This window comes from Ranitomeya imitator, chromosome 2 (genome assembly GCF_032444005.1).
Source record: "Ranitomeya imitator isolate aRanImi1 chromosome 2, aRanImi1.pri, whole genome shotgun sequence".
NCBI classification, from domain to species: domain Eukaryota; kingdom Metazoa; phylum Chordata; class Amphibia; order Anura; family Dendrobatidae; genus Ranitomeya; species Ranitomeya imitator.
Window position 1 is genome coordinate 642543573 of NC_091283.1, and position 60948 is coordinate 642604520.

Below are 60948 nucleotides of genomic sequence, written 5' to 3' on the forward strand. Positions count from 1 at the left end.
TAGGGCACATTATATATCTCCATATACACACCTTATACTGCTCCCTTACATGTATATACTGTGTTATGTGTGTATACAGTGTAGGGCACATTATATATCTCCATACACACATTATACTGCTCCCTTACATGTATATACTGTGTTATGTGTGTATACAGTGTAGGGCACATTATATATCTCCATATACACACCTTATACTGCTCCCTTACATGTATATACTGTGTTATTATGTGTGTATACAGTGAAGGGCACATTATATATCTCCATACAAACATTATACTGCTCCCTTACATGTATATACTGTGTTATTATGTGTGTATACAGTGTAGGGCACATTATATATCTCCATATACACACCTTATACTGCTCCCTTACATGTATATACTGTGTTATTATGTGTGTATACAGTGTAGGGCACATTATATATCTCCATATACACACCTTATACTGCTCCCTTACATGTATATACTGTGTTATGTGTGTATACAGTGTAGGGCACATTATATATCTCCATACACACATTATACTGCTCCCTTACATGTATATACTGTGTTATTATGTGTGTATACAGTGTAGGGCACATTATATATCTCCATATACACACCTTATACTGCTCCCTTACATGTATATACTGTGTTATTATGTGTGTATACAGTGTAGGGCACATTATATATCTCCATATACACACCTTATACTGCTCCCTTACATGTATATACTGTGTTATGTGTGTATACAGTGTAGGGCACATTATATATCTCCATACACACATTATACTGCTCCCTTACATGTATATACTGTGTTATTATGTGTGTATACAGTGAAGGGCACATATATCTCCATACACACATTATACTGCTCCCTTACATGTATATACTGTGTTATTATGTGTGTATACAGTGTAGGGCACATTATATATCTCCATATACACACCTTATACTGCTCCCTTACATGTATATACTGTGTTATTATGTGTGTATACAGTGTAGGGCACATTATATATCTCCATATACACACCTTATACTGCTCCCTTACATGTATATACTGTGTTATGTGTGTATACAGTGTAGGGCACATTATATATCTCCATATACACACCTTATACTGCTCCCTTACATGTATATACTGTGTTATTATGTGTGTATACAGTGTAGGGCACATTATATATCTCCATATACACACCTTATACTGCTCCCTTACATGTATATACTGTGTTATTATGTGTGTATACAGTGTAGGGCACATTATATATCTCCATACACACCTTATACTGCTCCCTTACATGTATATACTGTGTTATGTGTGTATACAGTGTAGGGCACATTATATATCTCCATACACACATTATACTGCTCCCTTACATGTATATACTGTGTTATTATGTGTGTATACAGTGTAGGGCACATTATATATCTCCATACACACATTATACTGCTCCCTTACATGTATATACTGTGTTATGTGTGTATACAGTGTAGGGCACATTATATATCTCCATATACACACCTTATACTGCTCCCTTACATGTATATACTGTGTTATTATGTGTGTATACAGTGAAGGGCACATTATATATCTCCATACACACATTATACTGCTCCCTTACATGTATATACTGTGTTATTATGTGTGTATACAGTGTAGGGCACATTATATATCTCCATATACACACCTTATACTGCTCCCTTACATGTATATACTGTGTTATTATGTGTGTATACAGTGTAGGGCACATTATATATCTCCATATACACACCTTATACTGCTCCCTTACATGTATATACTGTGTTATTATGTGTGTATACAGTGAAGGGCACATTATATATCTCCATACACACATTATACTGCTCCCTTACATGTATATACTGTGTTATTATGTGTGTATACAGTGTAGGGCACATTATATATCTCCATATACACACCTTATACTGCTCCCTTACATGTATATACTGTGTTATTATGTGTGTATACAGTGAAGGGCACATTATATATCTCCATACACACATTATACTGCTCCCTTACATGTATATACTGTGTTATTATGTGTGTATACAGTGAAGGGCACATTATATATCTCCATACACACATTATACTGCTCCCTTACATGTATATACTGTGTTATTATGTGTGTATACAGTGTAGGGCACATTATATATCTCCATATACACACCTTATACTGCTCCCTTACATGTATATACTGTGTTATTATGTGTGTATACAGTGAAGGGCACATTATATATCTCCATATACACACCTTATACTGCTCCCTTACATGTATATACTGGTTTATGTGTATACATTGTAGGGCACATTATATAAAGCTGAATGTGTGTGTGTATGTGTGTGTGTATGTCCGGGATTGGCATCTGCACCGTTGCAGCTACAGCCACAAAATTTCGCACAGTCACACGTCTGGACCCCAAGAGCGTCATAGGCTACGTTGTGAGGTGAAATTTTAACCCCGTGCTTTCCAATTCACCAATTTTGCCCCTATCTACATAATGGGAAAAAATGAAAGGAAAAGTGTTGGAGGCAAATTGACAGCTGCCAGATGTGAACAAGGGGGACTTAAAGAATGAGAGCGATGGCGCCAAAGAGTATATACCATACAGTTTCTAAGGTGGGGCCCCGACATGGGATACTCACCACACACGGGGATATGAACACACACACAAAATGCGCCACACACTACCACGTGCTTGAACACATATTACCCTCAGCACACATTTCACCACAACTACACCAACCTCGCCACATAAAAGTCGAAACACAAAAGTCGCCACTCAAAACTCGCTACGCGCAGAACTCGCCACATGCAAAAACTAGGCTCTTGCAAAACTCGCCACAAGTGCAAAACTCACCTCATGGAAAACTCGCCACACGCAAAACTTGCACACGCGGAAAAATTGCCCAATGCACAAAAGTTGCAACACATGCAAAAGTTGCCTCACACAAAACTTGCACATACTCAAAAGGCACCACACAAAACTCGCCACGCGCAAAACTTGCTGCACACAACTTGCTACACTAACCTGTCACATGTAACTCGACACACAAAAAGTTGCTACACGCATGTTGCCACACAAAACTCATCTCACTAAAGTCGCTACATGCATGTCGCCACACGCAACTCAACACACAACTTGACAAACGAAACTCGCCCTAAAACACACACAAGTCTGGTATTATCCTTCAAAAATAAAAATCTGATTAATAAGCAGACAAACTACAACAAATGTACCATATAGGAAATACGGCAGCTGTCAGTCACATGACCTGTCTATTATGTGTATGTGTGAGCTAATATATACTGCCAGGGGGAGGGCTTCCTGTTGGCTGGGGTTTATCAGGCTGCCAATTTAGCTTACAAATACTGAGGTAAAAATACTGACCAAATAACGTGTGAACGAGGTCTAATACAGGAGGAGATGACACACAGGTATATACTATATACAGGGGAGATGACACACAGGTATATACTATATACAGGAGCAGATGACCTACAGGTATATACTATATACAGGAGGAGATGACATACAGGTATATGCTATATATAGAAGATGACATGCAGGTGTATACTATATACAGAAGGAGATGACACACATATATATACTATATACAGGGGAGATGACACACAGGTATATACTATATACAGGGGAGATAACACACAGATATATACTATATACAGGAGAGATGACACACAGGTATATACTATATACAGGAGCAGATGACCTACAGGTATATACTATATACAGGAGGAGATGACATACAGGTATATACTATATATAGGGGAGATGACACAGCAGGTATATACTATATACAGCGGAGATGACATACAGGTATATACTATATACAGGAGATGACATACAGATGTATACTATATATAAGGGAGATGACAAACATGTATATACTGAGGTGATGAGGTGAAAATGAGAGGTGTGAGGTGAAAATGAAAAGGTGTGAGTGCAAAATGAGGAGTGAGGAAACATAGTGGAGTGATCAGAAAATGACAGATGTGAGGTTGAAATGACAAGTGTTAGGGGGGAATGAGAGGTGTGAGGGAGAAAATGAGAGGTGTGAGAGAGAAAATGAAAGATGTGATTGGGAAAATGAGAGGCGTGATGGGAAAATAAGAGAAGTGAGGTGCTATAACTAACCACAGATATTTACTATGCCCAGGCAACGCCGGGCTCTTCAGCTAGTGTGTGTGTGTATATATATATATACAGTTAGGGCCAGAAATATTTGGACAGTGACACAATTTTCGCGAGTTGGGCTCTGCATGCCACCACATTGGATTTGAAATGAAACCTCTACAACAGAATTCAAGTGCAGATTGTAACGTTTAATTTGAAGGGTTGAACAAAAATATCTGATAGAAAATGTAGGAATTGTACACATTTCTTTACAAACACTCCACATTTTAGGAGGTCAAAAGTAATTGGACAAATAAACATAACCCAAACAAAATATTTTTATTTTCAATATTTTGTTGCAAATCCTTTGGAGGCAATCACTGCCTTAAGTCTGGAACCCATGGACATCACCAAACGCTGGGTTTCCTCCTTCTTAATGCTTTGCCAGGCCTTTACAGCCGCAGCCTTCAGGTCTTGCTTGTTTGTGGGTCTTTCCGTCTTAAGTCTGGATTTGAGCAAGTGAAATGCATGCTCAATTGGGTTTAGATCTGGAGATTGACTTGGCCATTGCAGAATGTTCCACTTTTTGGCACTCATGAACTCCTGGGTAGCTTTGGATGTATGCTTGGGGTCATTGTCCATCTGTACTATGAAGCGCCGTCCAATCAACTTTGCAGCATTTGGCTGAATCTGGGCTGACAGTATATCCCGATACACTTCAGAATTCATCCGGCTACTCTTGTCTGCTCTTATGTCATCAATAAACACAAGTGACCCAGTGCCATTGAAAGCCATGCATGCCCATGCCATCACGTTGCCTCCACCATGTTTTACAGAGGATGTGGTGTGCCTTGGATCATGTGCCGTTCCCTTTCTTCTCCAAACTTTTTTTCTTCCCATCATTCTGGTACAGGTTGATCTTTGTCTCATCTGTCCATAGAATACTTTTCCAGAACTGAGCTGGCTTCTTGAGGTGTTTTTCTGCAAATTTAACTCTGGCCTGTCTTTTTTTGGTATTGATGAATGGTTTGCATCTAGATGTGAACCCTTTGTATTTACTGTCATGGAGTCTTCTCTTTACTGTTGACTTAGAGACAGATACACCTACTTCACTGAGAGTGTTCTGGACTTCAGTTGATGTTGTGAACGGGTTCTTCTTCACCAAATTAAGTATGCGGCGATCATCCACCACTGTTGTCATCCGTGGACGCCCAGGCCTTTTTGAGTTCCCAAGCTCACCAGTCAATTCCTTTTTTCTCAGAATGTACCCAACTGTTGATTTTGCTACTCCAAGCATGTCTGCTATCTCTCTGATGGATTTTTTCTTTTTTTTTCCGCCTCAGGATGTTCTGCTTCACCTCAATTGAGAGTTCCTTTGACCGCATGTTGTCTGCTCACAGCAACATCTTCCAAATGCAAAACCACACACCTGGAATCCACCCCTGACCTTTTAACTACTTCATTGATTACAGGTTAACGAGGGAGACGCCTTCAGAGTTAATTGCAGCCCTTAGAGTCCATTGTCCAATTACTTTTGGTCCCTTGAAAAAGAGGACGCTATGCATTACAGAGCTATGATTCCTAAACCCTTTCTCCGATTTGGATGTGGAAACTATCATATTGCAGCTGGGAGTGTGCACTTTCAGCCCATATTATATATATAATTGTATTTCTGAACATGTTTTTGTAAACAGCTAAAATAACAAAACTTGTGTCACTGTCCAAATATTTCTGGCCCTAACTGTATATATGTCTAAAGGTCACTTCCGTCTGTCTGTCCTTCTGTCACAGTTATTCATTTGCTGATTGGTCTCGGCAGCTGCCTGTCATGGCTGCCGCGACCAATCAGCGACGGGCACAGTTCGATTAGTCCCTCCCCTGCACTCACTGCCCGGCGCCCGCTCCATAATCCCCTCCACTCACCGCTCACACAGGGTTAATGGCAGCGGTAACGGCCTGCGGTGTAGCGCACTCCATTACCGCTGCTATTAACGCTGTGTGTCCCCAACTATTTACTATTGATGCTGCCTATGCAGCATCAATAGTAAAAATGTCATGTTAAAAATAATTTAAAAAAAAAACCTGCTATACTCACCCTCCGCCGCCTTTCCCGCTCCTCGCCACGCTCCCAGGACCGCTCCATTGCAAGCAGCAGCTTCCGGTCCCAGGGCTGGTGTGCGACACGGACCTGCCGTGACGTCACGGTCATGTGACCGCGACGTCATCATAGGTCCTGCTCACACCAGCCCTGGGACCGGAAGCTGCCGCTTGCAATGGAGCGGTCCTGGGAGCGTGGCGAGGAGCGGGATAGGCGGCGGATGGTGAGTATAGCAGGCCTTCGGAAGGTGAGTACATGTTTATTTATTTTTTTAAGTCTCTATACTACGTGGCTGGGCAACATACATATTCTAGAATACCCGATGCGTTAGAATTGGGCCACCATCTAGTGTATATGTATATATATTTTCCATACACACCTTATACTGCTCCCTTACATGTATATACTGTGTTATATGTGTGTATACAGTGTAGGAAACATTATATATGTCTCATACACACATTATACTTCTCCATTACATGTATATACTGTTACTAGATGGTGGCCCAATTCTAACGCATCGGGTATTCTAGAATATGTATGTAGTTTTATTTATGAAAATTTCAGAATAATGCAATGTATACAAAGGATTCGGCTGGCGGCCACGACCAATTAGTGAAGCGTGGTTCAAATTCCGCGCAAATTTGCAGGGGTACTGCGGCTGTCGCTGATTGGTTACTCCCGGCCGCGAACAATCAGTGAAGCCAGGGCTGGCTACAGGTTTTTGAGGTCCCTGGGCGAAAGAGTCTCAGTGGGCCCCCCTCTTTAACACATACCACGATGCACAGATACAGCAGAGAAATATAGCACAGCCAAGTAGCGTATAACACAGCCCATGTAGTATATAGCACAGAGATGTAGTATGTAACACAGCCCATGCAGTATCTAACACAGCTCACGTAGTATATAGCAATGTGGGCACCATATATATCCTTGTTAAAAAAAAAAAAAAATTCAAATAAATAGTTATATACTCGCCCTCTGTCGCCCTCCCGGATCCAGCCCAGGCGTTTACCGATGCTCCTCGCGACGCTCCGTGAGATGATGTCCTCTCGCGAGACCGCAATGCATGGACCGGTCACCGGAGCGTCGTGAGGAGCGGGAACGGCCTGGGCTGGATCCGGGGGGGGGGCGATGGAGGGTGAGTATATAATGATTTTTTTTAAATTATTTTTAACATTACACACAGGGTTAATAGCAGCGTTAACGGAGTGCGATACAACGTGGCATAACGCAGTGTAACGCAGCCATTAACCCTGTGAGAGCGCTGACTGGAGGGGAGTATGGAGCGGGTACTGACGGCAGGGGAGTAGGGAGCGGCCACTTCGCCGCTGGACTGTGCCCGTTGCTGATTGGTCCCGGCAAAACGGCCACAACCAATCAGCAACTTGGGATTTCCGTGACAGACAGACAGAAAGACGGAAGTGACCCTTAGACAATTATATAGTAGATGTGTGTATACATTGTAGGAAACATTATATATGTCTCCATACACACATTATACTGCTCCCTTACATGTATATATTGTGTTATTATATGACGATGCTGAATTTGGTTTCTTATTCATCAGTTTATTTGGCAATTTTTTTCTTTTCTGTTTTTTATAGGTTTAACAACAAAAAATAAGCATCACAATAATAACATACAATGCAGCGAGGTGCCCTGATGTGAATACACTTAAACTGCTGCGCAAAGCTATTTAAGAAGAACGTTCCACATTATTAATCAATCCACAGGTTTCAAGCAATATGGGAAAGAATAAGGATCTATCTGTTGCTGAAAAGTGTCAAATATTGCAATGCCTTGGACAAGGCATGAAAACATTAGATATTTCACGAAAACTTAAGCGTGATCATCGTACTGTGAAGACATTTGTGGCTGATGCAGAACACAGACGTGTTCGTGCAGATAAAGGAATAATGAGGAAGTTTTCTTCCGGACAAATTCATCAGATTCAGAGAGCAGCTGCTAAACTACCATTACAAAGCAGCAAACAGGTATTCGAAGCTGCTGGTGCCCCTGGAGTCCCGCGCACCTCAAGGTGTAGGATCCTCCAGAAGCTTGCAGTTGTGCATAAACCTACTATGCAGCCACCACTAAACACCGTTCACACGCAGAGACGGTTGCAGTGGGCCCAGACATACATGAAGACTAATTTTCAAACAGTCTTGTTTACTGACGTGTGCCGTGCAACCCTGGATGGTCCAGATGGATGGAGTAGTGGATGGTTGCTGGATGGCCACCATCAGCAAGAAGATGGTGGAGTCATGTTTTGGGCAGGAATCATGGGGAGAGAGTTGGTAGGCCCGTTCAGGGTCCCTGAAGGAATGGAAATTACCTCAACAAAATATATAGAGTTTTTGACTGACCATTTTCTTCCATGGTACAAAAAGAAGAACAGTGCCATTCGTAGTAAAATCATCTTCATGCATGACAATGCACCATTTCAGGCTGCAAATAATACCTCTGAGTCATTGGCTGCTATGGGCATAAAAGGAGATAAACTCATGGTGTGGCCACCATCTTCCCCTGACCTCAACCCTATAGAGAACCTTTGGAGAATCATCAAGCAAAATATCTATGAGGGTGGGAGGCAGTTCACATCAAAACAGCAGCTCTGGGAAGCTATTCTGACTTCATGCAAAGAAATACAAGCAGAAACTCTCCAAAAACTCACAAGTTCAATGGATGCAAGAATTGTGGAGTTGATATCAAAGAAGGGGTCCTATGTTAACATGTAACCTGGACTGCTAAGATGTATTTGATTGTGAAAGCTTTTGATTTCAGTAAATGTGACCTCTTAATGCTGCAAATTCAACAAATAATTATTTTCAGTTCTCTACAACCTATAAAATGTTTGGAAACTCTGTGGTGCATAATAATTTGGAACCATGTATTTTGAGGTTTTTTTTAGTTTTGAAGTTGATGAATTGAACATTATGCTGACTCATTTGCATAGACCATTTAGGAAAGTCAGAGAAAAATATAATTTGCATAATAATTTGGAATGTGGTTTATAGTTCACATTGTAACCTGTGCACATTACTACATGTACAGTATTTTTTAAACTATAAATTTGGTAGGAATCCTGGATTCGGCTGTTGTATTCGCAGCCGGTGGCTAGAGTTAAGGCACCATCACACTCAGCGACGCTGCAGCGATATAGACCTAAACTAGATCGCTGGAGCGTCGCTGTTTAGGTCGCTGTAGAGACATCAAACACAGCAACTCCAGAACGATGCAGGAGCGATCCAGTGACGTAACGGCGACTCATTTCTTGTTCTCGCTGGTTGTTGGCTCCATGTCAAACAGCCGGAGTGTACCGATCCGACACACATCTAGGGGCCCTATGCTCGTTGCTGGCGTCAAACATGACGATACACGCCGACCTGACGACGAAATAAAGTTCTGGACTAGCTCCGACCAACGATGGCACAGTGGGATCCAGATTGCTGCTGCGTGTCAAACACAACGAGATCGCTATCCAGGACGCTGCAACGTCACGGATTGTCATTCTCTTTGCAAAGTTGCTGAGTGTGACGGTACCTTTAGAGTGAATGGGGAGCTATCTCAGACTATACATCAAGCTAGGGGGACGAGGCAGGGGTGTCCGCTCGCTCCTCTTTTGTTCGCCCTGGCTGTGGAACCGTTGGCTGCCAAGATTCGACAATCTGATGAGGTGTCTGGGTTTAAATTTGGGGTAATTGAAGAGAAGGTAGCGCTATACACGGACAATATTCTACTGTTTCTGGCTGACCCAGCTACTTCCTTGGTGGGTGCCATTGGGCTTATTGAAAGCTTTGGCTCTTTGTTGGGACTGACGATAAACTGGAGTAAGTCGATTCTGTTTAGAGTAGATGACGTGGGGGAGGATGAGAGTGAGCTTCCTGAGGATGGGCGACTTAAGGTGGTAAGTCAATTTAAATACTTGGGGATATGGGTCTCTATGCCTGTTACAGACTACGTACATAGAAATCTGACTCCGGTTTTAGGCGATCTTAAGGCAAAAGTAGACGCTTGGATTAAGTTGCATTTGTCGGTGGTGGGCAGGGTTAATCTTATTAAATTGACTTTGATGCCAAAAATACTATATGTTCTCCATAACGCGCCAGTGTGGATACCACGTGAAAAATGTAGACAGATTAATTCCATGTTCAGGAAAATGGTATGGGGGAGACATTATCCACGTATCAGACTGGAGACGCTTCAGCGACCCAAGGAAGATGGGGGGTTTGGCTTTGCCCAATCCTGAAGTATATTTTCTTGTAGCCCAGTGTCAGAATTTAAAGGGCTGGGCGCATGAGGGGTCGTCCAGTGCGGTACAGCAATTGTTGGAAAAGGTGACGAAAAGAAGGCCAGTAGTACAGTGTCTAGAGGATGGATGCCTGGGGGCATTGGAGAAATTGTATACAACTATATTTTTGATAGGTGAGCTGTGGGGTAGATTGAAACAAAATCGTGGCATCACGGGTCTAACCAGGTTCTCCCCGCTATTGCATAATAATAACCTACCTGAGTTTGTGGCACTAGGGGTATTGCCAGAGTGGCAGGCCAAGGGAATTCAATATATGTATTAAATACTTGAGCAGCGGGAGCTGAAATCCTTTTCCCAACTGCAGGGGGATTTTGATCTTGGGTCTTTGGGGGAATACCAGTATTTGCGGATGAGACACGCATTTGGAGCTCAGAATAGAGATGGATGCATTAGAATCCAAAGGGATATAGTGTTGGAATATGTGTGTGGTGAAGGGACTACTACGGGGGTTATCTCCACTCTTTATATTTACTGCATACATACCTTTTGGGATTTCGGATAAATGCGAGAGCTAAGTGGGAGAGGGATCTGGACCCATTGGAGAATGAAACTTGGGAATCGGTGCTGGAGTGGGTTCCACGACTGTCACTGAGCGAATCGTATAGGCTGTCACAGCTCTATATAGTGCACAGGGTTTACAAATCTCCGGAAGTATTGTATAAAGCAGGTCTGCGTGCTGACTCTGAGTGTCCGAGGTGTAAGTCTGCAAATGCTGGCATATTTCATATGATGTGGACGTGTCCGAGACTGGCTGCTTTTTGGTTGGTGGTTTTGAGTCGTATGGAAGGAGCGTACAGATGCAAGGTGCCAAGGGATCCAGTTGGTGTGTTTGCTGGGATATGTGGATGAGATTGGAGTGGATAACACCCTGAAGATAGCAATTGCCAGATTGTTGTATATGGCCGAAAGGTAATAGCACGAAATTGAATTAAGGTTGAACCGCCTACAAGAAGAGAATTTCTCCAATATGTGAAGCAGGGTCTGACATTGGAAAAAGGGATCTATAAGAAAAGAGGGAAAATAGAAATGTTTGATAAACTGTGGTCTTCGTGGCTAGAAATGGGATGAGGTAGATATGTGGGATGGGAGAGTCTAGGGCCTGATTTGGTAAGGACCGCATAAGAGGTCTGCGGTCCTACATGGGATGATCTTCATTCAGTATTATTGGAAGAGGTGGGCCGTCTTATGGGGCGGGGAAAGTTGGGAATGATGGAGTTTGGTTAGGGGGAAAGTTTGTATTGAAAACAAGAATATAATATGTAAATTGTGCTAATATTCTTAATAAAAATTTACTTGAGTTTTTTTTTTTTTTTTAATTTGGTAGGAAAATGGGGTGGGGGGGGGTGTCTTACAGTCAAAACGTAGTTTACTGGGGAGAGGAGTTGGCGGCGGTGGAGCAGGGTCACAAGAGGCAGAGTCTCCGGCAGCTTTGGGGTGATGCTGCTGGCCCTGGTAAGAGAGGGGTGTTCCAGTGGTGCGAGGCAGGAGCCATTGATCTCCTGGCAGCAAGCTATAGGAAAACGCTGTGGCACATGCCCATATCTAGATCTCTGCTCAATGACCAGCTGAGATCTCAATCTGTGCATGTGCTTCTGAAGCCCACCGCCGGGATATCAATGTGCGCAGCGGGGACTCAGATCCTGCCTCAAACCGCTGACATTTTCCTGAAGCCCACCGCTGGGGGACCCCCCTCCTACCAGCCCAGGGATCGCAGCATCGCCCCACTTCTCCCGCTGCCAACTTCATGCAGTGGTGACCCTTCTCCTGTGACCTCATTCAACCACCCCCCATCCACCAATAAGCTTAATTCGGGCTATAAGACAGACCCCCATTTTTCACATAAAATTCTTTTTTTTTTTTCCTCCTCTATACTTGGAGCAAGTTTTATATTCCAAACAAATGTTGTGTATATATATATTATTATAAGTATACGTGCTCATTCTATGTTCATATACTATTCAATCTTTATATAACACTTTGGTATTTCATCTTGATTACTATTGGTCACCGTAGTATACTATTCATATACGCTTGGTCACAGGTCCTTCGTTGCGTACCTGCCTGCATCTTGGATATCATCCGGCCCCTCGGCGGGACCCAGAATTCAACACATGCACCATTGCCCCGGCATCGGTGGTGTGCTTGCATGCCGGCCCTTAGTGGAATGGAGGCACCCGCCCAGGGATTTCTCGTCACTATGCACAGTCGTGTGACTAATGGTACACACCGCCTTCCACGTGATCCACACACATCCCCATATCATGTCCGTGGATTGGTTTAACTACACCATAAATATGTGGCTTTCCAACACGCCTTCTGAGAAATAGGAGTGTAACGCACATTGGGAAGGTGAGGACGCTACATTTAACCAGCCACTTATCCATATATTAGTGCCACACTATATTGTTATTTTCAATAGTCGAACAGCCAGTTTAACTTGTGGGGAAAGGTTCTATCCCCTTGCATTACAAGGAACTGAATGTCATTAGTGTAATTATAGCATGGTGTATATTAGACCTGCTGGTTGATTTATTAAGCGCCTTGCTTTTATGTATTTATATGTCATTTTTAATAAAAATGTTGAGCTATAACATACTTCTTGTGTTGGTCTGTTGTCCTTATGCCTACGTGTTGTGTAAACTTTAGTAGTTTGAGTTCAAGCTGATGATGTGCATCTGTTGTGGGAAACTCTTGTGCACATAATATAGGCGTATATGTTATAGTGCACATTATTAAAAGAAAAAAAAAAGGTTTTGGTACCATGTTAACCAAATATGCGTAGATTTGATATTTTTTTTATTGATTTATTTTGATTGGGGCGAAAGGGGGGTGATTTAAACTTTTAATATTTTTTTATTTTTTTTCACATTTTTTTTAACTTTTTTTTTTTTTTTACTTTTGCCATGCTTCAATAGCCTAGAGGCTAGAAGCAGGCACAGCACGATCGGCTCTGCTACATAGCAGCGATCTGCTGTTCGCTGCTATGTAGCTGAAAATCAGGTGTGCTGTGAGCGCTGACCACAGGGTGGCGCTCACAGCTGCCGGCGATTAGTAACCATAGAGGTCTCAAGGACCTCTATGGTTACAATTCTGAAGCATCGCTGACCCCCGATCATGTGACGGGGGTCGGCGATGACGTTATTTCCGGCCGCCCGGCCGGAAGCGGTGGTTAAGTGCCGCTGTCTGCGTTTGACAGCGGCATTTAACTAGTTAATAGGCGCGGGCAGATCACAATTCTGCTCGCGTCTATTACGGGCACATGTCAGCTGTTCAAAACAGCTGACATGTCCCGGCTTTGATGTGGGCTCACCGCGGAGCCTGCATCAAAGCTGGGCTTCTGACCTCGAATGTACTATCCCGTCCGAGGTCAGAATGGGGTTAATATAGCCAAGGGATCGACATGTCGCATAATTCAAAATGCACGGAAAATATGAGAAGAAAAAGGCAATATGAAAAAGATAGTGATCACCAAAGAAAAAATATTTGACAACACAAACCAAACAAGAAAATAATAAAATCAATTAAAAGGCATACTTGGCTATGCCGATATACAGGACCCAAACATTGTAATGTTTTAAGTCAAATACTAAATCTGTAGGAGAATGGGTCAAAATGGTATCGCTGTATTCGCACTGACCCAAAGAATAAAGTTGCATGATCACTTATACCGCACGAGGAATGGCGTAAAAAATAAAAACAATTCTTCACTTGCTGTTTTTTTTAAATTTTATTCTGAGAGACACACAGAGACCTTTTCTTTTCCGGACTTTAAAAATTGTTCCAGGCATGCTCAGAATGAAAAAACGTGATACGTCGCTGGATTCCTGTGTTTGATGGTCAGCGATGGATCCTGCGTCCAGAGGGTTCCATTATAGCCAACGATGGACAGCACAGGACCAGTTGCTGAGCGATTTTCCGACGTGCAGAAAAAACGTTCCTCTGAACTTTTTCTCCGCCCGACAGACCGCTATTTTCCAACGGATCCAGTGCACGACGGATGAAACGGATGGCCATCCGTCACTAATACAAGTCTATGGGAAAAAACTGGATCCTGCAGAAAAATTTGCAGGATCCTGTTTTTTTTTTCCGAAACTCGAAGGATTTTGACGGGAGGAAAAAGACGGATGTGTGAAAGAGGCCTTGGGATAGCATAAAAGTGCTGTCAGCCACAGTTTGTGCACTTCTGAAAAGGACACCGCTGAACGGAGTCCAGAGTAACTCTGCTGCCTCATTATAGTGAATGGATCCATCAGGGGTTTCATCTGTCACGTTACTCAGACTCAGAGATTTAGATGGAAACCTCAAAGCAAGTGGTCAGCGTAGAGCGCTGGATAAATGTGATCCCAAACGTTATGCAAAGTGTTCTCAACAAAAGCTTCAACTCAATCCACAAAAAAATCAAATCCCCACTCAGGTCTGTCATCTAACGGAAATATAGGGGGCTTCCACGTTACTGGTAGCACAAAGGCTCTGGAAAAGCAAAATGACTCCTTGCCTCTATAAAGAAATTCAGTAAATCTGCGCTCCCAAATCCAAATGCCCCCTCCCTTCTGACCCCTAAACCACATTTAGTGTCAACATGTTTGGCATTTCTGAGAGCCCGCCTAACTTACGGGTACATGTCTCCAGAAGCATGAGCTGTGCATAACATATTGGTGACTGAAACGTACTGGTCACTACAACATTCATTGCTGCTTGTTTCTGTAAAACCCCAATGGAGTCAAAATCGTCGCTATACCTATAGATAAATTCCCAAAGGGGTATAATTTCCAAAATGGGGTCACTTGCGGGGGGGGGGGGGGGGGGGGTATTCTGCAGTTCTAGCAATTGGAGGCTCTGTATACGGAGTCCGCAATCTGATCCAGGAAAATCTGCGCTCCGTTCCTCCCGAGTCTCTCCGTATGGCCAAGAAGTACTGTACAGCCACATATGGGATATTGCCACGTTCAGTAGAAATTGTGGGACAAATTTTGGTGCCATTTTTACTCACTTCTTGTGTGAAAATGTAAAATCTGGGGCTAACACAAAATTTTGGTGGTAAGAATGTGGCTATTTTTTCTTCACTGCCTAATGATATACTATTCTGTGACACACCAGTGGTGTCAATATGATCACTGCACCCCCAGATGAATTTGCTGAGAGGAGTAGTTTGTAAAGTGGGGTCAGTTATGGGGGATTCTGCTATTCTGGCAACTCGCGGGGCTCTCCCAGTGGGTCCTGGCACCTGCAAACCATAACAGTAAAATCTGCACTATAGTATGGCTCTCCTTCCCTTCTGACCTTTGCACTGTGCTTGAAAAGTATTTCACGATTACGTGTAGAGTATTGGGGGAATCAGGAAAAAATGGACCTGTTTGTTGGGAACAAAAATCCTATTAGCCCTTAGAAAAATTAAAAACCTGGTGCTAAAACATTTGTGGTAAAAATGTAATTTATTCTTTCTTCACCGCTCAATGGTATAACATTCTCACTGCACCCCTAGATAAATAAATTTGGGGGTGTAGTTTGTTAAATGGGTTCACAGATGGGGGGGGGGGGGTTTCTGTTCTGGCACCTCAGGGGCTCTGCCAATGTCACATTGCACCAGCAAAACCTGAACTCCACTATGGCGCCTCTTCCCTTCTGAGCTTTGTACTGTGCCTCAAAGAAGTTAAGATATGGGGTATCAGTGTACTCAGAAGAAACTGAACAACAAATTGTATGGTGCAATTTCTCCTGTAACCCTTGCTAAAATAAAATGTTTGTGGGGAAAATGTGACTTCACTATTTTCACGGCTCAACGTTATAAACTGTGTGCTCGCCACACATCTAAATACACTCCTTGAGGGGTCTACTTTCCAAAATGGGGTCACTTGTGGGGGTTTCCACTATTTAGGCACGTCAGGGACTCTCCAAATGGGACATGGCTGCTAGTGATTCCAGGAAATTTTACATTCAAAAAGTCAAATGACGCTCCTTCCCTTCTGAGCGCTGCCGTGCACCCAACCAGTAGTTTTCTCCCACATATAAGGTATCTGCATGCTCAGGAGAAATTGTACAACACATTTTGTGGTCAATTTTTTCCTGTTACCCTTGTGAAAATAAAAAATTGTGGTCTAAAGTAAAAAATTTTAATGAAAAAAGGTAAATGTTCATTTTGTTTCCACATTACAAGACTTCCTGTGAAGCACCTGAAGGGTTAGTAAACATTTTGAATATGGTTTTGATCACCTGGATGGGTGCTTTTTTTAGAATAGTGTAACTTTTGGGTATCTGAATGAACTGCGCAAGTGTAGTATTTAAAATAGGCAGGTCACTAAAGGTTCAGTGACCTGTCATTGAAGCCCATAAGGATGACGATTGGGCCAGAGCACCAAAAAAAAAGACCCATACAGGCCCAACCCGAAGCAAGAGAATCTCATTAACAGAAAAGTGACAAAGATTAAACAACCACAAGACGGATTTCATCAACCAAGGTATCATTTTAATTAGTAATGACGCTGACCTGACAATACCTGTAGTTTACTGAGCAAACTCCTGCGGACAGGTTCCCTTTAAAGAGGTCATCAGAAGTAAAAGTAAATTACATTCTAAATCCCTATTTAATGCAATTATTTAAACTAAAAGAAAAAACAAGAAAAAAAGGACACCGCGCTAAAGTTAATTAATGGAAACAAATTTTCCTAATGAAAGAATTTGTACCTGTTGAAATGTAGATGCTTAGAGACTCTACCCAAAGAGCTTTTGCTGTATTGCTCTTAATGCCCAAATGGTTAGGTAATACTGCAAATGATCAAAGTAGCTGTTGCTCAACATCCGGGTGCATGGGTATTAACATTACTAGTATATGGCTAAACCTTATATGACCCACCAACATCCATGTGGATAGATATTGTGAAGGAATAAGAAGATCTTACTTGTGATAAGCTGGAGTGCAGGTGCTGTGTCCGAACTGCGGAGCAGTAAGTGGGGAAGGAGATCAGGTATGGGAATGCAGGTACTGAGTCTAAGATACAAAAAGCTGCAGGTGATCATAGAGAGCGGGTATACTCGTAGATCCACTACTGCATGAGCTGTGCTGCCATAGGTTTCTTCCATGGGTCCTGCTGCAGGGATCAATGTGGTGGAGGGAGGATGAGATCTGGGGAGTGTTCCCCCCCCCCAGAGGAAATACACCTCCACAGTCACTAAGAGTCCCGGTAGGCAGCGAGCCTTGGCCGAAAGGCGCTGCCAAACAACAGCGGTGTTTGGAGGGGGCGTGGTCTGGGTGACATCGAGAGCTGGGAGCTGAAAGGGTCCAATCGCCAACGCTTTTCAAAGGTGCTCAGACCTTCTTCATCAGCTCCCAGCTGTTACGAAACTGCAAATCAGAACTAGGGTAGAAGGGAAAAACTGACCCTGCACTGAGACTAGGCTGATACTCTACGATGGAGTGGGCGACCCATTCCTTGCGAATAGACCCACCGACGATCCTAGGTTAAACTCAAGCGAAGACCTATAGATAGGGGGAAGAGGGTCCCTAAAAGATCTAAGGGCTGGGTACAAAAACGGGTCACTTCCTAATACTGTAGAAGGCTGCAGAAACCAACTGAAAACAGAAACTAAGGCTAGCACAACCAGAGTTCCCAGTACTGCACAAATTACACACACAGAAGACAAAGCAAAGCACCTAGCCAGAACTCAAGCAGATTAACACTGTTGTCCAGCAAGGACTGGGAGGCAGGTGCTGGTTAATAAAGAGTGATACAAACACCTGACCCAAGAGAAACCCAGCACCATGGAAGAATACCAGCAGCCAGTACACCACAAGAAAATGGCGGATAGTCACAAACTAAACAGATACTAACACCAGCTCTCGGTGACGTCACCCAGATCACGCCCCTCCAAACACCGCTGTTGTTCGTCAGCGCCTTTCAGACGAGACTCGCCGCCTACCGGGACTCTTGGTGAGTGTGGAGGTGTATTTCCTCTAGGGGGAAACACTCCCCGGATCTCATCCTCCCTCCACCGCATTGATCCCCGCAGCAGGACCCATGGAAGAAATCTGTGGCAGCGCAGCTCATGGAGTAGTGGATCTACGAGTATACCCACGCTCTCTAATCACCTGCTGCCTTTTGTATCTTGGACTCAGGACCTGCATTCCGTACCTGATCTCCTTGCCCACTCCGCAGTTCGGACACGGCACCTGCACTCCAGCTTATCACAAGTAAGATCTTCTTATTCCTTCACAATATCTATCCACATGGATGCTGGCGGGTCATATAAGGTTTAACCATACACTAGTAATGTTTATACCCATGCACCCGGATGTTGAGCAACAGCTACTTTGATCATTTGCAGTATTACCTAACCATTTGGGCATTAAGAGCAATACAGCAATGGTTCTTTAGGTAGAGTCTCTAAACATCTACATTTGAACAGGTACAAATTCTTTCATTAGTTCAATTTGTTTCCATTAGCTTTAGCGCGGTGTCCTTTTTTTCTTTTGATTTTTCATTCTATAGATTGACAGATTAGGCACAGAAGCTGTCTAGGCACCAGCAGCTTCAGCTTACACCTATCATTTTCAGGAGCGCCAATGTCTCTAACTATTTAAATAATCTAAACTAATTTCTAATATACTTGCATTAAACTTCCCTATCCTTCCCCCTACTGCCATGTCTTACTGCTTTTTTACTTTCTTCCCTACTTGCTTTCCAAGGACGCTTTGTTTGAGAATCCCAGTGAATGCTGGTATACTCAAGGTGTCATCAGGGGGCAGAGGCTGCCGTCATTGACACAGCCCCTACCCCCTCTCTTAAATGAAGCATCAGTGACGCTTGTTGCAAGAGCGGGCTTGTCCGTGTGATATGCACAATGACAGCACACACTATGTTGCAGGCTCAGATCAACCATGACGAGCCAGCAACAGATCGGTGTCACAATACCCAGCGTAAAGAGACCAGCGCCACCCCAACAGGTGAAGTCACTGGTCTTCGCATGTAAGTTATTCTGACAGAGCGCTCTGTTGCTAGCTTCTAACTGCTGATGTGAGCTGGCAACAGAGTGCGCGCTGTCATTGTGCAGGGACTAGCCCATCCCATAAATGGGCGTCACTGATGCCACTTCGTTTCAAGGAGTGGATAGGGGCTGTGGCAGTGACTGCAGCCTCTGCCTCCTGATGATGATTCAGTATCCCAGCACGCACTGGGATTCTCGACATGTCATCGAAAAGAAAGTGAAACAAAATAGAATAGCAGTTAGTGTAGATAAGGAAAGATGGGAAATTTTTAACGCAAGTAAATTAGAAATTAGTTTAGATTATCGTAGTAAATAGGTAGGGCTTTAGAATGCAATTCACTTTGACATTGGACCACCCCTTTAATCCAAGCGATTAACACCTTAAAGAGAAACAAACGTTGAAAAGCCAGAACTGCCGTTTATTAATCACTCGCACCTGTGTAAAAACTGCAATAAAGTGAATGAAACATTATACATAGCCCAAAATGCTGCCAATAAAGACACAAATAACGAGCCGTCACACATCTCCACTGACGGAAATAAAAAACGACGGGTCTCGGAAAATGGCAACAGACATAGTTTATTTTCTTACAATTTTCCTCATTTTTCTTCACCTCTCAATAATAAATGTCTGGAGTCGCCATAAGAGTTTTGGCGGAGAATCCTGGTGCCAGGTCGTGCCCACAGAGCCCGCGCTCCCCCAACACATGGCCCAATCACCAGCTGCCAGGACATTTACTCATCCCACAAAACCCTCATACAGCGATGTCAATGGAAAAATGAAAAAAGGCTCCTGAGAGGAAAAAAAAACAAAAGCACAAAGACAAAACAAAAACGCCTGATTGAGAAGGGGTTAAGCTCAGAAGATCTCTAATCCTCTGCACAGTGTGGAACTCTGAGGTAAAATCACAACTAGTCTCTTCAGAGAGGAGCACAACTCAGCCAGGGGCCACACAGGGCAGGTAATGGCCTTATCACGTGACCACAGTGCAGCAGCACGGCCAGGAGTCTGGCTCCGCCCACACACGTGACTAACACATGGTGCTGACGTCATCAAAGGTTCTTCTGCCGCGACAGTAGTGAGGCTTGGAACGCAGACAGGAAGTGTATGATCACCTAACATCCGGTGTGTAAGTCCTGACAGACCGGGGGCTGCCTCTGCTCTATTAAATGTCTCCTCCGCTTCAGGGGTCGTAAATAGCGGCGGCTACAGGTGAGTGTGGAGGTCTGCAGCCACCGTACTATGGGCGGGGGTTCCCCTGCACACGGCAATTACAGGCTACGGTAATGTGGCTCCATCAATTGTTACTGCGCATTGTCAGCACAGAGGGGGCTGTACAGGTGTGAGTGTGTACAGCGAGGAGTGTGAGTGTGTACAGCGAGGAGTGTGTGTGTGTGTGTGTACGGCGAGGAGTCTGTGTGTGTGTACGGCGAGGAGTGTGTGTGTGTACAGCGAGGAGTGTGTGTGTGTACAGCGAGGAGTGTGTGTGTGTACAGCGAGGAGTGTGTGTGTGTACAGCGAGGAGTGTGTGTGTGTACAGCGAGGAGTGTGTGTGTGTACAGCGAGGAGTGTGTGTGTGTACAGCGAGGAGTGTGTGTGTGTACAGCGAGGAGTGTGTGTGTGTACGGCGAGGAGTGTGTGTACACAGCGAGGGGTGTGTGTGTACACAGCGAGGAGTGTGTGTGTACAGCGAGGAGTGTGTGTGTACAGCGAGGAGTGTGTGTGTGTGTGTGTACGGCGAGGAGTCTGTGTGTGTGTACGGCGAGGAGTGTGTGTGTGTACAGCGAGGAGTGTGTGTGTGTACAGCGAGGAGTGTGTGTGTGTACAGCGAGGAGTGTGTGTGTGTACAGCGAGGAGTGTGTGTGTGTACAGCGAGGAGTGTGTGTGTGTACGGCGAGGAGTGTGTGTACACAGCGAGGGGTGTGTGTGTACACAGCGAGGAGTGTGTGTGTACAGCGAGGAGTGTGTGTGTACAGCGAGGAGTGTGTGTGTACAGCGAGGAGTGTGTGTGTGTACGGCGAGGGGTGTGTGTGTACACAGCGAGGGGTGTGTGTGTACACAGCGAGGAGTGTGTGTGTACAGCGAGGAGTGTGTGTGTACAGCGAGGAGTGTGTGTGTGTGTACGGCGAGGAGTGTGTGTGTGTACAGCGAGGAGTGTGTGTGTGTACAGCGAGGAGTGTGTGTGTGTACAGCGAGGAGTGTGTGTGTGTACAGCGAGGAGTGTGTGTGTGTACGGCGAGGAGTGTGTGTGTGTACGGCGAGGAGTGTGTGTACACAGCGAGGGGTGTGTGTGTACACAGCGAGGAGTGTGTGTGTACAGCGAGGAGTGTGTGTGTACAGCGAGGAGTGTGTGTGTGTACGGCGAGGAGTGTGTGTGTGTACAGCGAGGGGTGTGTGTGTACACAGCGAGGGGTGTGTGTGTACACAGCGAGGAGTGTGTGTGTACAGCGAGGAGTGTGTGTGTGTGTACGGCGAGGAGTGTGTGTGTGTACAGCGAGGAGTGTGTGTGTGTACAGCGAGGAGTGTGTGTGTGTACGGCGAGGAGTGTGTGTGTGTACGGCGAGGAGTGTGTGTGTGTACAGCGAGGAGTGTGTGTGTGTACAGCGAGGAGTGTGTGTGTGTACAGCGAGGGGTGTGTGTGTACACAGCGAGGGGTGTGTGTGTACACAGCGAGGAGTGTGTGTGTACAGCGAGGAGTGTGTGTGTACAGCGAGGAGTGTGTGTGTGTGTACGGCGAGGAGTGTGTGTGTGTACAGCGAGGAGTGTGTGTGTGTACAGCGAGGAGTGTGTGTGTGTACGGCGAGGAGTGTGTGTGTGTACGGCGAGGAGTGTGTGTGTGTACAGCGAGGAGTGTGTGTGTGTACAGCGAGGAGTGTGTGTGTGTACAGCGAGGAGTGTGTGTGTACAGCGAGGAGTGTGTGTGTACAGCGAGGAGTGTGTGTGTGTGTACAGCGAGGAGTGTGTGTGTGTACAGCGAGGTGTGTGTGTGTACAGCGAGGAGTGTGTGTGTACAGCGAGGAGTGTGTGTGTGTACGGCGAGGAGTGTGTGTGTGTACGGCGAGGAGTGTGTGTGTGTACGGCGAGGAGTGTGTGTGTGTACGGCGAGGAGTGTGTGTGTGTACGGCGAGGAGTGTGTGTGTGTACGGCGAGGTGTGTGTGTGTACGGCGAGGAGTGTGTGTGTGTGTACGGCGAGGAGTGTGTGTGTGTGTGTGTGTGTGTGTGTACGGCAAGGTGTGTGTGTGTACGGCGAGGAGTGTGTGTGTGTGTGTGTGTACGGCGAGGAGTGTGTGTGTGTGTGTGTGTACGGCGAGGAGTGTGTGTGTGTGTGTGTACGGCGAGGAGTGTGTGTGTGTGTGTGTACGGCGAGGAGTGTGTGTGTGTGTGTGTACGGCGAGGAGTGTGTGTGTGTGTGTGTACGGCGAGGAGTGTGTGTGTGTGTGTACGGCGAGGAGTGTGTGTGTGTGTACTGTACGGCGAGGAGTCTGTGTGTGTGTGTACGGCGAGGAGTGTGTGTGTGTGTACTGTACGGCGAGGAGTCTGTGTGTGTGTGTACGGCGAGGAGTCTGTGTGTGTGTGTGTGTACGGCGAGGAGTGTGTGTGTAGAATGTAGTAAAGGAGGATTTTATATCATCCTTAAGTGACAAATTTCTGTTCACAGGGGTCGGCTCAGATCTGAAGGTGCATCCTGAAGATATCTTATGCGCCCACTGATAATGGACAAGGATGGGACTCATGTGACTAAGAGGATATTGAAGCTCACCTTGGAGATCATCTGTCTGCTGACTGGTGAGGTGAGGGATTCTCATTGACCCAGTGATTTCTCTTACCTTCTAAAATGTAGTGAATTGTACTGATGTCCTTTACCTCTATTTATAGGAATATACACTTGTCAAGAAATTTGGGGAATATGTGTCACTTAAGTCCATAATGGATCCTGAACTTCAATCGTGGGCACATGAGAGGAAGAATGATCAGAAGATCCTGGAACTCACCAAGAAGATCACTGAGCTCCTGACTGAAGAGGTGAGTGCCACAAGGATTGTCCCAGACAACAGTAACAGTAAGAGAGGTGCCTAAATGGTAATTCTGGTTTTATGTGTCAGGTTCCGTTAAGATGTGAGGACATCATGGTCTGTTTCACTATGGAGGAGTGGGAGTATGTAGAAGAACACATGGATCTGTACAAGAGTGTCATGATGGAAAAACCTGAAACCGTCCCTTCTCATGGTAATTTTTTCCCGAATTTAGATCTTTGTAATTGAAGCATCTGCAAACTGAAAAACCTTAAAGTTGAAGGGATTTTCTAGTCTGAAAATGTGCAGTTAAATGATGTATAGGGGCATGTGTTAATGATGGACCAAAAAGTACCCCTCATTAATATCAGCAACTAACTGCACTCAAATGTCCCATTAACCCTTTAATGAAATTAAGTTGGTTGCTTTTTCCTGCTCTATGTTGTACATTTTTGTCCTTGTGATTTTTGTTGGTGCATCCACTGGATCAGCAACATGAGCATAGCAATATTAACCCCTTCACGGCATGCGCTGTGCTAGTACTGCGCATGTTGTGTCTCCCCCTTTGATGTTGGCTCCGGCGGTGAGCCCACATCTTTCCCGGCCCGGCACATGTCAGCTGTTTTGAACAGCTGACATGTGCCCGGAAGAGCTGCGGGTGGAATCGTGTTCCACCCACGGCTATTAACACGTTAAATGCCACTGACAGTGGCATTTAACAAGCGCTTCCAGCAATCAGAAATCCGCCCATCGATGACCCCCGTCACGTGATCACGGGTCACCGATGGGTTGACATAACAAGCAGAGGTCTCCTTCAGTCCCCCAAAAAACAAGCCCTTACACGGCCATATTGATGAAAAAATAAAAAAGTTATGTCTCTGGGAAGAAAGGGAGCGAAAAACAGAAATGCTAAAAAGAAAAAGGACACTGTCGTGAAGTGGTTAAAAAGCTGTATCTGGCATAATTGACCTTCTAGTGGTCTGATCAAAAAGTGTCGATAGAGTGCGATGACGGCTAGAGGTGTTATAATGGCCCTTTGATCTGCCACCCTAAACATTTGCCAGGGCCTAGTACGATGCAATACAGAAGTGCTGCAGTGTATATCAGCATCCTGTAGGTCAAATTTGTAATTCCTTAATTGGTTTAAAAAATAAAATATTGGAATTGGTCAGTCTATAAGAACCCAAGCTATACAATAATCCTGGTATTTAGCTTTTATTATGGGCAGCAGTGCCTGACCACCTGTCCAGTCCATACTAGCACTCTTTCCCTTCCCCATGACAGCACCGCACATTGAGAGATGGTATCCGCCCCCAGGAACAGGAAACCTGTAGCAGAGATAAAAGAGGGGGCAGCACCTCTCTCCTCAGTTTTGGTTTCCTGTACAGAAATACGTCAGGAGGGATCCCCCTCTGATGTTGCCGGTCAGGAGACCAAGGTCCGGGGGGGGGGGAAACTGCAGCTGGGCGCGGTGGTGCGCGTCTGTGATCCTGGTCATGGGGAGCTGTCTGGCCACGCTCATCCCCTTCCTGGACTCCCCGGCGGCCGCTCCTGTCGGGAGGCTGGGCCGGGGTGCAGGCGTGCCCATCACGACGCTGGCGCCGACTGAATGGGTGACGACTTCCGGCCGCGCCAGAAGTGGCGTCACACGCCGGAGTGGGAGGGTGTGTTGGACGCTTCCAGGCGAAAGTTGTTCCAGGAGCACGCACATCGCTCCACTCATATAAAAACAAGGCAGTGCACAGTAACGAGTGGTGAGCAGCCTCAAGCATGGCGGACCCCGCTACAGATGGACTCGCGCCAGAGGAGGACACACAGCCACCACAAAGCAGAAAAATAGGGTGTGTGCATTATGCAGGGAAACCCTCCCTAAGGCTATGTGCACCCGTTCTGGATTAGGCTTAGGAATTTCTGGTGCGAATTCTGCCTCTCCTGGCAGAAAACACACCTGCGGATTTGTCGCGTTTTTTGTGCATTTTTTTTGCTGCGGTTTTCTTGCGGATTTGCTGCGTTTTTTAGTTTTTTACCCCTGCGGTTTTCTATAATGGAATGGGTACAAAAACGCAGATTCACAAAAAAGAAGTGACATGCTACTTCTTTTAAACCGCAGCGTTCCCGCAGCAGATTTTCCGCAAAGTGTGCACAGCATTTTTTTTTCTCATTGATATACATTATACTGTAAATCAATTGCGGATCTGCAGCGTTTCTGCACTGCAAAAAAATCCGCAACATGTGCACATACCCTAAAACATATGAAAAATGGATCTGTCGGCCATGTATTGAAAAAACAGTAGCCGAAGAGTCGCCATCCCTACTCCAGAGCTTTAAAACTATCATTAGGGATGCGGTGAAGATGTCGGTAAAAGAGCAGTTAAAGGGAACCTGTCACCTGAATTTGGTGGGACCGGTTTTTGGTCATATGGGCGGAGTTTTCAGGTGTTTGATTCACCCTTTCCTTAACCGCTGGCTGCATGCTGGCCGCAATATTGGATTGAAGTTCATTCTCTGTCCTCCGTAGTACACGCCTGCACAAGAGAATGCGGAGAGGCGGTCACAAGGGTACTAGAAATACTGACAAAATTGGACTAGATAATAAACTTTAAAAAGTCAAGACTAAATCCAACCCAGATACAGAAGTTCCTGGCAATCCAGCTAAATTCAATCGAGCAAAAATGCGTTCTCCCAGACAGAAAGATTCATTCCGTCATTCAAAAAAATACGCCAGGTACAGACAGGTCAACCCGTCTCTCTAAGGTCCGCAATGTCACTTCTAGGGGTCCTAACAGTGACAATTCCAGCAGTCAAGTGGTGTGTGTGTGTGTGTGTGTGTATATATATATATATATATATATTTTTTTTTTTTATTTGTTATAGAACAGCAAGTTGTGCTAAAACTACTGAAGCATTGAACAGTTGGACATGTGCATTCAGAAGTTTAGAGAAGCTCACATGAACCCCTTCATGACCCAGCCTATTTTGACCTTAAAGACCTTGCCGTTTTTTGCAATTCTGACCAGTGTCCCGGTATGAGATAATAACTCAGGAACGCTTCAACGGATCCTAGCGGTTCTGAGATTTTTTCGTGACATATTGGGCTTCATGTTAGTGGTAAATTTAGGTCAATAAATTCTGCGTTTATTTGTGATAAAAACGGAAATTTGGCGAAAATTTTGAAAATTTCGCAATTTTCACATTTTGAATTTTTATTCTGTTAAACCAGAGAGATATGTGACACAAAATAGTTAATAAATAACATTTCCCACATGTTTACTTTACATCAGCACAATTTTGGAAACAAAATTTTTTTTTGTTAGGAAGTTATAAGGGTTAAAATTTGACCAGCGATTTGTCATTTTTACAACGAAATTTACAAAACCATTTTTTTTAGGGACCACCTCACATTTGAAGTCAGTTTGAGGGGTCTATATGGCTGAAAATACCCAAAAGTGACACCATTCTAAAAACTGCACCCCTCAAGGTACTCAAAACCACATTCAAGAAGTTTATTAACCCTTCAGGTGCTTCACAGCAGCAGAAGCAACATGGAAGGAAAAAATGAACATTTAACTTTTTAGTCACAAAAATGATCTTTTAGCCTCAATTTTTTCATTTTCACATGTGCAACAGGATAAAATGGATCCTAAAATGTGTTGGGCAATTTCTCCTGAGTACACTGACACCTCACATGTGGAGGTAAACCACTGTTTGGGCACATGGTAAGGCTCGGAAGGGAAGGAGCGCCATTTGACTTTTTGAATTATTTCCATCGTTAGCGGACACCATGTCGCGTTTGGATAGCTCCTGTGTGCCTAAACATTGGCGCTCCCCCACAAGTGACCCCATTTTGGAAACTAGACCCCCCCCCAAGGAACTTATTTAGATGCCTAGTGAGCACTTTAAACCCTCAGGTGCTTCACAAATTGATCTGTAAAAATGAAAAAGTACTTTTTTTTCACAAAAAAATTCTTTTCGCCTCAATTTTTTCATTTTCACATGGGCAGGAGGATAAAATGGATCATAAAATTTGTTGGGCAATTTCTCCCGAGTACGCCGATACCTCATATGTGGGGGTAAACCACTGTTTGGGCACTCGGCAGGGCTCGGAAGGGAAGGCGCGCCATTTGACTTTTTGAATGGAAAATTAGCTCCAATTGTTAGCGGACACCATGTCGCGTTTGGAGAGCCCCTGTGTGCCTAAACATTGGAGCTCCCCCACAAGTGACCCCATTTTGGAAACTAGACCCCCCAAGGAACTTATCTAGATGCATATTGAGCACTTTAAACCCCCAGGTGCTTCACAGAAGTTTATAACGCAGAGCCATGAAAATAAAAAATAATTTTTCTTTCCTCAAAAATGATTTTTTAGCCTGGAATTTCCTATTTTGCCAAGGATAATGGGAGAAATTGGACCCCAAATATTGTTGTCCAGTTTGTCCTGAGTACGCTGATACCCCATATGTGGGGGTAAACCACTGTTTGGGCGCACGGCAGGGCTAGGAAGGGATGGCACGCCATTTGGCTTTTTAAATGGAAAATTAGCTCCAATCATTAGCGGACACCATGTCACGTTTGGAGAGCCCCTGTGTGCTTAAACATTGGAGATCCCCCAGAAATGACACCATTTTGGAAACTAGACCCCCAAAGGAACTAATCTAGATGTGTGGTGAGGACTTTGAACCCCCAAGTGCTTCACAGAAGTTTATAACGCAGAGCCATGAAAATAAAAAAAAAAAATTATTTTCTCAAAAATGATCTTTTAGCCTGCAATTTTTTATTTTCCCAAGGGTAACAGGAGAAATTTGACCCCAAAAGTTGTTGTCCAGTTTCTCCTGAGTACGCTGATACCCCATATGTGGGGGTAAATCACTGTTTGGGCACATGCCGGGGCTCGGAAGTGAAGTAGTGACGTTTTGAAATGCAGACTTTGATGGAATGCTCTGTGGGCGTCACGTTGCGTTTGCAGAGCCCCTGATGTGGCTTAACAGTAGAAACCCCCCACAAGTGACCCCATTTTGGAAACTAGACCCCCAAAGGAACTTATCTAGATGTGTGGTGAGCACTTTGAACCCCCAAGTGCTTCACAGACGTTTACAACGCAGAGCCGTGAAAATAAAAAATCATTTTTCTTTCCTCAAAAATTTTTAGCAAGCATTTTTTTTAGATTCACAAGGGTAACAGGAGAAATTGGACCCCAGTAATTGTTGCGCAGTGTCTCCTGAGTACACTGATACCCCATATGTGGGGGTAAACCACTGTTTGGGCACACGTCAGGGCTCGGAAGTGAGGGAGCACCATTTGACTTTTTGAATACGAGATTGGCTGGAATCAATGGTGGTGCCATGTTGCGTTTGGAGACCCCTGATGTGCCTAAACAGTGGTAACCCCTCAATTCTACCTCCAACACTAACCCCAACACACCCCTAACCCTAATCCCAACTGTAGCCATAACCCTAATCACAACCCTAACCGCAACACACCCCTAACCACAACCCTAACCCCAACACACCCCTAACCCTAACCACAACCCTAATTCCAACCCTAACCCTAAGGCTATGTGCCCACGTTGCGGATTCGTGTGAGATATTTCCGCACCATTTTTGAAAAATCTACGGGTAAAAGGCACTGCGTTTTACCTGCGGATTTTTCGCGGATTTCCAGTGTTTTTTGTGCGGATTTCACCTGCGGATTCCTATTGAGGAACAGGTGTAAAACGCTGCGGAATCCGCACAAAGAATTGACATGCTGCGGAAAATACAACGCAGCGTTTCCGCGCGGTATTTTCCGCACCATGGGCACAGCTGATTTGGTTTTTCATATGTTTACATGGTACTGTAAACCTGATGGAACACTGCTGCGGATCCGCAGCCAAATCCGCACCGTGTGCACATGGCCTAATTCTAAAGGTATGTGCACACGCTGCGGAAAACGCTGCGGATCCGCAGCGGTTTCCCATGAGTTTACAGTTCAATGTAAACCTACGGGAAACAAAAATCGCTGTACACATGCTGCGGAAAAACTGCACGGAAACGCAGCGGTTTACATTCCGCAGCATGTCACTTCTTTGTGCGGATTCCGCAGCGGTTTTACAACTGCTCCAATAGAAAATCGCAGTTGTAAAACCGCAGTGAAATGCGCAGAAAAAAACGCGGTAAATCCGCAGCGGTTTAGCACTGCGGATTTATCAAATCCGCAGCGGAAATATCCGCAGAGGAACAGAATACGTGTGCACATACCGAAACCCTAGCCCTAACCCTAACCCTATTCTAACATTAGTGGAAAAAAAAAATTTCTTTATTTTTTTATTGTCCCTACCTATGGGGGTGACAAAGGGGGGGGGGTCATTTATTATTTTTTTTATTTTGATCACTGAGATAGATTATATCTCAGTGATCAAAATGCACTTTGGAATGAATCTGCCGGCCGGCAGATTCGGCGGGCGCACTGCGCATGCGCCCGTCATTTTGGAAGATGGCGGCGCCCAGGGAGAAGACGGACGGGACCCCGGCTGGATCGGTAAGTATGATGGGGTGGGGGGGACCACGGGGGGGGGGGGGGAATCGGAGCGCGGGAGGGGTGGAACGGAGCACGGGGGGGCTGGAACGGAGCACGGGGGGGTGGAACGGAGCACCGGGGGGGGTGGATCGGAGTGCAGGGGGGGTGATTGGAGCACGGGGGGAGCGAACAAGAGCACGGGGGGGGAGCGGAGCACTGGACGGAGGGGAGCCGGAGCAGTGTACCGGCCAGATCGGGGGGCTGGAGGGGCGATCGGTGGGGTGGGGGCACATTAGTATTTCCAGCCATGGCCGATGATATTTCAGCATCGGCCATGGCTGGATTGTAATATTTCACCCGTTATAATAGGTGAAATATTACAAATCGCTCTGATTGGCAGTTTCACTTTCAACAGCCAATCAGAGCGATCGTAGCCACGAGGGGGTGAAGCCACCCCCCCCTGGGCTAAACTACCACTCCCCCTGTCCCTGCAGATCGGGTGAAATGGGAGTTAACCCTTTCACCCGGCCTGCAGGGACGCGATCTTTCCATGACGCCACATAGGCGTCATGGGTCGGAATGGCACCGACTTTCATGACGCCTACGTGGCGTCATGGGTCGGGAAGGGGTTAAGTTCAACTGAAAATGTTAGAGTGCGTTTTATGTTCATCCTGAAATTTCATCTGAAAGCCAAATATCCCTCATGTTTTGTTATTAGTGTAGAATTGAAAAAGCATAGTAGAAAAGTCTGGGAAACAAGGCTGCACATTTTGAACTGAAAGCTTTAACTCATAGCACTATTTTATGGTTATAAACTCCTTTTTATAAGGCTAGATGCAGGAAATAAGGTTGAGAAGTAGCGAAATAATTTCAATAACTTTTATATTAAATATCCACATCAAAGCATCTCTAACCAGAAACAGGTTAATGATATACATCTCATCTGGTTTTCTATTCATGTCTGTCCGCACACGTTTCCAATTTAAAGATCCACAAAGCTTCTCAGTTCCGAAGACTACAGCATCGATCTTCTCCCCTTCTGCGTTGAGGTATTTTATCAATAGCATTAACCCTTAGATGACTGACATCACTGGTATGTACACGTAAAAAGTGTTGTGATGCACCAGATAAGCTGCAAGTAGTAGGGTTCTGTTCATCACAGATATTCTCGGCAATGAAGGGGGGCGTACTCTCCCCAGCTTCTTAGGTGCACTGCACATGTCCGGGGGCACATCCTAACAATGTAATCTGACATCCACCAAAGACCGTACCCAAAAGGAGAACACTAAGCATGGCTGTGCCCCTTGGACATGCGCAGTCTGTTTCTGAAACTGGAGAACGCACACCCAGCTTTATTACCCCCGGATATCAAAGGACGAAAGTAGAAGTTTTAAGTACGGTATTTGCAATAATGTATTCTCTTTATATTCTTATATAGTTTCCTGCCTCTAGTCTTAAAAAAAGGAATCTATATCCATAGACCTAGTGCTATATTCAGTTGGAAACGCGTAGGAATTTCCCCTTGAATTTCTTTTTGTGTTTTTTTTTTTTTTTTTTTTTTTTTTTTTTAATTATATGCTAGTAAAGGCTATTTTTCTACTGAATATCATTTTTGGATGCGATGCTGGACTTTTACACTTTACCCCATTATAAACTGGTATTACTAGGATTTTTTTTTTCCCAGTTTTCATAAAATCCCTAGTTATATGACTCCTCATATATTCTCGAGCTGTGTTTCCAGCCGCCCACACACCTGCAATCTGACAACCATACTATACATAAGGAAAAAGCTGTAAATGACTGAAAGGGTGAGCACCAGCTCATGAATTTCAAATACTTCTCGGCTTTTGCTCATAATGGAGAGGACTGGTCACTGCAGCTGATAACAACCAAAAGTAAAAAAAAGCAATTCAGTGTTGGAAGCACTTCTGAAACTTCTTCTGATAGAGTACCTTTTAGCTACACCATTTGCACAGGTGCGACTGAGTATGGAGGGACAGCTGACAAGGATATGCCAGAAGATATGGTCATCGTGAAGTAAGCAGAAAGTTGGCATCATATGTGCAGAGACACAAATTTCCAAAGTGCTGCTCTGAGGGCAGCAGTCCATAGAAATACAGCTTCATTGACCCAAGCATTGTATTTTGGTGCTCTGATTTCTGAGGTCACAGTATGGAAGGGACTATCTTTTACTCTGGTTTTCATTTTGTGTATTGATAGTGGACATAACCTCTGTGGATATATGTGAAACATTGAAGGCAGTTCCTCCATGCCCAAGCATCAATGACAAGGAAGGTGCTACTATAGAGGGTAAGAGTTCGGGGATAATGTGTGTCTAACGAGCTTTGTCGCCAATGTACACGTTAACTAACGCGTGCTTACTTACATTCACCTGCGGCAATTACTGTTTGGTTTACATCTGAACGATTGTTGGTACGGACATTGTTTCTGAAAATGGAGGTCTTCAGTCTGCACTTCTCTAGGCGATACCTACCACTGTAGGATACTCCTTTATTGCATTTTTATAGACTTTTTGTCACTGTGCACTATATTTGAATAGATACAATTCATGTTATAGTAATACATGCCTCTTTTTTTTCTTCCCGTATACAAGTAACACTCCCCTGATGACATCTCATTATTAAGAAAAAAAATGCGTTGGGAGGGAATCTTTTGGTGTGGCTATCAGAGCCTTATTTGGGGACTACCCTTGTTAGAGCTGGAGCAAACATATGGGACACGATAGGGTAAACTAAGGTGAAAATGGGATCCAGCTATCCCTAGAATCTTACAGAACTGGATGTCCCTTGGCTCAAATGGGTGAGATATGAATATTTTATGTACACTGGCACTTTTTCATTTAGTTTGTCTTGTGTATTTATGGCACTAGATAACTATGTGCAGAATTAAAGTGACAGGTGTACTCATTATTGTTGGGTTTTTTTTTATTACAGAAGCAATAAGTTATGTTTTAATAGAGTTTTTATATGCTGGTTATAGGACATTATCCATTATCTGGATGGTTTGGTCTTTGATAGGAAGGCTCTGCACCCACCTTACCCTGGTATTGCTCCTGCATATATAAAAACCTACCTATGGGTAGGTTGTGGTCTTCTTTCAAGTATATCTCACTTGTCATGGGCTTACCGCAACATAGAAGAGCCAGAAGACCGCAGCATCTTCTTTTCCTCCTACTCCTGCAGTGGTTAGATGCACTTCACCTTTGTCTAAAACAGTGTAAATTTCTTCTGGCAGTGCAGGAGTTAATCTTTCCTGTTGAGAACTCCCTGGAGCTAAGGCACTCAGCTGTGCACTGTTAGCCACTACCATCTCCTATGTAATCTGTTTCCTGGCTAGCTCTCATTGTCAGGCCTAGCTTTTGCTACATGGTTGGTGGTTGTTGTTGGTGGTTATTAGAGTAGGTGGTTGGTGGATTTATCTGTGACTGTTGCTAACTTTTGAGTGTGTGTGTTAATCTTTCTTGTCCTACTTTGGTTTAACCCCATCCTCCACTCTCCGCTGCATTCCTCTGTTATTTGTGTGTGTGTGTGTGTGTGTGTGTGTGTGTGTGTGTGTGTGTATATTTGTATGTTTGGTATTTTTAGTTACCCCTGTTCGTATTACCTTGTATGTCTGGTAGGTGTATTACGGTACACTACTACTCCCCCCTTCTCCGGGTGGGGAAAGGGTACAGACTGAGGGCGGATTCAGGAGCTAAGGCAAGGCATGTGGCCCTGGCGTCTTCACCAACAGTATTAATCTGGGGAGCAGATTACATAGGAGATGGTAGTGGCTAACCGTGCACAGCTGAGAGCCTTAGCTCCAGGGAGTTCTCAACAGGAAAGATTAACTCCTGCACTGCCAGAAGAAATTTACACTGTTTTAGACGAAGGTGAAGTGCATCTAACCGTTAGGGACAGGGAAGGATTGTGACATCACCAGTGTTCTTCCTCAATAGGGCCCAAATTTGCCTCCCACTTCTTTGTAATACAATGCGTATTGCTCCAATATTCTTCTCTCAAGATGTATCCTTACTTCTGGATTACTATCCTTCAGTGTTGCCAGTTGATGCTTTTTTAGAAGCCACTCGGTGAGATCTCAACACTATATACAAAGTCTTTGTGCAGGTATTCCTCTTAGTACAGCATGAGCAGTAGTGAGGGAACGTCCTGCACACAGACTTTGGGCAGCAGTTGACGAGATCCTAAAGGTGCATGTACTGGGCAGTTGAAATGGCAAAGCCTTTGGGATGGAGTTAAAGTAAGAAATCATGTTCCAAAAAGTCATAACTTTTAATGTCTGGATGACAGCTTTTTAAAAAAAAAAATGCTTTAGCTGCTCTTTAAGCAGACATGCTATCTAATCACGTTTTTGTTTCTGTACAATGGTACTCATGCCCGCTGCGTTGGTTTCTTCATTCTCAGTGTCTATTGATTAGTGGGTAACTATATATTGGGTGTTTTTCCAGCATATGCTTCCAAATTCTGCTCTTGCCCCTTCAGCTGGTCTCTCTTGGTATCTATTTTGGCACAATGATTTTTCGTTTATGAAGATATTGCACGACTATTGCACTCAGTTGTAGCTGGTCGTGGTTACATTTCACTCATTCAGTCTTTCTTTCTGGTATTCCAATATAGATGAATCAAGGTATACAAGTACGTCAGATACTTGTGAGAGTCCATCGTATTCACTTGATTGTACAGAGGACGACTTTGACCTTTCGCAGGACAGTGATGAAAAATATGGAGATGGACCATATAACCAAGAAGAAGTTGACGACAAAAAGATGGAAGAAAGTGATGATGTATCCCAACAGAATAATGAAGAGTATCACACTGCTTCCGATGGTAGTGGAGAAGATGAGACAAACTCTTGTGACTGGAAACTGGACGTTGATTATATTTCAAAGGACTGTAAGGAGGAAATTGGGGATCTCCCAGAGGCCTATAAAGAGGAAATGGATGATCTCATGGAGGCCTGTAAGGCAGAAATGGATAATTTCACAGAGGATTGTAAGGATGAAATTGATGAACTCACTGAGGACTGTAGGGAGCAAATGGAAGCCCTCACAGAGGACTGTAAGGATGAAATGGATGAACTCGCAGAGGACAGTAGGGAGGAAATGGATGATCTCGGTGAGCACTGTAAAGCGGCAAAGGAGGATCTCCGAGAGGACCGTAAAGAGGAAACTGAGAAACTTGGAGAAGACTGTAAAGAGGAAATAGAGGATCTCAGAGAGGATTGTAAGGAGGAAACTGAGAATACCAGGAAGGATTGCAAACAGGAAAAGGCAAGAAAACGAAGTCACTGTAAATATGAAGATGACCGGGTTCAGCAGTATTTTGAGGTAGAGAGAAATGCAGAATATATTTTTTCCATAGTAATGTACTTTGTCAAATGTAATGTGCAGGAAAATATCATTTGAACTATGTTTGTGTAATTGGAACAACAGTTCATGATTGGAGGGGTGCGGGAGGCTGTTATAGTCACCGCTCACTACACTGCCTATATGTGCATATATATACAAGCAAGCTGTCCACCAAGGAGCAGGGGTCGTGATAACTAGAGATATGGGAATATCTTCGGTTTCCTTCATTATTCGGCAAGCTTTAGCGCCTACCGAACAAGCTGCCCCGGGAACCCAGATACCTGGAGCTTTCCGGCTGGTTTTCTGTTCCGCTCCGCAGCTGCATGTGTCGAGCTGTGTGACACTCACAACACATGCATGGAGAGCCCAACAAACAGGCTCTCCATGCATGCGTTGTGATTATCACACAGCCCGACACATGCAGCTGCGGCGCTGATCAGCAGGAGCGCTCCAGGTATCTGGGTTCCCGCGGCAGCTTGTTCGGTAAGCGCTATAGCTTGCCGACTATGGATAGAGCCGAAGATATTTGCTTATCTCTAGTTATCACTGTAGAGTGAGCTGTGACTGTTACAGCCCCCTGCACCATCTTGGTGACAAAGAGCAACTGCAGGGAGAAAATAACTGCATTTTCTCCTTTTAGCTGCCTTCTACTTACCCTGCCAACGTTTATCTGCAGGTTACTACTAAATCTCCAAGTAAATAGAATAGGTGATGGGTTCCCTTTAAGTCCTTAGCCATTCACTTGAATTTCTTGGGTGTTTTTAATGTAGGGATTATGGTGCAGCAGCAGTTTGGTTACTGGAACTCATAGATTCCTATGAGATCTCTACTCTTGAAAAAATATGTTTTTTTTTTTTTTTTTATTCTGTTTTCATTTTAATAACTGTTTGGTATTCAGTTGTCATTGTAGCCTTCATAATGGCAAAAAGGATTTCTGTTGCACACACATCTAATTAAAAATTCTGTTGCATAGATCTTCTGACTTTTATTTTTTAGTAGATACTTGTATCCTCAGGAACTAACAATTCTGGAACATCTGTTAAGCCCCACCCACTGCCGCACCTCTTCCTTCAGCTCCGCCTACGTCGGTATGCGTCCTGCATACCCTATATTTAACATTGGCTACGCGGATGCCTCCGCATGTGTCGTCTTGATGCTGCGCTGACCTGCGTCAAACGCAACATGTTGGGATTTTGTTGCGGTCGGCGCAGCTTCAAAACAACGCATGTGGAGGCAACCGCATACATCCGCATGGCCTGCGTACCCAATTTTAAAGATGGGGTACGCATGCAGATGTAGGCGGAGCTGAAGGAAGAGGCGTAGCAGTGGGCGGAGCTTCACGGAGGAAGAAGGCTGCCATCCGCAGCCCTGCCGAACGCTAGTGTGAAACCAGCCTTAGTCTGTGTTGTGCTGTTCGTCTGTTATTCCTGTTAGAAATGTGTAAATAAATTGGCAAATGGTCTTACACCTTGGGTCCCCAATCAGGGCTAATAATTGAAATGTGTATGGAGACACCCTTTTCAAGGAAATGGAAACGTGCTCTTTGTATTCGGGAAGAACAGCCGGGTAATAGCAGGTATAAGAACAGATTGTGCAATGCTACAATTTATTAAAAACGGACATGGGGGGGGGGGAGTGACCGATTCTTGTAAGGAGGGAAACGCCTAAATACAATTGCAAGCCTAACGGTGCATTTTTATAATCCTTAGGAAGAGTTGTTAAAAGATGTGAAAATTGAGGTGATATCGGATGGTGAATGGGAGGAAGAGACTTCTTGGTGGGGTGAACCAGGAAGAGATATCTTCATGGAGGAAAATCTTGAAGACCTCCGCCCGGGTAAGAGGTTATGTTATTACTATATATGTCTTTGTTACTTGTTCCCATGAACCTCCTTCATGATTGGCTCCGAACATAATTAAAGGGAAGCTGTCAGTAGGATCATGCCTCCTAAACTCTATTTATTGGCATGGAAGTCACAAAGTTGAATAAGTGATACCTTGATATCTGCGATCCATTGTTTCATTGGATAGAAACTGCATAGAAATACATTTGTTTTTCCTATTATGTAAATGAACTGTTGAGCTCTATGTGCCGGACACTGATGCACCTGAGAATCTGCCTCCAGAGTTTATTAGAAATCAAAGGGGTCATTACCAGTGTGAGACATGTAATGACTGACAGTCTGCTCTCTTGATCTACATGCCTTACACTGGTAATTCCTTGTTTTATTTAAAATGTGCTCTGGAGGCAGATTTCCAGGGAGATCTGTGTTCGGCCCATAGATTTTAACATCTCATTTAAATGTTAAGAAAAAAATGTGAATTTCACCGGAGTAAAACGTCTGTTCTTCGGTATCATTTTATTCAGTTTCCTATGACCTACAATCCCATATAGACGGCATGGGAGGGTTGATCTTACTGACAGATTCCCCTTAAGAAGAGCACGTAATTATGAGGGAATAACTGCTGATATACCAATTGATGTTTTCAATAATGAGCTATTCTTATCTGAAATCTCTAGAATAGGACCTCACTTTCTTATTTTGTGGGGGTCCACCATTGGGACCCCTTACAGTGATATAGAAGTTGAATTTCTTTTTTTTTCTTTTTTTAATTGTAAGAATTGAATAAGGTTCAACCTGTTGGTTAAAGAGCCAACCAAATAATAAACCCTTTTCAAATCCTTATGTTCAAGGGTTGACATTCAGGTATGTGGACTGCAGCCTCGTGCAAATGTCCTAAAGGGAAAGGCACACAAAAATGTCAAATTCATTTGTCAGCGCACAACAAAAGTGAATATACCAAAACCTAGGTGTTATCAAGCTAAACAAGTGTTGTTGTTTTTTTCTTTTATACAGATTTACTGAAAAACAGAATGATTGCTGAGCCGCATCCAAGCACATTTTATCCTCACTCTAAAAAAGTAGATGGCGGTGTATCTCGGGATTATCAGGTAAACCTCTTATCAAGAAAATTTGTCTCTAGGGTGGCTTTGACTCTCATAGCATCCAGATTAATGTGCCTTAACCTTGATCACCTTCGAGGATACTTTTTTTTTTTTTTATTCTTAAAATTCAGTTTTTGATTTATGTGGACAGACCACATGACAGATGAATGTGCAGGAAAACAAAAGCCTGTAAAAGCCAAATGGTGCAACATTTTTTATGAAACACAATTTCAAAAATATTTATCCCAAACAAATATATTTAAAGAGGTATTCTCAAGTGGTCTATTGATAAACTCACAGTTTTGCAGTCTCCTTATTTCCTGTTTTTTTGGGGGGGGCAGGCACTACTCTTTAAGTTACAGTTCTCATCAGTAGCACATCGGTAGGCCTGAGCTTTATAGTTTTACTGTAACACATTCAGTTTTGAATCAATTGTTCTGGAGTGCACACTGCTATCATTATATTTATGCATAAAGATAAAAGGGCACTTATATAAGCACACAGCTCAGGAAAGGGAGAGCCATGATTAGGAGGACTGCAATGGAATCAGATGATAGAGGTGGCTGGTGATTTTTCAAGATTTATAACAGCAGCTTGTCAGGAGCTGATGGAAAGGGAGGTCAGCAGCTAACCACTGTACAGAAATCTGTTTGCTGCAGAGAGAAGACTGAGATCTTAGTCTCAGCTGATGCACACATTGTTATGACAAACTCATTAGCCAATGTAAATCGACAGCATGGCAACCAATCGGGCAAATCTGTTGAGTGCACTGATTGGCTGTCAGAGATTAACTTCAGAGTGTTAGCAAATGCCAGAAACTGTAAGCATTTGTGGAGACTTGCTGGTGGACCTGAGAGAAGGTACAGCAGTGTTTATTTCTAGTGATGAGCGAGTGTAATTGTTGCTCGGGTGACCTTCGAGTATTTGTTATTGTTCAGAGATTTAGTTTTCATCACGGCAGCTGAATGATTTACAGCTATTAGCCAGGCTGAGTACATGTGGGCGATGCCTGGTTGGTAGGTAATCCACACATGTAATCAAGCTGGCTAATAGCTGTAAATCATGCTGATGAGGCAATGAAAACTTAATCTCTGAGCAGTCCTAAATACTCGGAGACCACTTGAGCGTGCTCGGGAAAACTCGAGCAACGAGTACACTCGCTCATCACTATTTATTTCTTTATAATGACCTGCAGCAGAGCGCCTTCATTTAACGCCTTGCCTGTAGTGTAATTACTGGGCTGACTCAGCCAGGGTCTGGGCAGTCACTAGAGACCGTACTCCTTGGAAACCAGCTGTACACTATGTAAGATGAAAGTTGTCATATCAGGAGAACCACAGCAGATGGAAAAACAAGTTCATTGCAGACATGCTTATTTTCATTCTGGCTAACAAAAGCAATGTAATAACATGTGAATATTCTTTTTAAATTTAAAAACAAAATGTCCTCAAGGTGGACAACCCCTTTACATAAGCCTTCAGCAGTACAATAGGGTGAGAATTGACAGTGCAGCTGAATCTTTGCTCAAGTGCAGTGGTGCAGCCATTGACCACCTTGGTTGGAGTAGTTTTAACCACTTGCTGCCAGTTGCATAGTGTAGTTTTGCGTTCCAGATCTTTAATATGATGATTCTTAACCCCCTTTTGTTTCTAACAGCTTCCTGTTCTGCCTGGAGAACGAGCAAATAAAAGCAGTCCACAAGCTATGCTTAATTGTCACATTAATAATGGAACTGCAACACTAAATGTTAATTCAAGCAATTGTACAAAAACTTTTCCTCCTTGTCAAGGTGAGCTGATGTCCCAGTTCAACGTTCCTGCCTCTCAAGAACATGTGCAAATCGGGCAGCTGCAAAAAAATATAAACACTGCCAGGAAAACTACCTCTGATATTCAGACACTACAAAATTTTTTGAGTGAAAGGAACGAAAATAGAAGAATTGAAGAAATGCCTCACACAGAGTTGGATACACTGCTCTCAAAATTTATTCTGGTGGTGAAGCGAAAAGATGGCAATGAATATGAGCCCCACACCCTCCGCTGTATGGTAGGAAGTATTGACCGCTACTTGAAGGAACACAGCTACAACCACACAATCATTTATGGGAACAGCAAAGATTTTCCACTTACAAAACAGTCACTAAATGCAAAAATCAAATTTCTAAAAAAAATTGCAGAGAGCAATCCACCAATCAGGCAGGAGGCTTTAACCGACGACGACATTAACCATCTCTACAAGGCTGGAACTCTGTCCTTGGATAACCCAACAAGTTTACTAAACTTGGTATTCTTTAATAATGGGATTCATTTCGCTTTACGGACAAAGGAGCAGTACGCCCTCCAGTGGGGCGACATCAAGTTAAAAATTGACTCCAGGGGGAACCAATACTTAGAGTATTCCGATCGGCAAACTGAAACTTTAGAAAATCGCAAGAATGTAAGGCAATTGAAACCCAGGATATATGCAACTCCGCATATTCCAGACCGGGACCCCGTAAATGCCTACTTAAAATATCAAAGCTTCAGGCCGGGTGTCATGATGACACCAGATTCTCCATTTTATTTGGCACCAAATGTGAACTACAATCCAGCATTTTCTGAATGGTACAGGTCGACAAAAATAGGAATACAAAAAATTCGAGCCATGATGTCAACTATGAAGATTCGGGCTTCATTGCCAGAGTCAAAAAAGAAAGTTAGCTACATAACAAAAAGAAGGCTAGCCGAAAGATTGACACAGCACACATTAGCCTCAGGGGCAATGGTGCCGACGAGTCAACAAAATCACTTGCATAGCTTTAACAACAAGCCGACTGTTATGGACATGAAGCAACATAAGCCAGGAATGAATATAAATAATTTACACTCGACCTTGACACGGCCATCACAAGAAAGGCTACCCATCGTGAGCAGCATCCAACCCCACCCTTCAACCAGCAGATATGGAGAATTACCTGTTCATAAAAGAAGCTTCTTGGCAGCACAGATTGCCCAACAGCGTAACTCGAACATGTACCTAAACTACCAGTACTTGACTTCTGAGGAACCAGCAACAAAGCGCAAGCCTATGTATGACTTTAAAAAAGAATAACGTTCCTCACGTCTCACTGTAATGTAAGCGTCCGGCACGTCTGACCTTTTAGAAGGAACTTTTGAAAATAGCAGTCATCTAGACTTTTTTATTTGACTTTTTTATTTTAGTCTTATTGATGTTTTTTCACAAGGCTTTTTAAGCTATATTTATTCAACTTTTTAACTAAGTTGTTCAATGCTTATTTAAAAGAAATTTAACTTCTACACATTTTTTTTTCTGAGTTTTTATTTAATGGAATTTTAAAATTGTGAACTTTTCTCAGGCTTTTAGATTGTTCCTTTTTTCCCATTGTAATATAAGTTGATAAAATGTAAGAATCTATTTTTCCATGATTGGGACTTGAAGTAAGAACTGTCCTGTGTGAACTGCAGAAGTATGAGTAAAAGAAATATGAAAAAGTGGTTTGTCATCAAACAGTAAAAGTACAGCTTTTCATGAGCAGTACAAGGAAGAAAGGTTGCGATAAATTAGATTACTTGCAAAATTTAGTGTTTTTCCTTCCTGACTCTCTGAAGAGCAGGTATCTTACAAAATTCTCACTACTATGTATTACAGGGATTGTTCCATTTAAAAAAAACGTACATTTTAATTAATAGATCCATCCAAGAAGAAAAGAAAAGGCAGCACTCACCGATCCTTCCAAGAGAGGTAACTTTATTTGCGTACATTAAAATCTTCACGGCCGGGGGTGCAGATTTTCGGAGTGCGGCAAGCCTGACGACGGCCGTTTCGCGCCCACCTGGCGCTTCCACGGGTCAGTGAGTGAGCGTTCAGGGTGACGGAGGAAGTAGGTGCGCGGAGGTATAACCCCGCCCCACCCAACGGCCAACTCCTTTACAAAATACATAAAAACAACTTAAAAACAGTAACTTTGTGCACAAATCACCTTAACAAGTAATCTTCTGAACTATAATCATTACATGAAAATCCTTAATATTACTAACCAACAAGCTGGCACTATACTAGCTGATCTCAAAGAGACTAATCCTATGAAATCTGATCTTAAAGGGAACGGGCCACCCTATTCTCAGAACCGCTCTCCTTAAACAGTGACTCTCGGAGGCGCATGCGCGGGATTTGGCCGGGTCGGACATGACCTGCTGAGCTCCGCAACCCAACAAGCCAAGCTAACCCCTTTAAGCACCGGGACCGCGGCGAAAATTACAGCCGCAGCGAGGACTCACCACCGGGCACCGCTGGAGCGACTATGCCGAAGAAAGGGAGCGCAGGTCAGTCGGCAAGCCGCACAATAGAAGAGCTCCTCATGAGCAGCAGCGTGGGCAAGATGGCCGCCGCAGCAGCTCCTTCTCCAGCCTCCCTCACAGCGGTAAGCAGCGGCGCTGACAGAGAGGAGCCCAGCACAGCAGGGGAGACAGTGGTTCCCACAGCAGCACTAATTAAAACACTGCAAGAGACATTCCGCTCAGAGCTGAAATCAGTTATGAGTAATGTTACCTCACAGATCCAAGAGATCATGCAGCGCACCTCCAACCTGGAGGATAAGATGGAGGCGGCAGTGGGGGCTCTGGAGGAGGATCAGGAGATTATCAAGGTCCACACAGAGCATATTCTGGAAATGGAGCTAAAATGTGAGGACTTTGAGAACAGATCCCGTAGAGGAAATATACGTATTAGAGGCCTCCCAGAGTCAGTGATGGCTCTTAAAGATACGGCTGCAGCGCTGTTTAAAGCACTACTCCCAGAAGTAGATCCCTCATTGCTGCACATTACTAGAATCCACAGAGCCTTGGGCAGACCGAGAACATCAGATCTCCCTAGGGATGTTGTGCTTAAAATGCACTATGAGGAGTCGAGAGACCTAATTCTGTCAGCAGCAAGAGACATGCCGTCCCTACCTGGGCTGCCAAACCCAGTGCGTCTTTTTGCTGATATATCACCCTCCACACTTGCGAGGAGAAGGTCACTGAAACCAGTTACAGCAGCCCTCCAGGCAGTAAATATCCACTACCGATGGGGGTTTCCGTTTGCGCTAATATTTGCTCATGGAGGAGAATCGTTTATTAGTCGGTCCTTGGAGGAAGGCATAAAAGCACTTGAAAGAGCGGGAATACCAATTTTGGAAGCCTTGCCTCCTCAAGCAAGACGAAAATCGAGACCACAAAGAGAATGGACACAGACCCCCAGAACCAGGAGCCAGAATGCTAGGGTCACTTGATTTTCTCCTGAGACCACATGGTGAACTCTGACATGAACGGAGCAATTGTGATATAGCTCCGGTGCCTTAGCTTCATAATGGGCCCCCTTGGGCAGTTGATAACTGAGCCGAGCTGTTGTGGCTGAAAGTTAAAACTACTGTTGGTTGCCTCAATAAGTTGTAACTCATGTTTAAAATATAACTCATCCCTTTTTTCATTTTAATTTGCAAGGGTTAGGCTGTTGGGCCAAAGTACATGCTGCCTGACTAGGTTAACTTCTGGGAACACCTTTTCTATGGGTCCCCGGAATAAGGCCTCAAATGGGTATTTTACCCAAACGTTAATTCATTATTTGTCTAATGTCTTTGTCTCCCCTTGTGTTGTCTTCTCCCTTTTGTTTCTCTACAGAAGTGAACAAATTCCACTGTTATATCTCACAATGATGCAACTCCTTGGTGGGTCAATGAGAACGGACAATAGTCATTGGTGGATCGTCAGCGGTAACAAATATCGCATTTATGTGTAAAGTATTGTCACATAATGTTCATGGGTTTAACTCGCCCCTGAAGCGTAAAAAGGCATTTCTAGACTATCACAAACACAAACCAGATGTCATATGCTTACAGGAAACCCACTTCTCTAAAAATTCTAGCCCTAAATACTTTGACTCCAATTATTCCCGATTCTATTTGGCGGCATGGGAGCGCAAGACTAGGGGCGTAGCCATACTATTCAAAAATAGTTTGCCATTCCAGGTAGAGAACACTATTGAGGACCCGGAGGGCAGATTTATCATCATACATGGTAATTTACAAGGACAGAATATCTGCATAATAAACAGCTACATGCCCACTGCAACCCAGACGTTAGTGTTTAAATCAATACTATCTAAAGTATCGGCGCTCTCCTATCAGCATTTGATTTGGTGCGGCGACTTTAATTTTACTTTGAACCCTGCTCTTGACTGCACTGCAGCAAAGAGATCAGATATATCTAAGAGGGACAGACGAAAAATAATTAAGTTAATGGGCGATTATGGACTAGTCGATGTATGGAGAGAGACTAATGGTCCCATAAAAGGATATACCTTTTTATCCACGGTACACAAAACCTACTCAAGGATAGACTTGCACATAACAACAGCAAACACCTTGCCTGGGGTTCTGTTCTCTCGCCATGTCCCATCCTCCTGGTCGGATCACGACGCGGTACTCTCAGAGTTTACGTTTAATGTAAGCGCATCTAAACTGTTCAGGTGGCGGTTAAATAGCTCTCTATTGACAGACCCAGAAATAGCGGCAACTATTAACAATGACCTTAAACTATACTTTCAAACGAACGTTAGTGAAGTCATCCCCGGGTAACATATGGATGGCACATAAGAAATTTATCACAGGAACCATCATTAAACTGGCATCAACCAGGAAAAAAAACAGATCGGAATTACAAACCAAACTAGAAAATAAACTATTTAACTTAGAACAAGCCAACCAACAATCTTCCTCACGGTACCTAATCAAACAGATACGAGACGTTAAACACCAATTGAATACTGTCCTCACACATAAAACAGAACGTGCCCTAACATGGACAAAGGCCTCCTTTTACAGGCTGGCAAACAAGCCTAGCAAACTATTAGCACGGCAACTGCGCCAAAAAGAGTTATTGAACACCATCCACTCAATTAAAAAAAGTAACGGCCATGTCACATCCCACCCTGAAGAAATTTACAAAGAATTCCATAGCTTTTACCAAAATCTATATTCTCCACCTAAGGCCCCCCCCCTTGCATTTACTTCAAAACTTTTTACAACATCTATCGCTCCCTAAACTTAATGAATCATCCTCCCAAATAATGCAGGCTGAAATAACAAACGAAGATGTAAAATTAACAATCCAAAAACTGAAAACTGATAAAGCCCCCGGACCCGATGGTCTTTCAGCGCCATATTATAAAAAGTTTAAAGAAATTCTCACGCCACACATTACAAAAATCTGCAATGCACTTCTAAACGGCAACCAAATGCCCCCCGAATTTTATATTGCCCACGTTGCAGTGATTCCCAAACCCAAAAAAGATCATCAGTTAACGAAAAATTACCGGCCTATCTCACTACTTAATGTAGACTTAAAAATATTCACATCCATTATTACAGAAAGAATCAACAGAGTGCTCCCCTCTCTGGTACATAGGGATCAAGTGGGATTTATACCGCGGAGACAAGGACCGGACAATATAAGACGCAATCTAGATATAATAAACTCAGCAAACAATTCACAAAGACCTACTATGCTCTTAGCCTTAGACATTGAGAAGGCATTCGACTCATTGTCATGGCCATATCTCTTCAAAGTACTATCCTTGTTTGGACTACCCCACAAATTAATCAACTGCTTAACACTATTATATGATAACCCAACAGCATACCTCAAACTCCCAACATTGCAACCTACCCCGATAAACATAAAGAGAGGTACTAGACAGGGATGCCCACTTTCGCCAGCGCTGTTTGCCTTGGCAATGGAGCCGCTAGCCGAAGCCATAAGGACTAACCCTGACATCTTGGGACCGCCCGATCTAGGGGAGCAATATAAAGTAAGTCTGTTTGCTGACGACCTGCTCCTGACCCTCTCTAACCCACATACCACTCTTCCAAATTTATTCTCGCTATTACATGACTTTGAGTTAGTATCAGGACTTAAAATAAATATAGACAAGTCGGAGGCCCTCCTCTTGAATACGCCTGAAAGAGATCAAGCACATCTAGTGTCGCATTTTGGTTTTGAAAAAAAAAGAGCACTACCTAACTTATCTAGGGATTAACCTTATGTCTAACCGATCTAATCTATATAAATGGAACTACACCCCCCTTATAAAAAATTTCCAACGGGATCTGACTAAATGGTCGTCGCTGACTCTTTCATGGCTAGGTAGAATAAACGCCATAAAAATGGTCTCTCTCCCTAGGTTTTTATACCTTTTCCGCTCCCTTCCCATTCCGGTCCCCCTGAGAGTAATACGAGAAATACACACAATGGTCTCCAAATTTATATGGCTAGGGAAAAAAGCTAGAATAAAACAACAGACTGTTTATCCACCGGAAAAAAGGAGGATTCTCCTTACCTAATTTTATAAACTATTATAAAGCGGCCCAAATTGCCCAACTAACTAGAATATGCACAACTGTAGACAAACCTAGATGGGTCCAACTGGAGTCATTTTTGTTAAAACCCTATTCCCTGATAGGTCTGCTGTGGACAGAGGCTAAACTCCCTAAACACGTCGCTGACATCTCACCTTTCGCGGCCCAGTCACTGCTCCTCTGGAGGAAAGAGAGGTTTAAGATTGAGCTGCAGACTAGAAATACGCCATTAAACTCGCTATTTGGTAACCCAATATTTCCCCCGGGTCTCAATTCCCAATCCTTCTCATGGTGGATCCTGAGAGGAATAACCACTATAAAACATCTCTGCTCCCCGTTTAACATAATCCTATCTAAACAGGAGTTTATTCAAAAATACGAACCGCTAGTCCGAGAGGCATTTCGTATTAATAAAGTCTTTGATTTAGCAAGAAAGAGTGCAACGAATGGGAGGTCTTTCCGAGTAACTGGGTTCGAGCAGAAGTGCTTAACCGACCCACTGGGAGGAGGGGTCATTTCTTATTTATACTCATCCTTCACCAATACAAAGGAGGAAAAGAAACATAGATTTATGCAACAATGGGAGGAGGACCTAGGGTTTAATATCTCACTGGAAGAATGGCAAAACTGTTGTGGTGCTTTATCGAGAGGGTCCCACCAGGTATCCCTGGTTGAGACTTCCCTCAAGGTCTTACATAGAACATACTTGGTCCCTACGAGACTGCATACCATATATCCTCAGGTTTCTGATAAATGTTTTAGAGGCTGTGATGCACCAGGAGATATGGGTCATATATGGTGGTCCTGCCCAGCGGCGACCGATCTGTGGGGAGAGGTAAAGCTTCTGGTGGAAAGGATGCATGGAAAAGAGATATCAATGAGCCCAATGACTTTCCTGCTGGGCTTAAAACCGAAGGGACTGCCCAAAAACCTATATAAACTGGTGGTCATGCTGGGAATGGCGACCAAAATACACATTGCGTCAAAGTGGAAGTCTCCTTTGCTCTCGATCTATCAGGTTAAAGATAGGATGAACACCATCATGATTTACGAGCGCATTCAAGCGACAAGGACAGATAACTGGAACTCCTTTTTCCAAATTTGGTCGCCATGGCTGGAACTATACCCGGATGATCAAGTGAGGAGGGCTCTCACCCTATCTCCATGACGAGTTGCCTCTTTTCGGACTTTGTGGCGGTATGGGGGCACCAGGGGGGACGGTGCTGGGGCTGGACCAACATTTGTTGTCACAGGGGAAAAAAAAAAAAATACTCTTTTCTCATTTTCAATTTTATAAAATTGTGGAACAGTTTTATATCACTCATGATTCTGTACCTAATCCCCCTTGTTTCTGTCTTGTCTTTGTCTTGTCTTAAACGTATCAACATTTATAACTCCCTCACATAATATTAAGGTGCTGTTGATATTTTTGTATTTACTGTAAAACCAGAACTCCCATGTTGGGAGAACTTTGTGTTATTTTTCTAATAATAAAAACTTATTGAAACAAAAAAAAAAAACAGTGACTCTCGTAGGGAGTAAGCAAACTCCGAAAATCTGCACCCCTGGTGCACTCCGAAAATCTGCACCCCCGGGCGTGAAGATTTTAATGTATGCAAATAAAGTTACCTCTCTTGGAAGGATCGGTGAGTGCTGCCTTTTCTTTTCTTCTTGGATGGATCTGATGACATGTATTGGCTGAAGCACCCGTGATCCGGCGGCCACACTCCCATCGCAGGTGAGCAGGCGTAATTATCCTCTTGAGCGGTGGTGCGGTCAGCTGTGTTCTCTTATAGATCGACATTTTAATTAATAGATCTTGGAATAATAAGTTCCACAATTGGATCTTGGAATAGAAAGTTCCTGTACAGAGATATTATAGTTGTGCCCCTGCTGTGCTATTTTATTTGCTCTGACTGACCTTACAGAGCTGCTCCAGTTTATTGTCCGCACATACCACAGCTCCTTGCCAAAGGGACGAGCATAAGTCACGTATGATAAGTGAGTATACAAACGAAACAGCTAGGGCTCACAGCTGCTATTTCCTGAGGTAACATATTTCCCTTCCTGATGTAACACATTTACGTGCCTGAGGTAACACAGGAGTCAGTGTTTCTGCCTGGTCTCCAGCCCTCGGAGCTCATCATAAAGCAGTTCAGTCAGGTAGGAGCATCAGCAGCCACTTGTGTATCACTGATTTGATTTCTGATGAGCTCAAACAACGGGTATGCATCAGAAACCTTCTTTCCTGTGCTAAAACAGGGAAATGTGTTACCTCGAAAAGTATCCGCTGTTTAATTTGTATACTTACTTATCATAAGTGACTTATGCTCTAAACCAGCTAGAATCCATGCTAGGAGCTAACCATGAACTGGAGCAGCTCTGGAGGGTCAGACATGGCCATTACACAGTATGTATCTCAGCAGAGGGCAATTTTTTTTTTTTTTTTAATATATCCAATTGTTGAACTTGTTATTTGGAGAACTATTGATTAAAATGTACTTTGTGGGACAACCCCTTTAACCCCTTTCTGACATTAGACGTACTATCCCGTCGAGGTGCGGTGGGCCCGTATGACCACCGACGGGATAGTACGTCATATGCAATCGGCCGCGCTCACGGGGGGAGCGCGGCAGATCGCGGCCGGGTGTCAGCTATGTGCCAGGAACGGTCACGGACCGCCCCCGGCACATTAACCCCCGGCACACCGCGATCAAACATGATCGCGGTGTGCCCGTGGTATAGGGAAGCATCGTGCAGGGAGGGAGCTCCCTGAGACCCCCGGAGCAATGCGATATGATGGCGTTGCTGCGAGGGTCTCTTACCTCCTCCTCCCTGCAGCAGGCCCAGATCCAAGATGGCCGTGGCATCCGGGTCCTGCATGGAGGTGGCTTCACTGCGCCTGCTCAGAGCAGGCGCCGGGAAGCCAGGAGAAGTGCACGTCATCGCTGATCTGACACTTTGCTGTGCACTGTGTCAGATCAGCGACCTTACACTATAACATGATGCCCCCTCTGGGGCAATGTTATAGTGTAAAAAAATAAAAAATATTCACATGTGTAAAAAATATAAAAAAAAAATAAAAAATTCTTCCTATAAATACATTTCTTTATCTAAATAAAACAAACAATAAAAGTACACATTTAGTATCACCGCGTCTGTAACGACCCCACCTATAAAACTATATCACTAGTTAACCCCTTCAGTGAACACCGTAAAAAAAAAAGAGGCAAAAAACGCTTTATTCTCATACCGCCAAACAAAAAGTGGAATAACAAGCTATCAAAAAGACTGATCTAAATAACCATGGTACCGCTGAAAACGTCATCTTGTCCCGCAAAAAACGAGCCGCCATACAGCATCATCAGCAAAAAAATAAAAAAGTTATAGTCCTCAGAATAAAGCGATGCAAAAATAATTATTTTTTCTACAAAATAGTTTTTATTGTATAAAAGCGCCAAAACATAAAAAATGATATAAATGAGGTATCGCTGTAATCGTACTGACCCGAAGAATAAAACTGCTTTATCAATTTTACCAAACGTGGAACGGTATAAACGCCTCCCCCAAAAGAAATTCATGAATAGCTGGTTTTTGGTCATTCTGCCTCACAAAAATCGGAATAAAAAGCGATAAAAAAAAAGTCACGTGCCCGAAAATGATACAAATAAAAACGTCAACTCGTCCCGTAAAAAACAAGACCTCACATGACTCTGTGGACTCAAATATGGAAAAATTATAGCTCTCAAAATGTGGTAACGCAAAAAATATTTTTTTGCAATAAAAAGCGTCTTTCAGTGTGTGACGGCTGCCAATCATAAAAATCCGCTAAAAACCCCACTATAAATAGTAAATCAAACCCCCCTTCATCACCCCCCTAGTTAGGGAAAAATTAAAAAAAAATGTATTTATTTCCATTTTCCCGTTAGGGTTGGGGCTAGCGTTAAGGCTACAGTTAAGGTTGGGGCTACATTTACGGTTGGGATTATGGTTAGCGGTGTGTCAGGGTTAGAGGTGTGGTTAGGGTTACCGTTGGGATTAGGGTTAGGGGTGTGTTTGGATTAGGGTTTGTTATAATTGGGGGGTTTCCACTGTTTAGGCACATCAGGGGCTCTCCAAACGTGACATTGTGTCCGATCTCAATTCCAGCCAATTCTGCGTTGAAAAAGTAAAACAGTGCTCCTTCCCTTCCGAGCTCTCCCGTACACCCAAACAGGGGTTTACCCCAACATATGGGGTATCAGCGTACTCCGGACAAATTGGACAACAACTTTTGGGGTCCAATTTCTCCTGTTACCCTTGGGAAAATACAAAACTGGGGGCTAAAAAAAAAAATTTTTGTGGGAAATTTTTATTTTTTTTTATTTTCATGGCTCTGCATTATAAACTGTAGTGAAACACTTGGGGGCTCAAAGTTCTCACAACACATCTAGATAAGTTCCTTGGGTGGTCTAGTTTCCAATATGGGGTCACTTATGGGGGGTTTCTACTGTTTAGGTACATTAGGGGCTCTGCAAACGCAATGTAACGCCTGCAAACCAATCCATCTTAGTCTGCATTCCAAATGGCGCTCCTTCCCTTCCGAGCTCTGCCATGCGCTCAAACGGTGGTTCCCCTCCACATATGGGGTATCAGCGTACTCAGGACAAATTGGACTTTTACGGTCCAATTTCAACTGTTACCCTTAGAAAAATACAAAACTGGGGGCTAAAAAATAATTTTTGTGGGAGAAATTGTTTTTTTAAATTTTTACGGCTCTGCATTATAAACTTCTGTGAAGCCCTAGGTGGGACAAAGTGCTCACCACACATCATTTTGGGGTCTAATTTCTTCTCTTACCCTTGGGAAAATAAAAAATTGGGGGCGAAAAGATCATTTTTGTGAAAAAATATGATTTTTATTTTTGCGGGTCTGCATTATAAACTTCTGTGAATCACTTAATGGGTCAAAGTGCTCACCACACATTTAGATAAGTTCCTTAGGGGGTCTACTTTCCAAAATGGTGTCACTTGTGGGGGGTTTCAGTGTTTAGGCACATCAGGGGCTCTCCATACGCAACATGGCATCCCATCTCAATTCCTGTCAATTTTGCATTGAAAAGTCAAATGGCGCTCCTTCGCTTCCTGAGCTCTGTCATGTGCCCAAACAGTGGTTTACCCCAACATATGGGGTATCAGCGTACTCAGTACAAATTGTACAACAACTTTTGGGGTCCATTTTCTCCTGTTACCCTTGGTAAAATAAAACAAATTGGAGCTGAAGCAAATTTTTTGTGAAAAAAAGTTAAATGTTCATTTTTTTTTTTTTTTTTTAAACATTCCAAAAATTCCTGTGAAACACCTGAAGGGTTAATAAACTTCTTGAATGTGGTTTTGAGCACCTTGAGGGTTGCAGTTTTTAGAATGGTGTCACACTTGGGTATTTTCTATCATATAGACCCCTGAAAATAACTTCAAATGAGATGTGGTCCCTAAAAAAAAAAAATGGTGTTGTAAAAATGAGAAATTGCTGGTCAACTTTTAACCCTTATAGCGCCCTAACAAAAAAAAATTTTTGGTTCCAAAATTGTGCTGATGTAAAGTAGACATGTGGGAAATGTTACTTATTAAGTATTTTGTGTGACATATCTCTGTGATTTAATTGCATAAAAATTCAAATTTGGAAAATTGCGAAATTTTTGCTAAATTTCCATTTTTTTCACAAATAAACGCAGGTAATATCAAAGAAATTTTACCACTATCATGAAGTACAATATGTCACGAGAAAACAATGTCAGAATCACCGGAATCCGTTAAGCGTTCCAGAGTTATAACCTCATAAAGGGACAGTGGTCAGAATTGTAAAAATTGGCCTGGTCATTAACATGCAAACCACCCTTGGGGGTAAAGGGGTTAAGGGTCATGGAGAGAGAGGCCACCAGTCAAATATATATGTCAATCTTTTTTTTTTCCTGGATATCATCCACTATGTGGGCTCTTTAAAGGGACACTTTCCTCACAGAATATCTGTTCAAAGCGAGTACGGGCGCTCGATGTGTCATGGCTGAGCTAATCATTTAAGTTCACCTTGTCACTTGTTTGTATTTCCACCCTCCTCCACCCCCCCTTTTTTATTGATAGCTCTGGCTTCATAGAATGGAGCAAACAGATAGAGGAAACCAAGTAGGTGGGAAGGTGTATATAAATGATTGGCCCAGCCATGATGCATCGAGCTTCTGCACTTTGTCAGCACAGAATGACTGTTAGCATTTTAAAATTGTTAACAAAAAAAAAAGGATCTATTTATTCACCCTTGAAATTGCATGGGTGACTAAGGATACGTTCGTACTGTCAGTAACAACACTGCGGGTTGGACGCTGCGTACATCCACAGAATCCTACCTACAGCAGCCAGATGTTACAGCATAGTGGATGGGATTTCAAGAAATCCCATGCCCACTATGCGTGCATCGACGCCCTCTGCTTACCTTTTTGAGACGGACATGCGGCGCGTCTTTCCAGGCTGCAGCATGTCTATTTTGAGTAGATGTGAGTCTCTGCAAGATAAATATCACCCGTACAATGTATTGGATGTGGTGTTTCTGTACGGTTCAGCAGACAGCTACTGCGTCCAAAGTGTTGCCGAATACTGACCATGGGAACGTACCCTTAAAGGTCTTGTTCAGAACTACAGTATTGATGCCCTACCGTTCTTGGTATAAGTCATTCATATTAGATTGGTGGGGACCCTACAGCCAATAACCTTGTTGATCAGCTGTTAGAAGGTTCAGTGACCACCAGAAGTTCTCATAACTGGAACACTAACTGTTCCATACACTGTGTAGTTGAACTACAGTACCTGAAAACAACCATTAGTTTGCAGAGGATGTGTTCAAGTAGTCGTGCAGAACTATGCTACTACTCACCATAGGACAAGGCATGGATATATGTAAGCAATTGATGTACACAGTGTACAGCGCTGAAGCACCACAGCTCCATATTCTGCAGAAAAACATAGGACAAAGTCAAAACTAATGTGCAGTTGCATGTACGCTATGGCCAATATTGATACACTATTACTGCGATTTGTAAATTCATTATTTCCACTGTTGTGACACAGGTAAAAAAGAGTTAATCACACTTATATAGCTAAATAGGAGCTGCCAAGACCAGCCACTACACGGTCTACAGAACTCTGGTGTACTAAGATCATAAGTCTCTTAGTCCTGGATCTCCACTTTAAATTTAACACATCCTCCTTTTTCACCATATCAGAGTCCTGCCCTTCTTACACTTATTTCGAAAAAGGGGGAAAAAATGCATATTTACATATGTAACTTGCTAGTTTAACCAGGCAAATTTTTGCCACAAAATAATCCCTACACCAGGAAGGGACTCTGACTTAAATTCCGTTCTGGCATTTTAAAGCATACAGACCCATGTTGTCCCTGCCCCAGACTGGAGTCTCTGTTAATCATATTACCCTGCCTGGAGGAAATCAAAATGTGTTACAAAACCTATATTTCCAATAATACCACCATATAAGCTTTGATAGTAAATCTAATATTGCTATATAACAGGCAAATACCACCAGACCATAATAACATTTTAACAGCATATACAGTAGTGCTAATGTCGCCATACTGATCATTAACCAAAGCCACTGTGCTATGACTGATTACCACCATACAGGGACCATATAAGGGTAATGTCAGATTTACACCAAGGCTTTTCTGACCATATATGCATGTACTGTACAGGTTCTCACCAATGACTTTCTTGATTGTATTCATTCATTTTCACTTTTCTTTTCCACTTGGCCCAGACCTCCATGACAACATCTGCCCATAACTCATCCCTCCAAAGTGTAAAACCGAGACATTTTTGGCTTACTGCTTCTCAGCCCCCTTCTCACATTCCCCACCTCTACACAAACCATATAATGCTAAAACCAGTGCCCCAGACAGTAATAATGCCTCCTCTGTGTTCTGCACAGTAATTGTACCATCCTTTTGTGCCTCCCACAATAACAGTGCTTCTACACAGTATTAATGTTCCCTCTGTACTTCCTCATAGTAAGTGCCTCTTTATAATAATAATTCTCATGTGCCTCTTTAGTACCCCCCTTGACCAGTTATACTAATGAACCCCATACAGCCTTATAATAAAAAAAACCCTGTGCATTCTTATAGTAATGCCTCTCGTGCTTCCCCCTGTGATGATAATGATCCAACATTGTTCCACCTATTAATATTGCCCCCTCAGTGTTGGTTTATTGTAATAATAGCCCTGATCAGTGGTGTATATAGAAATCGCAGGACCGCTTTGATAAAGTTCTGTAACTGAAAGGTGAGTATGGTGCACCTAAATTGCCCCATACAGTATGATGTCCCCACATTCCTACACCTTATGATTGCATGACAATCCCCAATGACCAACAGCACCTTGCACAATATAATGACCAAAGCTTCCAATATAGTAGCAGGCTGGAAATGGCTTGTGTCCTCTGGAGCAAGTGGCCGAGAATGGATTCTATGACTGTGCTCTGCTACAGCTGTTAACAGTACTGGTGTCCTGTATTTGGCAGATTTGCCCAATGATCAGCCGGACCGCTCCTGGCACATTAACCCCAGGAACACTGCGATCAAACATGATTGCAGCGTTCTGGCGGCATAGGGAAGCATCGCACAGGGAGGGGGCTCACTGCATGCTTCCCTGAGACCCTCGGAGCAACGCAATGTGATCGCGTCGCTCCGAGCGTCTCCTCCGTCCTCCTACCTGCAGGCCCTGGATCCAAAATGGCCGTGGGGCTCCTTCCAGGTCCTGCAGGGAGGTGGCTTGGAAGCGCCTTTTGAGAGCAGGTGCCAGCAAGCCTCGCAGTGCTTTGCAAAGTGTCAGATCAGCGATCTGACACTATATAGTGATGTTTTTCCCTGGGACAAAGTAAAAAAAAAAATATTTTACATGTGTAAAAATAAAAAAAATAATCCTAAATAAAAAAAAAAAAAATATTGTTCCAATAAATACATTTCTTTATCTAAATAAAAAAAACAATAAAATTACACATTTAGTATCGCCGCGTCCGTAACGACCTGACCTATAAAGCTGTCCCACTAGTTAACCCCTTCAGTGAACATCGTAAAAATAAAAAAAACTAGGCAAAAAACAATGCTTTATCATACCGCCGAACAAAAAGTGGAATAACACGCGATCAAAAAGACATAAATAACCATGGTACCGCCAAAAACGTTATCTTGTACCGCAAAAAACGAGCTGCCATACAGCGTCATCAACGAAAATTTAAAAAAGTCATAGCCCTCGGAATAAAGCGATGCAAAAATAATTATTTTTTCTATAAAAGTTTTTATTGTATAAAAGCGCCAAAACATAAAAAAAATGATATAAAGGAGGTATCGCTGCAATGGTACTGACCCGAAGAATAAAACTGCTTTATTAATTTTACCAAACGCAGAACGGTATAAACGCCTCCCCCACCCCAAAAGAAATTCATGAATAGCTGTTTTTTGTTTATTCTGCCTAACATAAATCGGAATAAAAAGCTATCAAAAAATGGCATGTGCCCAAAAATGATACCAATAAAAACGTCAACTCGTCCCACAAAAACAAGACCTCACATGACTCTGTGGACCAAAATATGGAAAAATTATAGCTCTCAGAATGTGTCAAAAAATATTTTTTTTCAATAAAAAGTGTCTTTTAGTGTGTGACAGCTGCCAAACATAAAAACCCACTATAAATAGTAAATCAAGCCCCGCCTCATTATCACCGCCTTAGTTAGGGAAAAATAATAAAATGAAAAAATGTATTTATTTCCATTTTCCCGTTGGGGCTAAAGTTAGGTTTAGGGTTGTGGCTAAAGTTAGGGTTTGGATTACGTTTACGGTTGGGTTAGGGGTTGTTAGGATTCCCACAGTGACCGTCACCCCCACGTCACAGATCAAGGTGACTTTAGGCCAACAGACGGCTATCACATGTGCAGGGGGCTTATCTTGGTTATCCCTCTACTGCTGCAATATGTGTTGTGAATTCTGTTGTCGGGCTCCCTCCTGTGGTCATGAATGGTACTTCCCCTGGTGGGTGTTTCTGAGTTTCCTTCCACAGGTGACGAGGTTAATTCGTTAGCTTGCTGCTCTATTTAACTCCACTTAGATCTTTGCTCCATGCCACCTGTCAATGTTCCAGTATTGGTCTAGTTCACTCCTGGATCGTTCTTGTGACCTGTCTTCCCAGCAGAAGCTAAGTTCCTGCTTGTATTTTCTTTGGTTTGCTATTTTTCTGTCCAGCTTGCTATTTTTATTGTTGTCTTGCTTGCTGGAAGCTCTGGGACGCAGAGGGAGCGCCTCCGCACCGTGAGTCGGTGCGGAGGGTCTTTTTGCGCCCTCTGCGTGGTCTTTTTGTAGGTTTTTGTGCTGACCGCAAAGTAACCTTTCCTATCCTCAGTCTGTTCAGTAAGTCGGGCCTCACTTTGCTAAATCTATTTCATCTCTGTGTTTGTATTTTCATCTTTACTCACAGGCATTATATGTGGGGGGCTGCCTTTTCCTTTGGTGAATTTCTCTGAGGCAAGGTAGGCTTTATTTTTCTATCTTCAGGGCTAGCTAGTTCCTTAGGCTGTGCCGAGTTGCATAGGGAGCAATCCACGGCTATTTCTAGTGTGCGTGATAGGATTAGGGATTGCGGTCAGCAGAGTTCCCACGTCCCAGAGCTCGTCCTTTATTATCAGTAACTATCAGGTCATTCCGTGTGCTCTTTACCACCAGGTCCATTATTGTCCTGACCACCAGGTCATAACAAATATGATGGAAAAACACACAAGGCTATTGACCTCTTAGTTTACAGCAGGGGTTTATTTTAGGTATCCCACTGCTCTTCAATATACCACGAACTGCAGGGATTTATGTATATCCCGCTTACAGTTCCACTTGAAACTTGCAGCTCTCTGGCGCCCCCCTTACTCTCAGGTCAGATTAGGTACTGCACCTAGGGTAATTAGTCGCCAGAATGCTTGCCTGCTATGTACTGGCTATTGGGCATGCTGCAGCGAGGCGATTTAACTACTCCCACACAGGCAGGAACAATAATTATCAACGCCGCAGTCTGCATTACAAAATGCCACGTCTTCCCTTCCGAGCTCTGCCATGCGCCCAAACAGTAGTTTTCTCTCACATATGGGGTATCAGCGTACTCTGGACAAATTGCACAACAACAACTGGGGTCCAATTTCTCCTGATACCCTTGGGAAAATGCAAACCTGGGGCTAAAAATCATTTTTGTGGAACAAAAAGATTTTTTATTTTCACAGCTCTGCGTTATAAACTTTAGTGAAGCACTAGGGGGTTCAGAGTGCTCACCACACATCTGGATAAGTTCCTTAGGGGGTCTTCTTTCTAAAATGGGGTCACTTTTGGGGGGTTTCCACTGTTTAGGCACATCAGGGGCTCTCCAAATGAGACATGGCGTCCCATCTCAATTCCGTCCAATTTTGCATTGAAAAGTCAAATGGCGCTCCTTCCCTTCTGAGCTCTGCCATGCACCCAAACAGTGGTTTACCCCCCACATATGGGGTATCAGTGTACTCAGGACAAATTGTACAACAAGTTTTGGGGTCCAATTTCTCCTGTTACCCTTGGTAAAATAAAACAAATTGGATCAGAAATACATTTTTTGTGATAAAAAAAAAAGTTCATTTTTTTTAAACATTTCAAAAATTCCTGTGAAACACCTGAAGGGTTAATAAACTTATTGAATGTGGTTTTGAGCACGTTGAGGGGTGCCGTTTTTAGAATGGTGTCACACTTGGGTATTTTCTATCATATAGTCCCCTCTAAGTGACTTCAAATGTGATGTGGTCCCTAAAAACAAAAAAAATGCTGTAAAAATGAGAAATTGCTGGTCAACTTTTAACCCTTAAAACTCCCTAACAAAAAAAATGTTGGTTCCAAAATTGTGCTGATATAAAGTAGACATGTAGGAAATGTTACTTATTAAGTATTTTGTGTGACATATCTCTGTAATTTAAGGGCATGAAAATTCAAAGTTGAAAAATTGCGACATTTTCGCCAAATTTCCATTTTTTTTTTTTCAGAAATAAACTCAAGTAATGTCAAGGAAATTTTACCACTATCATGAAGTACAATATGTCTTGAGAAAACATTGTCAGAATCACCGGGATCCGTTGAAGCGTTCCAGAGTTATAACCTCATAAAGGGACAGTGGTCAGAATTGTAAAAATTGGCCCGGCCATTAACATGCAAACCACCCTTGGGGGTAAAGGGGTTAAAGACATAGGCCGGTGTCACACTCAGCTTAGGGAAATATGGTCCGTATTTTACATGCGTAAAACACAGAAATATTCCCAAAATAGTGATCTGTATGTCATCCGTAGGCAGGGTGTGGCAGCGTATTTTGTGTATGCAAACCTCCGTATGTAATACGTTTGGCATCCGTACAGCGATATTTTCTCGCCGGCTTGCAAAATGGACATACAATGGATCCATAGGCTCAAATATTCATGAAAACATATATACAGTATATGTGTATATATATACTAGATGGTGGCTCGATTCTAACGCATCGGGTATTCTAGAATATGTATGTCCACGTAGTATATTGCCCAGCCACGTAGTATATTGCACAGCCCACGTAGTATATTGCCCAGCAACGTAGTATATTGCCCAGTCATGTAGTATTTTGCCCAGCCATGTAGTATATTGCACAGCGACGGAGTATACAGCGCAGAGCCATGTAGTATACAGACTTAAAATAAAAAATAAACATATACTCACCTTCCGTTGAAGTCCTGGCCCTGTGTGCGGTGCACGCGGCAGCTTCCGGTCCCAGGGTTGGTATGTGCACAGGACCTGTGATGACGTCGCGGTCACATGACCGTGACGCCATGGCAGGTCCTTGTCGCATATCATCCTTGCCTCCGGAACCTGCCGCTGGCATGCAGCGGTCACGGAGCGTCGCGAGGAGGGGGAAAGGTGCCGGAATGTCAGTATATGATGATTTTAATTTTTTTTTAATTATTTTTAACATTAGATCTTTTTACTATTGAGGCTGCATAGGCAGCATCAATAGTAAAAAACTTGGTCACACAGGGTTAATAGCAGCGTTAATGGAGTGCGTTACACCGCAGCATAACGCGGTCCATTAGAGCTGCCATTAACCCTGTGTGAGCACTGACTGGAGGGGAGGAAGGAGCGGCCATGTTGCCGCCGGATTGCGCCTGTCGCTGATTGGTCGTGGCAATGGTCGTTGGCGTTTTGCTACGACCAATCAGCGACTTGGATTCCATGACAGACAGAGGCCGCGACCAATGAATATCCGTGACAGACAGAAGGACAGACAGAAAGACGGAAGTGACCCTTACGCCATGTTCACACCATCCTTTTTTTCATGCGGAATCGCCGCGATTTTCCCGCTGCGGGTCCGCAGCTGTTTTCCATGCAGGGTACGTTACAATGTACCCTATGGAAAACAGGAACTTCTGTGCCCACATTGCGGAAAATCGCGAAAAAAGCCGCGCTGAATAGCCGCGGTAAAAAAGAAGTACCATGTCACTTCTTTTTGCGGAACTGCAGCGGTTCTGCCCCCATTGACCTCCATTGTGAGGTCAAACCTGCAGTAAAACCCGCAGATGAAAAAAATATCTGCGGGTTTTCTGCGGTTTGTGGTGCAGAACCGCTGCAGTGTGGCTGCCCCCCCGTGCCCCAATCCCACCCCCCCATGCTCCGATGCCACCCCCCGTGCTCTGACGCCCCCCCCGTGCCCTCATCTCCCCCCCCTTATACTTACCCGGCCTCCCGGTGTCCGTCCGGCCGTCTTCTCCCTGGGCGCCGCCATCTTGCAAAATGGCGGGCGCATGCGCAGTGCGCCCGCCGAATCTGCCGGCCGGCAGATTCGTTCCAAGGGGCATTTTGATCACTGAGATAGGTTATATCTCAGTGATCAAAATAAAAAAAATAGTAAATGACCCCCCCCCCCCCTTTGTCACCCCCATAGGTAGGGACAATAAAAAAATTAAGAATTTTTTTTTTTTTTCACTAAGGTTAGATCAGGGTTAGGGCTAGGGTTAGGGGTAGGGGTAGGGTTAGGGTATTTTCAGCCATTTTAACCCTAAAAAAACTTCCTAGAAAACACACAGACTCTGCATAGAAAACTGCATAAAAAAACGCATCAAAAAACGCACCAAAAAAGCACCAAGAAAAGG

At 43.6% G+C, this 60948-nt stretch overlaps 1 protein-coding gene across 2 annotated transcripts; it reads left to right on the forward strand.

The window, feature by feature from the left end:
* The first annotated feature begins 20620 nt into the window (after positions 1-20620).
* On the forward strand, positions 20621-41837 carry LOC138665386 (centromere-associated protein E-like). 2 transcript variants are annotated; one of them, XM_069752808.1, is made up of 9 exons: positions 20621-20738; positions 23186-23318; positions 23404-23550; positions 23631-23754; positions 32253-32342; positions 34670-35379; positions 37110-37236; positions 38258-38352; positions 40003-41837. In XM_069752808.1, the coding sequence occupies exons 2-9, from the start codon at positions 23226-23228 to the stop codon at positions 41434-41436; spliced, it is 2820 nt and encodes a 939-aa protein (XP_069608909.1). In that variant the 5' UTR covers positions 20621-20738; positions 23186-23225; the 3' UTR covers positions 41437-41837. The 2 variants fall into 2 exon arrangements, with proteins under 2 accessions (XP_069608909.1, XP_069608910.1); XM_069752809.1 differs by lacking the exon at positions 32253-32342 and having other exon boundaries at positions 20630-20738.
* The last annotated feature ends 19111 nt before the right edge of the window (positions 41838-60948 follow it).

What these genes read in the sequence shown, in the direction of transcription:
- LOC138665386 (XM_069752808.1), top strand. Translation starts at nt 23,226, where the DNA reads ATGCGCCCACTGATAATGGACAAGGATGGGACTCATGTGACTAAGAGG. An exon ending in TGAAACCGTCCCTTCTCATG is followed by an intron (nt 23,755 to 32,252) that starts GTAATTTTTTCC and finishes GTGTATTGATAG; the next exon opens with TGGACATAACCTCTGTGGAT. An exon ending in GTGTATCTCGGGATTATCAG is followed by an intron (nt 38,353 to 40,002) that starts GTAAACCTCTTA and finishes TGTTTCTAACAG; the next exon opens with CTTCCTGTTCTGCCTGGAGA.